This window comes from Mastigoproctus giganteus, chromosome 6, assembly GCF_048544385.1.
Source record: "Mastigoproctus giganteus isolate SK-2022 chromosome 6, ASM4854438v1, whole genome shotgun sequence".
Classification (NCBI taxonomy): domain Eukaryota; kingdom Metazoa; phylum Arthropoda; class Arachnida; order Uropygi; family Thelyphonidae; genus Mastigoproctus; species Mastigoproctus giganteus.
Window position 1 is genome coordinate 5,547,168 of NC_143580.1, and position 72,089 is coordinate 5,619,256.

Sequence of the window (72,089 nt, forward strand, 5' to 3'; positions counted from 1 at the left end):
GAAGTTATATAAACAGAACTCGTAGATAATACTCGATACTGAAAAATATATATAGCGTTATAACTGTGTTGGGATACAAGTTTAGGGTTATAATTTTGTACTGAAATTGAAATTTTATTGAAAGTAAATCGAAATCAAGACTCAGACCAGAGCAGCAAAGCAAAAGGCTCAAGCTAATGGCAGTGCTGTGGCTCAGGGGAGAACTGAGGTGGGGGAAAGTTTCCCTCTGAATCACAGCCTTTTAAAATGCACTGCTTGCATGATGTTTGTGGAGCATTTGGGTACGGGACATCATATTGCCAAGGGGAATGTCATTGTGTGTATGCGCGATGCAAGGAGTGTGAGGAAATCAGGCGACAACTCAGCGTTGTTATGGGCCTATTATGAGAGCTTGAAGGACAGGGTGGATGCCCTCGAAGGATCTAAAGTGACGGGCCCATCAAGCTCTTAGCTGCCCACATCAACGCCAGGGCTTACACTTCGTCATCACGCAACACAGCGCAACCCCCAAGGCAGAATGCGCTGGTCCCAAAGGAACTAGTAGTTGTTGGTGACTCTATTGTGAGGGAAACGGGGAACATGCTTTGTAAAAAGGATAGATGGAACAGGACCAGGGTATGTCTGCCAGGGGCAAAGGTTGATGACGTTGTAGAGTGTATATAATCTTTTAAGGACACAAAAGGTGATATAGTTGTACACGTTGGCACTAATGATATCAAGAGTAGGAGACTGGCAGAATTACTTAACAAGTACAGGTCACTGTTGAAAAAAATCCGTGAATTAGGGTTGAATTTGAAAGTGTCTGCAATTCTGCCCAGACACGATAGGAGGGAGTATATGATGAGAGCCATGTCGATCAATTCGGCCCTGGAAAGATTGTGCAAGGCTCAAGGGGTAGAATTTTTTTCAGCCTGGTCTGTACTTGTTAACAGGAGAGATTGCTTCTACAGGGACGGGATACACTTAAATAGAAAGGGTGCAAGAATGTTTGCTGATGCTATCGAGGCAGTGTTAGGTGGGTCGGAAAACTGCTAGCTTGGGGGGGATACAAGGACTAATAGATTAACAGTAGCCACTGGCAGAGGTGAAAGAGATTCTTGCACTGCTTCTATTGGAATGAGCAGAAGCCTGGAAAACAAGATGCATGGTATTTCAGAGACTGCTGGGAGCCATTGCGGTACAAGTAAACACATGGGTTGTGTTAGGGTAGCTAAGAATAGAAACAGGTGCATGTATACCTGCGTGTACACCAATGCTAGGAGTTTGGTAAATAAATTTGATGAATTTGAGGTATTGCTCAAAACATCAAAGGCAGATATTGTTGGGACATCAGAGACGAGATGTCACACTGATAAGGAATGCAGAACTGAAATTTGGGGAGTACAGATAGGATAGACAGGATAGGTAGGGAGGAGGGGTTATGCTATTAGTTAAGAAACACATAAAAACCAAGGAAGTGAAGCCAGTCGACATCGATGGACAGGGCAGTGTCGAGTCAGTTTGGTGTGATATAAGCATTGGGAGATCAAAATTGAGAGTAGGAGTGTGCTATAGGCCTAATGACTCTGATGAGTATAATAAGAAACTGTACAGGGAAATAGAGTGGGCCAGTAAATCAAAAATGGGGGATTTTAATTTCCGAGATATTGACTGGAATTTGTGGGTTGGTCTCTCACACACTAACAAGGCTTTTGTGGATTTATTGAAATCTGTGATGATGAGAAGTTACTTGGATTGAGATAAATAGTAACTATCTCAAAAAGTACAGGATGAGTGGAAGAAAGGAGAATGCAGGTCTAAAAGGAAGTAATGCGACAGAAAGTCGGTGCTCTCAGAACAAGACCGCAGGAAGTCTTGGATGACTGCTGAGCTGGTTTGTCAAATAGAGGAGAAAAAGCTATAATGGGACAGTTACAGAGCGATGAAAAGTACTTACAACAGGCACCAGTTGGTCTGTAATAGTGCCACAAATAAGGTCAGGGAGGGAGGCCAAGACTGTGTATGAGAAAGCTTTGGCTAAGAGAGGAAAGAATGGGGACAAGAAACTTTTCACGTATGTCAATACAAGGGGAAAAAAAAGCTAATCAGATTGGACCCTTGTGCACTGGATGTGGGAAAGTCTTAAACAACCCAGCTGATGTTGCAGTTGAACGATCGTGCTAAGGAGAGGCTGTGTGAGTGAGGCTGAGCCATATGAAATTAGAGGTGCCGTAATTGCAGATGATTGTTATTAGAAAAACCTTTGAGCATAAAGACAAGCAAGGCTCCCGAAGTTGATGGCATATACCCTGCAGTTTTGAAGAAGAGCGCAATTGAGTGTATTGAACAATTGAAGTTAATTATGAGGGCATCTTTGGACTCAGGGAAGATTTATTTAGATTGGAAAAGTGCTACTGTATTGGCAATACATAAAAGCGGTTCTAAGAGCGAATTGATAACTACAGACTGGTTAATCTGGCTTCAGTGATAGAAAAAATCTTAGAGTAAGAGTGCAATCCAGGGACATTTAGATAGATATGATATTCTGAAGGACACACAACATGGCTTTGTTAAGGGTAAATCATACACAGAAGTTAGTGCAATTGCATAATTTCTGTACGTAGCCAAATCATACTTAACTAACTTAGTTAAGTATGATTTGAGGAAAGACAGTTGTAGAATAGATGTGCGAAAGTTTGCCTCTAGCCAGCGGGTAGTTGATTGCTGGAAAAAACTTCCATCTGTTGTTGTGGATAAAATTTATGGCTGAACTAGATAAAAATTGGAGTGACCGGATGGGTGAAATGGGTAGCGATTTATTTTATTTTATTTATTTATTTATTTATTTATTATTATTATTTTTTTGGCTGAGCATCAGATGCTTCAACTAATGCTAATGGTAATTCCCCTAAGATGAATTAATATCCATTGCGAGGTGACATCGATTTTAGGTTTATGCTAAATCTAACAGATGTCTCAATAGATGAGCTGATAACATTAGAGATTCAAAAATAATTTAAAATTTACAAAGCTAGTTTGTTATAGTAAAAGCACACTTACCATTGAATTTATTCGAAATTTTCGAGGATAAATGAAGAGGACAGCATACATACGGGACATCTCCATCCCAATCACACGGTTTGTCATTTCTGTACCGAGTCCAGTTGGAACAGTTGAAACAATTGCACAAAAACCTTGTCCAGTTGACTTTGTACGAGATTTTCTTGACCTTTGAACGTCATCGGAATAAAGAAAATACCTCGGACTGGAGCAACATGAGTGTATAGCTATGGCTAAGAGAACAACCCGCACCTGGCATTTCCACATGATGATTCACTTCGTATCTGTTGGGTGCAAAAGAAATCATTAGATGGATATCGAATTGAACTGGTAGCTTTTCCCACTGCGGTAATCGAAATTTTTAAGACTAATTGAAATCTGTAATTCTTCTGTTGCTAGAGCAGTTCACTGAAACCAATTTTCTGGAGTCCTCCCAACCTTTCTCATATATAAGTGATTTATGTTCCTCCTAACTGGCGAATTGATGTTGCAACTCAGGGGGGAAGTTATGTCATAAGAAAAAGACTAATTTTTTTAATAAGAAAGTTTGAAGTAACTAAACGAAAGTATTAAATAATGACATTATATATATATATATGTGTGTGTAGAAGGCCTGTATGACATGATTGGAAGGCCCGCCTTCCAATCATGTCTACATATTCTCAGATCATGAAATTTAAAAAGTAGAGAATAAAAAGCCCTCATCGGTAGCACAGTTAGCATAATCATCGTACTTCCCACACCATTGGAAAAAACTTGAGTTTGAATCTCTTCAATGACGGTAGGAATTTTTAATGGCCTTTTTTCCAACTAGGCTGAGGATCCGAGTGGGTCAAAGGTAATTATTAATATCCAGAGTCCATCATCTCAGAATCTGTGGGATTTTTGTGCTCGACCTGTCTCCAATATATCCAAATTTATCAGATAACCGAAAGACCTTTAGCCAACGGTGATCTGTAGATTCTAAAAACGCATGGACTGACTTAACCTAAATAAATTACGCCTCTCCGGGAGTAATCCTTCCAGAGCAGGTTTTATATTTTTTAGCCTTGACTTCGGTAAAGCTTTTTCTGCGATTGTGCACTTAATCTGATTAATTTTTTATTTCTATATAAATTATAGCATCCTCCGGGATAGTACAGTGGTTTCAAGACTTTTCCCTGGTTTGGTTGTTCATTTTGATTGTATCCTTTTAGATGCAACAGCACCATAGACTATATTGTGCCGTATATAATGTGTCTATAAATTGCATGTCTTTTTTAGTCGATTGGGAAAGATATCTGAATTTCCGAAAGAATAAAACATACTACTTTCTCCTTAGATGCGGCCACGTTGTCAAAAATACTCACAAAACTTCCTCTCATCATTGACGCAATTCTAACAGGTCTTTTCCACCTGGTGTGGGGAAGATGGTCATTATACCTCACTAGGTTCAATAGACCGGACTAAACGCTCATCGAAAAGAAGGAAATTGCTAGCTACCTGATCGACATAGAGGTGCCAAACACCAGCGACCTCCAGAAAACTGAGAAAAAAAACCAGGAGGTACACAGAGGTAAGACAGGAGCCAAAGAAATGTGGTATATGGAACAAGTAATGACCATCTCGATAACTGTGTCAACCACAGGCATAGTGCCAAAGAGCCTCCACAAGAACCTAGTACCAATAGTCCTGTCAGAGGACACTTATATGGGACTCCAGAAAGCCGCGATCCTGAGCACTTGCAGGACAGTAAGGGAGTTCCTCAGTAATAGTAACCGGTACAGTAACAGTAACCGGACACAAACAACCACCCCATGCACTTGGTACCAGTACCCTTCACTGGACTGAAAACATCCCATAAGGAGAAAAAGTCAATGATAATAATTATAAAATTCCATCGGTATTTACCTTAATTGAACCTTGTATCTAAGTATCTGTTGGGACTTGATCGAGACTTTAAATTCCTCGATCAGGTCAATACATCAGCCAAGAAAGCTGAAGTCTCTGTTCCAAATAATACATCTTTTAGTAGGTAACGAATCTCTTATTTTCCAACAGATGCGTAATTTTCCTGAAAATGGTGTCTTCAAACCTGCATGCAATATTCAAGATACGGCCTGACCATGACGTTATGCATTCGCTGGCCAAAACACTCATTTGCGATTGGCATCAACAGATAATTAAACTTGTAGTATGATGATTCAAAAAGATGGCAGTTTCATCCCTCTCCTCGAATCTCTTGATGATGATAAACCGGTTATAATCACCATCCTCACTGCAACGGTTAGAAAAGGTCTGGTTTCGAATCCTGTCAATGATGCGAGGAACTTTATAACTTTTTTAATTTCATAATTCAGTTAGGTTTGCTCAACCGAACAGGAAACTCGGGATTTTCGTCCTGCAAAACAGGCAAACCAACCAGAGAACATAAGCAATTCATTATGAAAGTGGAGGTGTGAGGAGTCTTAGTTGAGAAGGTCTGATGGTTAGCTTACAGAGATGAAGGAGAGTGTCTGCGCGAAATCCTAGTTGGAATAATATCAAGAGCATTAAAAGATGGGATGGGACGAGGATATCACCTCAGAACAGGAAGTGGGCAGGATGTGTGGTTCTATGAACTTTTGTTTATTTGTTTTTCTTTATTGCAACCAGCAAATCGACTACAGAATCATAATTTACAGACAATTATGTGGCCATATATGGTGTAAGTTGTTTTTGATACACCAAAAAACTTATAAGGAAAACATCAAGAAGTTGTGGTCATTGTCCACCCCTAGGACCTTACCCTCTGTCATCCTTAGCATCTGACAGATTTTCTTATTTAGGTTAGGTTGTGGAATTGGTCCTGTCAAAATTATAACCTGTCGTCACTTTAAAAATATTAAGCAGTCTTTGGATTCAGCTTCCAGTTCGTGATCAAACTTTGGTAAAAGGACGCACTCATCTGATCAATTTATTTATCTGGTTGGTTATTTTAATCTCTTGCTTCTAGTCTTAATCTCTTGCATTCAGTTTTATCTGAAACAGAATGCATTCATTTTATGGCAGTTTTTCTTTTTATTCTATAATTCTTACAGATATCATCTAGTGGACAGCAGATGATGGACGGTGAAGAAGTAGTGTCTTCATGGCTACGGATTACAAGTAGAGGACATAACGTGTTATTAGTGAAAATTCATTTTGATTTGAATCACTCTTGAATATTTTTATATTCCATACTTGAATTTTGTGCCGGTTTGTAGCTACTCCCCATGTAGCCTCAAGTATATTTGGTACTCAGGTCTTTTCATACCCTTCGCACCCAGGCAAACCAGGAAAACACCTGAGTTCGAGTCCCGTCGCTGACGTGAGGAATTTTTATGGACCTTTTCACATTTGGCTGAGTTAGCCGGTCTTAGGCGAGGTTAGCTTAATTTTTTCTCCCGGAAACTGGAGTTTTGCGTCCAGCAAACAGAAAATAGACCTTGGAACACACGCAGTTTGCAGACAATATACGCGGAGCAACATGGCCTTAGTTGCTGATGCTCCTAAAACCCTACAACAACAACAACTGTCCTTTTCTGCCGAGTAATTGAAAAATGAATGAAGAGCTATATTTCCCAAAGAAATTCAAATAACTGTCGATGAACACATCTGTTCTTTTTCCATCAATATTATTCTTCTTAAATTTTTCATTTAGCAGTTTACGCTAACAAGAAATACTGAAAAGTTACCACCATTCATTAAAAACAAATACTTTTGGAAAATCTGTTTGCGTTTATTAAAGCAAAAATAGATGGCGCCACGCTACAATTCAATATAATGCTGTCTAACCATACTGGGCCCTTCGCATAACTTTAACAGGCAGAAGGGATCCACCAAGAAAGGAAAATTCTATATCAAATATTTAATTACATTATTAAGTTTTTTTAGGGTACTCACTTCTGAATCCGTATGGTTCGAAGATTAAGTAAAGTTAAAAATGCCCCAAGGAAAAATAGTTCACTTCCCTTTTCTTAGGTTGTATTTAATTAAAAGCATGATGATTATAATAATTAAAATAAATCCATTTATTCAGCTAACTCAGCGAAAAAGCTTTGGTAGTGGCACATTTATAGGCAGAGTACGCACGCGCACAGTCGACTAACCCAGAAGGGTGACGTATTCATACATTACACAAATTTTCTGGCGTCTTAGGTACCCCGACTTGCATAAATGAGAGGTACCCATTTTTGCAGGAAGCACATCCAGATGGCTGGGCTGTGTGGTCTTGCCCTTCAGTTGTGGCAGCTATTTGGCAGACAGTGCCACTCGCTCGACTGTTGTCCACAGGAGACTGTTTCAGACTTTTTGAACTGCCCACTTTGCCTAATGCGTGAATATGACTGACTTTATCCTGAGCCCCACCGTCCTCCCAACTCCAAGTGGAAAAGGCCCTTGGTTCGAACTCGTCGATGAATTTTTATGGGCTTTTTTTTCGCTCCGTGACCGAGTTAGTCGGTCTCAGGCTAGATTGGCAAGGCCTCCCCCAAGTGGGAAGTTTTCCAGAGCGAAAAACCCCAGTTCCCCCTGGAAACTTGGGGGTTTTCGCCCAGCAAAACAGGCAAATCCACCAGAGAACACAAGCAATTTACAGAGCAATACATGTGGGGATTTAAATAACTATCGTTTTATCCTGAGCCCCACTCCAGGCAATATGTTCAATATTTCTTCTTCTCACCTTCATCCAGCTATGGAGGTGGACCTGTTTTAGCTTTCTCTTTTGCATTCAGTGGGGTGGGAGGGGCTGGGGGTTTTGGGAGTGCCACCAGATGGCGTCACTATCTGACACGGCTGTCACTTCCCACTTGGGGGAGGGGGGGGTGACTCGATTTTTTTTCCCTTCGTCATGAATTTCGAACCCAGGTCCATGTTATTGGCGATAAGTAACACAGAAATCCTTAGTCTTCAGAAAGACAACAAATGTTCCTTTGAAGATAAATTTCTTCTTCGGAAATACTTGTATGAAACTCTTTTGAATGTTAATAATATCCAAAGAATGTCCAACCAGAATATAAGTTGGAAAATCAAGTATGGTTTGCTCAAAGGGCAAGGAAGTCATTACAGTTTCTAACCATTCATTCTGAACCCTTTATAGTTAGAACAAAAATTTTGAGAAGACCATCATAAATTCTCCAATTTTATGATGGGAACTCCGTCTTTTTAAAATCTTCGCAATCTCAGAGTCATAATAGTTTTTATTCTCTTGCAAACTATATTTCAAAGAGTTTTAGTTCTGTACAGATTTAATGCCAACCATTAACTTCTATAATTCCAGCATTGGAAGGTCCTCGCTCTTTATGGAATGAAGAATCGGACACCTTCTGCACACCCTGAAAGCATACGTGATTGCTTTAAAAAAAAAAAAAAAACTGTGAAACTGGAAAACCAAGTCAAATCCAGATAACGATCCAAATGAAGTTTTGAAAGAAGACAAATTAATGAGTTTCTCAAGGAAAAGAACTTCATATTTTAACAATTCCTCTTAGGAAAGCTGACTCCAAGAGGATATTCGAATCCTGTACAAACATGATTATCATAGCAAATGCAATACTGAATCAACTCTCTGTCTGTCATTTCTGTTTTTTTGTGGGTGGGAACAACAAGAAACATTCCACTGCACAGGAAACACCATTTCCTCCCTCTGCATTCAGTGGAACAGTATCTATTTTTTTCCTAATTGCGTCTACTCACCCCTGGGGTTATTCTGGATGTTGATATTTTTCATAAGCGGTAAAATGTTTATGAAGATGTACAAGGAAGAGTTTGAGGAAGAGATTAAGCTTTTGTTCATTTTATTGTCTTAATCCAAGCTGTACAGATATCATGAAGTATGAAGTAATTAAATATCAAGTTTTTAATCTTAAATTAACAGAGGTGATGATCGTAATGCGATTCAATGTGGCGATTGAGCAGTTGTGTCATCAACCGTGTCTTTTGCACTGCAGGAACAATGTACACGGAGTCTAAACCCACAGAGATGTCTTCCCATTAGTCCATGTAGCTGTCAATCCAGTTCAGATAGGAAGTGACTCGGGTGTATACTCCTGGATAGCCTGGCTGGGCACACTGATGTCCGAACGAAACAACTCCCACTAGGTACCAGATGTTATTCTCCCTCATCACCAAAGGACCCCCAGAATCTCCCTGGAATAGAAAATAAAATTTGATTAAATTTTATAAAAAACGAACAGTGAAATATTAGAAAAATATTTCATATTTATGGGTGGATAAAGGCAATCGTGAAACATGTAATTTATATCGAATTTTCTTATAGATGTTCTTGGAGAAATTTATCAAGTAATGCCAAGCAGAAATATTTCTGTTCAAGATGCCGTTTGCTCATGCGCGAATTTTAAAGACTAAATTTTTCTTTTTATTCATACTGAGAATGAATTTTGATTGAAGCTTGAAATCTGGCTGGCAAAAAAAAAAAGACCCTGATTGTTGTTGGTGCAGCTGGCGCCCAGACTTCCTACTCATGATATCAAAAGTAACATCATTGTTGTTGTTGTTATTTGGTTTTTTTGAGATGCCCTCTGAATAAATTTCACCAGCTTTCGTCTATGCTCACCTGACACGCATCCACTCCCCCTGCAATCTCTCCGGCACACAAGAAACCGCTGGTGATGCCAGAGCGGTAGGACGAAGTGGACAGCCGCGAATATGCGTCATTGCACTGCGAATTGGACACCGTGGTGATTTCTGCCTGCTGAAGTATCTTGCTGCTCCGGCCCCCTAGAGGAAAGAAACCGAAATATAAGGAACGGGGGAAGTATTTGCAACAGTCACGTATTCGAAAGTATTCGAGAGGAGTCGTGTATTTAAAAGAGTGGTTCTCTTACCAAAACTGGTGTCGCCCCAGCCGGTGACGTTGACCTTTCTACCTACGTAGGCGTTGCCGGTCATGGACGGTGGCGGGAGACAGGCGGGATACACCTTGACGCTGACGGTGGCTTCGTCGCTCATCTCAATCAGGGCGATGTCGTTGTAATGTTGGTCCGCTCTGTAGTTTTCGTGGATGATGATGTTGTCGATTTCGTACGGGGTCCCGTCGACGGCTTCGACTGATCCCAGATAAACACGGAACCGCGATGCATCCCTGAAAGAAGCAATCGGAACCCAAATAATAAGGGACGGCTCGCAATCGTATTTCATTGCAAAGTTGAGAGGAGGAGGAAGGTTACTTACGGGGGTAGTCGATTGGCGAAGCAGTGGGCCGCAGTTAGAACGTATCTGGTAGTAATCAGAGATCCGCCACAGAGAAATCTGTCTCGTCTGGTGCCTTTCCTGACAACGGCTGTCTGTAAAAGATTAGGAAATAACGTTAAAGAAAGTGGTTCAATGAACAAAAAATCTTGTCCAATAAAAACTGTTCATCAAATGAGTCAAAACGGGTTAACTACAGCGAAACACAACAGTTGTGCCTCAATCCCTTTTTTTGGCTAATATAATGAAAGCTTGGTGTCCTTGAATTTTTTTTGATCAACACTCACACTTAAACAAGGTACGCCCTTCACCTGACATTACTTCCTGGACTGATCCAACACCAGACACCCCTGACTAGACCACTCTCAACTTAAACCTGACTCTAATTGGCCTAAAACACTCACATTACCAGCTAACTCTCCATGAGAGTAGGATCACGCTAACCAAACCTATGGTAGATTAGGACTATCAACTGAACAAGCTAAGCCTGATAGGGTTGCAAACCCTGACACTTGCCACGGTAAGAGCTGCCAATACGGCGTACTCTGAATAGGATGACCTAACTGATCCACCCACACAACTGTAGGAATTCATGACTGTTAATCTTGGTACCTCACGGGTTCGATGTTGGTAACCCAGTGTCCTCGGACTGGGTAGGATTCAGTGGTCTAAGAATAGTCCAACGACGATTGGAGGCTTCACCCAGAACCCTCGTTCGGTGCCTTTTCTTTCCCTACCTTGGGTTCCCCTTGCCCTTTTTGCCTGGTGGAACTAATGTTTGACTGATAACCACAGGGATGCCTTCATCTCCATTCCCTCATTCTTAATTTCATCTCTTGTTTTTTCTTGTAAAGCCAGAACACAACAGTACTACACACACAACATAAAACACTTTTCTGGCTTTTACAGTGGTACTGTATTTCTTCACAAGAGTGTTTATGGCACAGATGTGGGAAACCACTGGTGGCACCTGACTCAAACACCATGCAATGCCCTAAAACAAGGTCCGCCGGCTCAGGATCTGTATCAGGATATTCGGCACCTTGGGTTAGCCCCTAGTTTTGATAAGCTCATGCAAGACAAATGTTTTAATAAAATTCTTCTTCAGCGAAGTTTTTTTTTTTAACTTAATGAATTTTTTCCAAATTTATTCAGAATTTGTGGTGTGTCCAGATATTGGACCTAGGCAATATATACAATGGGTCATACGCACGGGAAGGTGGAGATTGTCGAATCTAACTGGGGGTATAAAGTCCTTTTCAATCAGACTGTAGTAACTCCACCTCAGGCGAAAAAAGATTTTCTGGACACCATTCAAATTAGCCTTGGACACTCCAACACCCAAATTTACAATTAAAACTTCAGAATGCGGGAAATTTAATTATGATCATTCTGTATGTATGAAAAGGAAAGGGATTAGTCGGGGGGGGATACTCTTGAAGTTCAGAAAATATCCAGGATACACTTCATGGATGAATTACTGAACTGCAAGAGTCATTAAACAATCCAACATTCATTGATAATCTTCATAAATGTTTAAGGATGGCTATGGATTTGTTAATAACCCATCTAAAATGGTATGATTGATATGTTGCTACTTACCATCCACGGCCAGCTGTTAGGTTCGGCATCTGTGCCACCAACGACGAATGGAACTCCATTGCCCTGAGAGCCTAAGGGGAAAAACACGCAATCAGCCAAAGAAAGAGCTTTCATCCAAATAAACATGATTCCCCCAAACGGCATACACTTCATGATAAATTAAATTAAAATTTATTTTCATTTAATGATGTCAGCGTGACCAAAATAGCATTGACCGGTTGTGACATGTCCAATCAATGCTCATGACATTAACAATATTTATAGATGTAATCCAAAAGACAATCGCCCATCAATTGAAAAGCGAGGATATTTTCGTGGACTACTCACCAGATGTACGAGTGGTGGTCGCAGCTGGACGTTCTTCTGGTCGTCTTCCAAAGATATCCTGTAGTTCTTTTTGACGACGTCCGCATTCTGTAATTAAAAAAATAAATAAATAAAAAATAAACCACGTGACAAAATATCTAAAACAAAATGCTGGTAAGTAATTGGTTGTTTGGTTCTTGAAGGGCTTTAGACGCATCAGCAACTAAAGCCATATTGTGCCATACATAACATGTCTATAGATTGTGTGTTGTGCGGTCGATTTGGTGCTTGCTGGGCAGAAAAAAACCCGGTTTTCCGGGAGAAAAATCAAGCTACCCTCGCCCGAGACCGACTAACTCAGCCACTTTGTGAAAAAGGCCCATAAAAATTCCTCGTGTCATTGACGGGATTCAAACTCAGCTTTTTTCCAACCAGTGTGGAGCGGATGGTGTTTATATCCACTGTGCTACCCACGAGGGTAATAATAGAATTGAAATAAAACTAAAAATACAGCTTGGGTACAGTGTGTTTTGAATATCCAAGTATTGTTTTAGTTTGTCCATTCACTGCCCAAAAAATTAGAAACCATTATTGAATATAGAGTATAGCAGGGCCACCTTTTGCCCAAATTACAGTCCGCACACCTTGGGACATGGATCCCACTAGGTGTACAAGGTCGTCTACCTCCAGATTTGACCCTTCTTCTATCAGGTATTTGTCAGCAACTGTACCGTGGTTGGTAGAGAACTGTGAAGCCGAATTACCCTTTCCATCATACCCCAGACATACCAAAATGGACTTCGATCTGGAAAACTAGACGGCCAGTGCAGATGTTGGAAATCTTGGAAATGTTCCTCGAACAATTCAGTTATGATTTTTTGATTGGTGGGCAGTTACTTTGTCATCTTGAAAGAATCCATCGCAATCCCGGTAAAAATGAAGCAATGGAGAGTAAAGTTTGTGCGATACATGTGGACAGGTTTTAACAGACTCTATAAACTAGGCCAGACTTGGAATAGTGTAATGTTTTTGTATTTTATGTATGTTGTGATGTGCTGACCCCTTGGCTACCTAGAAGCAGCGATCGCTGCTTCCAGATACTCGTCCACACCACGAGAAGGTGGGCCAATTCCAGTAGATGAAAAAAAAAAAAAAAAAGACAAAACTCTGGGGGCCCGCTCCAAAGTTAAAAAAAATAATAATAATAAAGTAAAATAAAAATAAATAAATAAATAAAGAATAAAAAATAGATAAATCAAATAAATAATAAAATAAAATAAAACTCGCCAACTGTAACTACAAACACTACGTTAATCCCAGTTAATTATCCAAAGTTAATCCAATTCTTAACTGTGGAAGCATACTTCTTCTTAGATCAAATGCAGCTTTAGCAAAAGTTTGTAATAGTTGAAGTTTATCTCGTTCCCTCAAGAGATGAAACGCTTGTCCAGGAATCACACTCACCAGGAGATCATCGTTCAATGGGCCTGTTATTATATATAGCAACTCCAACCATTCAGCTACCCTTTTATCTAGTAGAAACGTCACCTCAGGAAGAAACAACTTTGTTACCCTTCCAGCAGTTCCAGTGTCCCATCTCGTTTGCCATCGGTTAATTATCTTCCTTTATACACCTCTTATTTTCCCTTGTAATATCTATTTGAGTATCAATTGTAATGTTATGAAACGTAGAGGGAATCTTCTTCTTAATCCGATAACATAGTCCTCGGTATATCAGGAACAAGTCCAAAGGGCCCACGCCTGAATTGCTGCAGTAGATACGGTCCTACACACTCTCAACATGCTGAGAAGCATTGATCTTTGTATAGAGTTCAGTTTTGGTTGGAACCTCACCAACACAGCTCGATGAAATCAAGCGCCCGCTGCATACGTTGTCATGGGGAGAAATACTGCCTTGTAATACAGAAGATGAGAGTCTTGAGGGATTAACTCCAGTCAGACTTAGAAACACGAATAACAGCTCCAGAGAACTTTTTCACTTTAGTTCCTAAATACGTTAGATGTGAAAAAAATGAGAGTTTATAATCTATTACTATTCCTAGAAAATTAGTTTCAGATGTCATTAGTAGCTGAATACCATTTCGCTTTATTTGGGGAGGTCAACCAGGGTCCAATTTGCTTTTAAAATGCAAATTATGTTTCAGACTAGTCCTCGAACTCTCAGCCACTATAATTGTTAAATCATCGGCAAAGGTCCTATAGTTGGAAAAAGAGGGAGCTAACCAATTTTGCAAGACAAGGTCCATATGGAAGGACCTAAGACTGAACCTTGGAGACAACCACGATAAACCTGCTTTTTAAAATAAAAGGTTTTAGATTTAAGAATTAAGTATCTGTCACTAAAATAACTTCCAAACAATTTATATAATTCTTGAGAACATCCAAGTATCCTCAACTGAGCAAGAGCAGCCTCCCACCATATGGAGTTAAAGGCACCCTGAAAATTCACAAAAAGGTAATTCATACCATGGAACTCTCGATGTGTGTTCAAAGTCCACTGAAGCATCCTCTGCTGCCTTTCCAGATGTAAACCCATATTGTTTATTTGAAATCATTCCACGCTGCACTATTAACTGCGGTAATGCGCAGGACCATCAACCTTTCCAGTAACTTGCCAATGTTAGCTAGAAGGGCTGTTGGCCGGTAGGATCCAGAATCTGAGAGAGGCTAACCAGGCTTTTTGATTAGCTTCAATAAAGCTACCTTCCAATTTGGTGGAAAATATCCTTTTGCAAGACACAATTTATAAACCCGTGCTATAAATTCATTCTCTATCAAATCATATCCTGGACGTTTCTTAAAATTTAATTTTCCAATTACACATGCTAATTCATTAAGTGTAAATGGCTCCGTAGTTATCTGAGTTACATCTAAAGAATTTTTTCTTCTCATTGAAGTCTGATTTGACATATCTTCCAAGGAATCATTATGCGACATGACAGAAAGATGTTCACTGGATGTAACACGACCTTCTAATGGTATGAGTGGACCCCAATCCGCTAATAACATACCTAAGTTTGTTTTTAGCGGATTGTTGGACAGTCCAGTCTTACCGTTGGCTGACTTTCTGCCACATTTCTTCCTTTAAGCGCTTCATTCTCCTTTCATCTTCGATTCATTGTGTATTTAGAGATGGTTGCTTTCAAAACATCGATGATTTTCTTTGTTTTGTCAGTGTGCCTTCTGATAAACGCGCTGCTTCTCCATGACCAGATCTATTAAGAAGCTCCAGAAAGGCATACCGTATTTATCTGATACCATGGAATTTGTGACCATACCATAAGGCATTTGCACGCCTTATTTAATTATCAAAAACTTTCTAATTTTTTGTCCAGTGAGTGTACATTGTGGGAAAAACTCAATAATGCGTGGAATTTTTATGGGCCTTTTTTCACAACGGCTGAGTTAGTATTAGTATTAGTAATGGCCGCATGGTACAAGAAAGCCTATGGCATATGCTGCACCAGCCAAAAAAAATAAAAAATAAAAAAAAACCCGAATCAAACAATGATAAAAAAAATAATAATAATAATTAAAATAAAAGGAAATTAAACTTGTCATCCTATGCGCTTCCCTTACCCGAAAGTACTATCCAGATGACCTTTGAATTTCCCCAAACTGTCGGCCTCTACCACCCATGAAGGCAACTTATTCCAGTAATTTATAACTCGCTGGCTAAAATAGAACTTCCTGCAGTCCAATCTAAACATTTCCCCCCGTAACTTGAATTTATGTCCCCTAGTTCTAGCATCATTTATAATCTTGAAAATTTCGTCCTCATTCATTTTACTGATGCCTCTCAGAGCCTTAAACACCTCAATCAAATCTCCTCAAAGGTGTCTAGTTTCCAAACTCTGCAACCCACATATTCGAAGTCTTTCTTCATAAGGACGCCCTTTTGCCGATCTCACCAGGCGAGTTACCCTTCTTTGCACCCTTTCAAGAAGCTCGATGTCTTTCTTTAGGTGCGGTCTCCATACTTGAACACAATATTCCAAGTGTGGTCTAACATAAGCCTTATATAATGGGATTATCACGTCCCTATCTCTACTTGCAAAAGTTGGATAGATCATCGATAGGACACTCACCATGGGCCTTCCTTGCAACCTGTTTACAATGCTCAGAGAATTTCATGTCTGACCGTATAGTAACACCCAAGTCCCTTTCCTCCAGTACTGGGTTTAGTTGAACTCCACCGAGTGAATAAGTTATTTTGGAATTGTGTTTCCCAGGTGTAATACCTTACACTTTGTTGGATTAAAGCATAGCTGCCATTTTTCTGATCATTCCTGAAGTCTATCTAGGTCTCTCTGAAGAAGCTCAGCTTGACAGTGATCATTAACTACTCTACCAATTTTAACATCATTTGCAAATTTAGACATCACGCCCTCTATCCCTTCATCAATGTCGTTTATGAAAATTAAAAACAACAGTGGTCCTAATACTGATCCTTGGGGAACCCCACTTCTTACATCAACCCAATCTGAGGAATAGCCATTTATCACAACCCTCTGCCTCCTGCCCTGAAGCCATCCTTCTATCCATCTAAGGATTTTCCCAGTGATTCCAACCTGTTCCAACTTATAAAGCAACCGCTCATGTGGGACTGAGTCAAAAGCTTTGCTGAAATCTAAATAAACAATGTCGAAATTATTCCCTAAATCCAGCTCCTGAGTGACCCTGTCAAAATAGCGAACCAGATTTGTTAAACATGATTTTCCCTTTACAAAACCATGCTGAGTATCCTTGAGAATTTCAATTCGATCCGAATGATCCTGAATTCCACCCTTGATCATTGCCTCCATGATTTTCCCTACTACTGAAGTCAGACTGACAGGTCGATAATTTCCCACTTCACTCTTACAGCAACCCTTATGTATGGGAGATACATTTGCACTTTTCCAATCCAAGGGAATCTCCCCAGAGTCTAGTGATGCTCGCATAATTAGCCTCAATGGTTCAATGCACTCACTTGCCACCTTCCTTAAGATTATAGGGTATATTCCATCAACTCCAGGAGCCTTACTGGCCTGTAGGCTTGAAAGTGTATTCATTAAATCTTGAGAAATTTCAACATCATTAATTACATATTTTTCAACTTCGCTCCCACAATTTCCCTTTGCCACAAAAGGCTTTGCATTTGTAAATATCGATGCAAAATAACTGTTCAGTTCATCTGCAACGGAAGCTGGTGTATTTAATACTATCCCCTTTCCCTTACGTAAAGGTTTGTCCTGCTGTTCTTAGCATTTATATATGTGAAGAATTCCTTATCTCCCCCTGTTTGATTTCTCATAAATTGCCTTTGCCTGTCGAACCTCTTCTGTGGCTCTATTACACATCACCTTAAATTTTCTGTTTAAACTCCGGCACGCAACCAAGTCAGTAAAGTTTACAATAAATCTTCAATACAAATATTTATCGTATTTAGTAGTCACGGGCTTGAACCCCGGTTCACTCAAGGAACGCGTGCTATGCACTCTCGCTCTGACCACTCGGCTACTTCAGGCCTGCTTGTAGCTGTTATAGGCTTCAGTGCTTTTTATTGCTCTGTAACTTTTCCATGCCACCTTTTTTTTTTCTGCTCAAGTAATGTGGCAACTTCGCTATTCATCCAACTTGGAACCCTTCTCGTGGAGTATTTTTTTAATGGTATATACGCATTCAAGGCATCTGCGATTAATGTTTTAAAAGCGTACCACAGTTCAATTGTATTCATTCTCTGTGCGATATCTACCCAGTTAATAGAGGCCATGTAGTACCTTAAGGCATCGTAATTTCCTTTTCTGAAATTAAAACCCATTCCTTTGCCTTTTACTGCTACTCGTTCCTCTACTGTCAGCCCTGTTATGTCATCTGATTCATGGGTGGTCTAGGATGAGGTCTAGGATATTCTTTTCTCTAGTACTTTCCCTGACATGTTGATACAAATAACAGTCATCTAGTTGATTTAAAAATTTTGTTCCCCATGTTCAGTTTCCTTCCCATTTACTCCAATCAATTAGAGGCAGATTGAAATCACCCATAATAAGGCATTGACGCTTACTTGCCCATTCCATTTGCATGTAGAGGCTTTTGTCATAATCTTCACAATCACCTGGTCTGTAGATTACTCCTACTCGCATTATACCTTTGTTTCCAACTATCTCACACCATACAGACTCTATACTAGCATGTGAAATGTCTGAATCCGGGTAAGCTATCGTCGCACTCAAGCTGCTTCTGATAAGAAGCATTACCCCACCACCCCTTCTATCTACCCTACCCTATCCTTCCTAAATACTGTTCTTGTATATTTAACAACCCTAACACACCCCTTGAAGTTTTTTAGGCTCTCTTCCCTTGCATTAGCTACCCGCTCCCTTGAAACGTTTCTGCCCCCAGAACATCTAGATAATACGTCCAGTTGGGGTAACAGATAAGAACTCTTGAGGTATGTGCAAGAGTTACTTTGAACAATATTATCAGATAAACGTTAGTCGGGCTCAGGCAAGGGTTCCGTGGTTTTCCCTCCCGGTAACTCACCTTTTTCATCCAGCAAATAGATAAATAAAGAAAATATGTCCCAAAAGAATTGCGCATTTTATTGATTTTCAATGAAATTGTACAAATGTTTATACAGGAATTAATACGGGGTGCGATCACCCCTATTGTATCTTTAACTTTTGCGATGAATGTAGTTTTAAATGGGTAATTTAAGAATGCCTACACACACACACGAGGAGGAAGAAACTGAGCTCGATTTCGCTCTGTCTGCCCTAGTGAGTTTGCTACTTACGTTGGCCTGAACGCTGGGGTCTGTTCTGCCTGCAACAGACGAACGGGATTTGTCCGTCCCAGTCACACGGGCTTCTCCTATCATTAACGTTGGCGTTTGGACATTCGCTGATCCTCACGCAGATTCCTGGGCTTCCTGACGAAGTCGTACAGGGGTCAGACCTCTTAGAACGTCGGCGAAAAGTTTCTGCTGGAACACATACACACAACAAGGTAATATTCAGTTTTCTTACGATTTTCTTTAAGGCTAGAAAGTTGCTTAACCAACAAGAATAAGATCCACATCTGTCTTTTTTTTACATGCATTCTGTAATTAATAATATTCGCAATTATTTGAGTTGCTATGCCATTGGACCTTACCTCCAGGAGTGCAGTTTTAGAAGGCTAGGTGCCTTTCGTAACACGTGGTACGCGTGACCAGTCAAGAAAAGAAAAGTGCATGGAATGCATATAAATTACTCTATAATCAAGTCACAAAGGAAGTTAGGCATGCTAAGGCAGATTATGAGAAGTCTCTGGCAAAGAATACAAAGATTACTCCGCTTGTATTAACAGTAGAAGGAAAGGGTTCAATCACATTGGACCACTTGATGTTCATGGATTAACTGTTGCTGACTCTGCTCAATTGAATAGGTATTTTGCATTTACATTCACACATGAGGAATTCGTCAGGGAGGGGGGATGCCAGAAGTTTATCAAAATCTAAGACAGAGCTAAATGACTGTGATAACTGAAAGGAAAATTGGGGAGGAATTATTGAGGATGGACGCAAAAAAAGGCACTTGAGGCGGATGGAGTCGATCCAATTATATTAAGGGAGGCAAGCTCAGCCATAATTATGAGATCATCCTTGAATTCTGGGGAGATTCCTATGGACTGGAGATGTGCGAATGTATCCCTTATTAATAAAGGGGAATCAAAAGGTGATGCGAATAATTACAGACCTGTTAGCTTAATATCCGTTCCAGGGGACGTAATGGAATCACCAGTTAAAGAAGTAATTTAGGATCATTCGGATAGGCATGCAATTATACTGCAATCGCAGCGTGGATTTGTCAAGGGGCGTCTTATCTAACCAATCTAATAGGCTACTATGATGCAGTGACCCAAGGAACTGGATGTCCAAAATAATTTTCATACCATATACTTAGATTGCGCATGAAAGACTGCTGTACAAACTGGAGCAATGTGGCATTATGGGTAAAGGGACGGTTACAATTACAATTACCAATATTTTGATTACAGTTTTGCTAATAAACAATTCTAAGTTTGAAATATTGTTACCATAGAAACCAGATACAAGGAGTTCCTGCCTACAGACTACTCTTGATGATGCTCCTAGAAACGGCACAATTCCATTGGCTATTAAGATTAATCCCTCACCTATAAATTAACTCTAGACGAGCAGCGCATGCGCTCACTGTTGTCTTTAAAGGAAAATGTCCCTCAATTGTCTCATTCTTTTTTATATTTTCTGGAACTGCCAAATTGGAAAGTAATTTCTTAGAAAAAACATAAATTATTATAAATTGAAACATCACCAGAGATAATTTTCACAATCCCATCGTAACCATTTTTAATAAAAGTAATTTGTGTGATCCTTCAACCGTATGTTTGCCATTTGCGTCATTGGTAGTTAGCGGGGTCATTTCCAAGGCACGCGATGTTCATTAGTAATCTGGCTATTATGGCAGACGTTTGCCCAAAGGAGAGATAACTATTTTAAGCAGTGCTGTTAATCTGAACACAATGGTATCTGCGTCTTACCCTCTTGATGGTGTTCGCTAATGGACCGAAATCAAGGTAAGGTCACCAGTTCATGGTCAGACACACGAACTTACAGAGCATTTGTAGCCCGCATGCGTCACAAGCAGGTTTTTTTGAATTAGTGATTGAAGTTAGGGGGTAAAGTCTCCTCTTGAAAGAGAACTCCTGCTGAGCTTGGAATCTGTCCAGATCGCCGTTGATGTGTTGTGACAGGCGTGGAATTTTCGATTCCTCTCTCGTCTAGAAAATGAAAGTTTTAGTCAAACGATTCTTTCTATTTTAAGGCGGGTTTATGGATGAACCCGTGACATGGTAAGAGGGGGGCCTCTTAGTGAAAAGAGGCCCCCCTCTTACCATGTCACGGGTGAAAAAAGTAGTGAAAAATTGTGCCTGCATTTATCCGCTGTTTTATTATTCAGTGATTACGTATCTTTTCATAAAACACGTTACCTTACTTTCTCAACAGCCCCTGTGCCAAATTCATCTTGGCAAGATTCGTCTAATTCAGCAAGTTGCCCTTTAAATCTGGAATCCCATTTAGATAAGCCGTTAATGGACCCAGCGATATAAATTTGTATTTTAGTTAGAATGCTTACCTTGGCTGTTGGATTGCCCTATAGATGCAACAGCAACTATCATCAATCCAAAGAGTATCATCGTGCAATCTTCTATTTTCCTGTCAAACGAGTATTTCCTGTAAAGTGGAGGAAAAAGTTAGACAGCTATATTACTATTATTATTATTAATCTTTGTTTCACCCCTGTACTATAAGGGTGTACATTGAAAAGATTACATGCATTATAACGAAATAATTAAGTTGGGGTTAAATATTCTCAACTTCTTGTAATTCTTCTCTCTAAGATGAGCTGGTAACAGCTGCTTCAGGCGAGGAGTACATTTATCGTTAGAAAGTATGTGGTAACCCAAATGTACCCTCTCTTCTAACCTGTAGTTATAAATAACGTCAGGTGGTCAGTTGGCAGGAGCTTAAAACGGGCCGGGCTTTAGCCCTAAATATTTTCAGAATTTGTACTCTTTCATGGTTGACTCTTCAAATATCCCTTAAACAGCAAGTTCTAATTTGATTTCAAAATTCTCGATCAGCTTCCTTCTAATAGGCCCATCTATCACCACGATTTAATTTACTATTTAATCTTAAGAAATCTTAAAGCAAAATAATCATACTACCTTAATTATAAAGGGCCATACTACCTTTTTGTTCCTGCACTGCTGAGGGATAACTTTTATTTACTTCTTTGGTAGACTGAGTTCGCTCGCACACTTTTCAATAGTTGGCAGTCTTCGGCACGTGTCAGAATATATACTAAAGCGTCTACCTTGTGTGATGTCACTTCCTGTCCTTCTGGTGTCATAGTGCAGAGCCAATGAACAACCTGTTTCCTCTAATAACCTGCTCCGTCCTGTGTCTCTTTTAAGATCGCAAAAATTGCACGCTCGCGCGCATGTAGGATGGTAGGCAAAGTTGAGGGCAATTCAACAGGCGGTTGAAGGTCATTCGCTAATTTCCCATTTCGTGGATGAGAAGAGGAAGAATTGTAGTGTGAATGTGTTAATAGCTGTTGAATGACCTTGACTCGTCTTTAGAAATCTTGCAATTATAGACAAAATTACTCTTTGAACCATTACCATTCATTAAAGAATAATTAAAAAATCAAAAATATCACAGCTGGTGAAGTTCCTTTACGGATGATTTGTTGTAGTTTAGAGATGAGGCCATTTTGTTTAGTAGTTACCGAATAGCGAGTAGGTTCCCATTAGTCCTTAAAGCAGCTTGAATTCATCATGACATGGACTCAACTGTATCCTAGAGTTTTTGCAAAATCTATGGATGCCGATCTGCAGTTTGTGTTCCTTTATGTCTACACACAAAAGAACCTTTTTGAATTGGTGTCGTCAGCATATCAACTGGACTCTGGAACGATGGATCATGAGCCTCCTATTCCCATTCCCGACGCACTTTAACCATTGGGGATGGTTAAAGTGTGATAACCGGATTCCATTTGCTAACATGGCGGAAATAATGATGTTTAGAAGTTGGGGATGAATGTTATCGGCTCAAATCTTAGTCAATGGCTTCAAACATTTCCATGTGGGAATACGTGGGGGAAATTACAGATGCCAGTTCAGTTCAAAATAGAAGTATCTACAGAAAAGTCATGCAGCAGAGATGGACGTTTATGAGACAGAGAGACTTTGTATGAGGCGGATCATTACTTAACCCGACTTCCTTCTTTCGAATGGAGTCTAGAAACCTGAGAGAGGTTTCAGGAGTACCACCACAGCTATGTGAACAATGTTCCATGGTAAGGCAGATTTGAGATTTGTATAGAGTGAGCAGTTGTTCAGAAGAAAAGTAACCGAGAATGAAAAGAAAACGTACTGGGATTACCCCAGTTACGACCTTGATGACATTGAATACTATACCTTTTGGTTACTGGTATCAATAAAGATCATTTATTTATTTTTATTTCGATGCAAAAAAAAACGATATTTGTGTTGTGCTTTTGAAAAGAGATATTAAGAGTCAGTATAATTCCTAATGGACAGATGTAACCTTCTTTAGAAATTTGAGTGTCATCGAAGATAAGCAAAGGACCAGCCGACTCTCTTTTTGCGAGAAATTGGGCAGGACTATGTTTCATAAGGACCGAAGTTAAGTTTTCTTTGCCCCATTGAAGGATTACCTGGAAATCAGCATTTAAGGAATTAATTGGATATTTGAGAAGTTGAGGCTGTTTGTTTAGGGCAAGGTTTCTCAGACTGGAAGGTGGAATGCAATGTGCTGCCATCAGGAAAACTATGGATAGGGTTTCCAGTCAATGGAAGAAGGTCATTAATATACAAAAGGAAAAGAGTGGAAGAAAGAATCTTGGGAAACATCAGCATTAGTGGAGAAGTTAGAAGACAGAGAGCAATCTACCACCACCTGCAGTGAGCAATCAATTACAAAAAAATAGTTGGCATACCATAAAATGTAAGCTGAAGAAGACCTTTATGCCAAACATGATCAAAAGCCTTTGAAATGTCAAGAACAACTGCTTGAGTTTCACCAAATTTTCCCATTGAATTTTTCCATGGGTAACGTAAGTTAGAATAACACCGGTGGATTGACATTGACGAATCCATCCTGGCGATCATTGATCAGATGGAGGGTTTGTGTAGATAGTTTTTGAGATTACCGGATTTCTCCATAATTTTAGAAAGTCTAGAAGTAAGTGCAATGGGATGATAATTGGGTTGGAGGGATGGCTGAGAAGCCATCACTTCCTGAGTAAGTAGACCGCAATCTTCTCAGAAAACCGACTAACCCTATGACAATTCCTCCTTCGTGCACGAAGGAGAAGTTTCCTTTTAAGACTTGAGTCAACGTATTTCATTATTGTGTGAAACACCGTTTACAATGTCCAGCGCAACTGCTTCCACCTGTCTATAAGTAAACAAAACAAAAAACAAAAAAAAAAAAAAAAGTGCGGACATTGCAAGTTCCTGGAAAGTAAATTGGAAATGTGGTTTGTTCGGTTTTGTTATTTCAGATTAACCCGTAATGTGATGAAAATATAAACAATCGTTTTTTTAAGGCCTTTCCAGAATGAATTGCTTTCGAAACCATAATTTGGGATTTTAATGGATATCGAAATTAAATTTTAAATATAATTATTGAAATGCATAGCGCATTTCGTGGACATTCAGAGCCTCCATTTCTCAGGATTTGGTTTTCGTTTTACATTTTTTTCGTCCATTACCTCCATTAATGAACATCAATTTTTTATTTCTGAAGGGAAGGTCATATTGTACATGTTTTCCACTTCGCGGTTGCATCCTTCAGGGTAATATTGGCCAACTCTCAAGTTGTTTTATTTTTCTACCGCATGAGTGAATCATTACAATGCCAACTACGTCATTTTCTGTTTTGTTTATAACTTGTCTACCTAATAAGGCCTTACAAAGGAATTTGGTTATACTCGGTGCTCAGGTTTCTGTTGGAACTGAGGGTCGATGATGGAGGAGGAGGAGAGAGATCAATGTGTGGCGAAAAATCCATCATCAGGGCGAAAAATCCATCTTTATGCTTTCTTTCGCAAAGTTTTGACCCTCACTGTATTACACACCACACGCGCTGAATGCGTCTGGCCTCAGTGCACCCGACGTGCCATTCATTTGGTGTGGTGGGGTACCATAGAATAACGACAAAATGAGGAGACAGCGAGAAACTTCGGACCTATAAATTTCCAATTTAAGAATTTCCAAAAGGGTCACATTACACAAGTTGATACAGGATGCTCGAAAATATGGTCACATGACATCACTACGGCTTATGATCCCTTCCAACAGCAAAACAGGCCTGACAGCAGTAAACCATGCTCAATATAAAGGTGTCTATAAGATTCTGTGGCAACAACTTCCATTCTTCCACCAGCGCAGACCTTACCTAATGAAATGTGATCGAGGAGTTGGCTGTCGCGGGCAAGAGCCTCCCACACATGTTCCATAGGATTTAAGTGTGGTGATCACGCTGGTCACGGCAGTCCTAATATTTTCAGTTTCAAGATATTCCTTCACCACTTGAACTCTGTGTGCAGTGGCGTTGTCGTGCATGAAAAGAAAATTAGTGCCAACCGCACCCTTAAAAAGTCCACATAGGGTTCGAGGATCTACTCTCGGTACCTCAGCGTAATTAAGGCTCCCCTATCAAAAATATAAAGAGGGGTGTGGCCGTTGATGATTATTCTGCCCCACACGAGAACACCACCTCAACCGTAAGTGTCCTTTTCTATGACGTTGAAAGGATGGTACCGCATTCCTCGTTGTGTCCAGATGAAATAACGTCTAGAATCTGTTTGTAGGCTAAAATAGAACTCGTCAGACAACAGAACTGTACCCCATTTATCAGGACTCCAAGTTACATGTTCATAGCACCAGTTCGATGAGCTCTGCGGTGGTTTGGGGTTAATGGGATTCAAAGAAATCAAGGTATTTGTGTTTGTACGTCGATCTCCAGGGTTTCTCCTATAACCGCTGATGCAACTGACTAAGGCAAAGCACCAAGGCCGGAAAGTGTGTTTAGCGTGCATAGATTCTGTTGAGTGTTGAGTGCCCGCGCCTGACATTTCGCAGAACCAGGTTTCCTTTTCCTCCTGAAATGCCAGGGACAGGGGACACCTGGTCCCCTGCACCCTGATCCCCATCCCAAACTACGTGAAGGCATCCAGGTTCTACCACCAGGAAAAGATTCTTACTGAGGTTATCAGGCAAGCCTGGGAACCCCCATGGTATTTAAGGAAAGGAAGTGGGATATACAGAGGGAACAGTGTGAGAAATTAAGGGGAAGGAAAGTGGAGAAAGCAAGGAGATGAAAGCAGAAGGTATTTGAAAATGAAGAATCAAGAATAACAGATTATAGAATTTAGGTCACCGGTGGAATCTGTTACTGCCTAACAAAACAAACATAAAACTAATCAAAATACCGCTCAATCAGTTAATAAATTAACTCCATAACTCAATTAACATTTAGATGTATTTACAACATAATTTGTGGTTATACACATGTATCATTGTCAGTCGACCAATTTTAATCAAGCCTAAACCAAAACTTCAACAACAGCAAATTGAAACCGACAATTTGTAGGCAGAGCAAAACAGCAGGTTCAGTAATATGTACAACACTGGAGCCCTCCATTTACCAACTTGTTCAGACAAGAAGGCTGAACATTTACGCAGAGAACTTGACTGGGATACAAACCACTGGCTTCCTTGCGTAGAAGCCACTTGAATTGAGCCTTCTTAACACAGTCCGGTTGGAAATGTCCTCGTGTGTACCTCACAGACATTTTCTTTGACTCACCATTTATAAAGGTTGCCGACACCTCCATTAAGCCAACGTGCCACCTTCGCCTGCAACTGTCCAGCTTCAAGTCATCCAACAGCCCGCCATCTCAAAGAAACGTCTAAAAATTATTCATTGTATCAAATTATTCAGAAATAATTTGCATAACATAATGTGGGGCTCTGTAAGATGGTAGATCGATTTCTATTGGTTACTCGGAATTTGCATGCCAGGATGCCTATAATATCAAATATTCGCTTTCGGTGACACTGTTCACAATAAAACGTTCATGAAAAACATTTTGTTCTGTTAATTTTGTCCAGCAGTGTAGTGAAATACTACAATTCTACCTTGAAATACTACAATGTCACAAGATGGCCTTAAGCAACACGTGGAACGTTGTGTTAATGGTCTAAAATGTTCTTCAAAGTAGTGCTGTCCTGTTTACAGTCTCCAAATAGCTAATTTCCCCAACGAAACAGAAAGAATACCATGGATCGTGTAGAAGAAACTTGCTGACTTACACCAACGGTGTCGCCGAAAGCGAATATTTGATATTATAGGCATCCTGGAATTTGATTTCCAGAGCTACATTTTCCGTTGTCTCTTCTCTACGAATCCAAACCTCTTTTACTGGTTCTGTTGGTCTGTTTCTTCCCAGCTGGTCCCAAAATGAGTATATCAATTATATTTTATTTTAATTTTATAGTGGTTCAAAATATCCCAATGTGTGCTAATTTTCGGTGGAACATTTAGAGAAACACTTGAACCACTGCTCAAGGGTCTGAGGTATTTTTAGTCCGTTCATTCCAACAGTACCCACGAAGAACAAGTTAAGACAACTTCTTGGCCTTCCCTTCCTATTAGGGGGTCTAAATAACAATGCCTTAGCCTTCAAGCCAAGTGCAGGGATTAAGTCAGTTGGAGCCCTTCCGGGAATATTTCTCTTGGGAGCGGGTGAGAGGAGTCTGTCCTTTGTCCTTGCTCTAAGAAACCAACTAAAGATGCTTCCATTTCTTGCTACGAAACAATAAATATAAATGCAAATGTTAAAATATAAAATTTTACCTAAGTGGAAACAGCGATCAACTTCACACTTTCACATCCGATTCTAAGCACCTCAGTCCTGGAGTGATTGGAGTTCGATGTAATTACCCATGCAACTTGTTCTTAGCAGAGCACCCACCAGGTGTGTCTGCTCACTTCGCGCATGTGAAGTTAGCCCCTGTTATACGCTGTCAAGACATCGACAGCATAAGATTTTACGGTTGATGGACAATGTCATCAGTAGAGGGCGTCCTTGAAATAAAGCTAACACGGGACATTGACCCAAGAAGAAAATATCAAGAGCAGATTAGAATTTATGGCATAGTGCATGACATCACCAGCAGTGGGCACTTTCAATACAACTTGGTGAAATTTATTTTGGCAGATGTAGTATTCTTTCCGCTCTTAGTGATTATGATAAAGATGAAACTATTTCAGATTCTTGTAGACGGAAAGGAATCAACGTAAGTGAAGGGATGGGCCCGAAGCAGTTGATCAACCAGTAAGTAAAGGGATTCACTGAAAATTTCCCTACAATTTCAAGTGATTTTTCATCCCTCTGTGCAGTCGAAAGAAGTGTTACTGCATGATTTTTATAAAACCATTTGAGTAATGGATTTTAATTTTATTTTCTTCTTTTTACAGTCCACTTTGGTCTTTTTGACTGATATTTTTACCATTTATATGAAATTTTATCTGAAAATTAGTGACACTTTAGCTGAAAATGATTTTAAAGTGATCTAGGAATTAATTCGAAAAATTGTCGTTAAAGCAAAAACGATTTCCTTCAGAATTGTAGTATAGATTTTAAGTTCCGGTCGAATGGAAGACAAGAAGAAGAACACTTCTTGAAATTAAAGGAAGCGTGAGTTGGTGAACATCCTGATGGGCGCGATTAGAGATAATCAAATTAATACTTCCTTGAATTCTCTGAAATGGGGCACACATACACCAAGAGTTACCAGAAACACTCCTTTGATGGGTTGTTTCTTATCTCTTGCGCAATATATGGTGGTTAACAGACATAGAGAAAAAAATGACCTTGATGTGCCACAAATGGATAAAAAAATGAAGCAAATATTAAAACTGGATATATATATGCAAATGTTTGAATTAATAATTCAAGGGATAGGGTGAGCGAACAAGTCCCACCACACACCCCTTGCTGATTTATTTCCACTGGTGATTCCTTCCGTGTTTAATAAATTATGGCCGTACTTAGGCATGTGACGACATCATCTTTGATAGGATGAAAAACTCCGGGAATGAATCCAAGAGGGAGAATACGTACAAGAGTTTTTTTAATGTAAAAATTCGGTTACCACGGTAACAGTAGTTTACAAATAAATGAATCCTCTTCCATGGTTTACTTCTACCGGAATAATTATGATCGAAAAAGGGTCGAACCGAACACGTTTTGCTCGGAGGTAAGCGATGGCGGAATGGTATGTCGTTACTGCCTGCAATAAACTTGCTCCACTGCCTGTAAGTCATTGTCAGCCTTGTAAGCCCTGTAAATCCAGCATAACCACTTCTCCTATAAAAGAAACATTGAACGGTCGACGGTCTCGTTAGCATCCATGATATTTCATTAATTTTGTGTTGTTGCGTTTAAGGAACTTGAGCAAAATTTCAAGAATTAAAAGATGGCAGGAAACAGTGCAATTTCAATTGAAAAGATCCAAAATTGGTGGGAGATTTTCAATTGAAAATCGCCCTTTGTGAACCAGAGATACAGTGAAAATGATACTCCTATAAGAAACACCAAGACCAATTGAATTACTTAATCCTTGTAATACATACTGTATATCCTTGCTATGAACTGTCCCGTTATATTGTCTGCACAATAGCACAGTGGTATCACCACCGTCCCCCCCCCACTGGGTGGAAAAGGCCCGAGATTGAATCCCGTCGATGACGTGAGGTACTCTTATGGGCTTTTTTCACTCCATGATTGAGTTAGTCGGTCTCAGGCGTAGATAGAAGGTTTTTCCCCCCAGAAACTGGGGTTTTTTCGTCCAGCAAAACAGGCAAATCGACCAGAGAACACGCAATTTACAGACAAAATAAATATATGGGTAGATGTAATCATTTACCCTACTACCGTAATTATGACATTAGGTGACCCTAATATCATGATTTTGGCTGTAGAGCAGTTTTTAGAGTGTTTCTTTGAGGCTAACGTAGTGACTGGATTGTCTTTATGGAGTATCTTGTTGGACCCGATTCCTTGCGTCGGATCTGATATTTTGAAGAACATTGCCTTCACCTATTGGATTCTAACTGTACCTGGTGGCTGGAGTGCTAGATCTGATTCATGGTGTTGGGTCTAGTGCTCTGGTTAGTTGTCTTTTGCGCCGCGATCAGGAATACTTCTGTATTTTTGGGGTGCTGGACCTGATTCATTGTGGGATACACCAAAGTCACAATATACTTTTTCCAGGCCCTCTCTGTAGAGATTCTACACTATCTACGGTATCCAAGGTGGAGTTGGGCTTATGCCTGAGAGCCACCTCGATTCAAGAACACATTTACACGCAGATTAATAGATATATATAGAGCGCATTTAAATACATCTTGCATATAAATGTTGCATATATTTAGATGTACATAAATCTCGAGGCTGTATTTTTTGTGTAAATAAAGGAAAAATGAAACGAAAAAAAAAATGAATGAAATGGCTGTAGAAATTGGTATATGTATTGAAGCGTGTACTCAGACTCTGTGACATGAAGAAGGTGCAGTTTGGCAAGTCATCTTGCCATTTGCAGACCTTGTTGTGAACATGTGTAACATGGTGTTTAAAGCTGAGTTTAGGATCAAAGATGACCCCGAGATCTCTGTGCTTAGTTACTGGAGGGACGGGGGCCTCATGGAATTCCAGGTTTAATTGAGTTGGGTGTGATTTAAGTGAGAACACCATTTGTGCAGATTTATTTGGATTTATCTTAAGAGAGAGCTGTGCTAAGTATGTAATAAGATTCTTAAGGCTGTTAATGATGGTTTCGGAAGCAGTATCAGATCGATCGGTCCCGTGGATCCCATAGAGGGGCTTCAAATCATTTGCATAACTTATGAATTCCGTTTGCTGGCACAGGAATTGGTGAATGACAGCCGTAAAGAGAAGCCCAGAAAGAATTCTGTCTTACGAACACTTACACACACTTTCCTTGTGAATGATTTTTTATTCACTGTCAGGTGAATTACTCTGGTCATTAGCAGCGACTTTAAGAATTCTAAACTATTGCTTTTTATCTGGTATTCACCCCTCTCGCAAAGTTGGGAGGGACCGGGCGTCTATGCAGTCCAATGCAGACTGAATATCCAGATAAACAATTGCCATCTCGGCCCTATCTTGTAGAGCCCTGAGAATAGTGTTGATGGTCCAGCAGGTTGCTGATGGTATTTCAAAGCATAATTCATTCATTTTTTTCATTTATTTGCACACACACACAATTATTACATATATATATGCAAATATATCTTTGGTCAATAACAATTGGCCAAAATCAATGCAACATTAATTAACATAAATCAACACAATAACAATCTATATAAGTCAACACAATAACAATTAACTTAAATCTTCTGTTTACACTTAAACCTTTTGTCTTTTGGTCATTTGTGAAGTCAATTCCCAGAAGAAGCTGAAGTTCTTAGCTGAGTCCTCAATATGAAAACTGATCTTGAGAAGGTTTGCAGAGCAGTAAAGTTATTACGGTCTTCAACTAAGATATTTACATTGTTCTCCAATAAGTTTGGAACCGCAGACATTAAATCCGTTCAAAGTTGAGAGTACAATGGACAGTTCAAAAGTATACGAATCTCGTTTCATATTCCACACATGTGCAGTACGGATCAGGCTCCAGGCCACGCTCAAATAACTTAGCCCGGAGGAACCCATGCCTGTTAGCAGATAAAAAGTTGTCATAGAAGGTCTAAACCACGAAATAACTCCAGGGGTTGTTGAGAATTCCACTTGCGCAATATATTTGCTTGTTACAAGCCCAAATTCGCTCTCATCCCATCTTTTTTGCCAGACAACAGTAAATTCCTTCCAAAGCCTTTTCTTCTCCCTTTTAATGTCGCTGGCTGGGTTCAGTCGTAATTACAAGCATTGTCTTAGACTGTCCTTTTTTAGGTAGTAAATCAAACCCCGAAAAGCAATATATCAATCTACAGGAATTGTACCGACAAGTATTTTGAGTGCGTTGTTTGAAAAAGTCCTTGGAATATTACTGATCGTCAAAAGAACTGATCTTTGTTTGGAAATAAGTTTTTACCTTCGATACTTTTTTGATACCAAACACTTGCTGCGTATGATATAATAGGCAAGAATATGGTTTTATAGTAAAGGTTCAAGGTTTTCTTTGATAATCCCCACTCTTTCCTTGTGATTCTGATAACTGAGGCTGTGAAAAAACGAATTTTTTCGCTGAGTTTTGACACGTGAGGCAGAAAACTGGGTTTATCATTTAAGGTGATTCCCAAATACTTAGTTTGGGATACAAATGGTATTTGGGTATTATTTAGTCGGATTCTGGGAGTTCTGTTGTGACTAAAATGGTTCTTAAAAGTCATAAAACCGGTTTTACTGGGGGATATTTTCAGTTTGTTGACTGTAGCCCATGACAACAAGTCATCCAAGATAGGCTGTATTTTCTCTTCAGTTATTCTCCTTGTGTTTCCATCAGCAACGATCACCAAATCATCCGCATAGGCTATCTTACTGATACCATTGTGTTCCTGCGTTAACCATTGATCCAGCACAGCGTTCCAGAGTAGAGGTCCCAACACTGATCCTTTGGGGAATAAGTTGTTAATTATGCAATCCACCGTAGACATTCAGTCTTGAGTCTCTTGACCATCTACTTTAACTGTGTTATAAACATCTCCGCAAGCCATTTTGCTCCTTGATATCCGGTAAACCAAGTCCCACGGTTCTTTATTTCCTATATCGGTTACAAAATTTTTCCAACTTTCTTTTGAGTTGGAAATTGCCTTTTGATAGTTTTTCCTTAGAGTACTGTAAGCTTTCCTGAAGGTCCGAACATCCTCAGCAGAAAGATGCCTATGTCGCTGGAATTCTTTTCTAGCCTGTTGAACTTGCTTTCGCAGGTTACTTAAGTCTGAAGACCACCAAGGAACAGAAGTTCTTCTTGTCTGCTGAGTATTCCATTGCCAAATACAGGTGGGTCTGGACGAAATTTGCAAATTCCATTGCCGTCATAGCGTTTAAACTATCTACAACATCTGCAGAGAAAATAGTGAGAAGGTAATCTCTGAATTTGTTCCATTTAATGGCATTCATTGAGAAACGATTAAGATCGTGTGGCTGTGAATCATTATATTGCTGTCGAGGCTTCAAACCAAATACAATAGCGCGGTGGTCACTATTCACAAAGTTTGGAATAATATCCCAGTCAGTTAGAATTTCATCTATTTTAATCGTGGTAAGAGTGACATCTATGTTTGATTCGCCATTCACAGTAGAGAATGTGAACGCCTTGTCAGGCAAGTTTTGCACACTTAAGTTGTAGGATTAAATTAAATCCTCGAGAGCTAATTCTCTAGGGGCGGTAAAACCGCTGTGCCAGAAGTTGGATTTGGCATTTAGATCCGCTGTTATTATAAGATTTTTAGAAGCGAAATTAGTACATATATTGTCCAAACAATGGAGAGTCAATTGTATGTCTTCACTAGGCGAACAGTAAACGGATGCAATGAAAAAATTATGAATGGTGTAGAGATGATTAAACAGGTCACAGTGTCTGTGCACAGACCTGTAATGTTGGTAACAACCAGATCATTGTTTATAACAACTATGGCACTTTTTGGAGGTTTGTCAAGCGAATGAATAATTCTTGCTGACGTGAGAAAACCCATAACTTTGTGGGCCCCACCCCCTACCTGCAAAGAATGAAAGGGTTCCTGTATGCAAATAATATCAAAATTATTTTCAAATGCTGTTATTCTAATCTCATCCATTGCCACTCTGCAGCGCTGACCATTTATCTGAAGAACTTTTATCCCCTCATATATAATATTACATAAAATTGGATTCTTATCGTCCAACGCTGTTGTTGAATTTGAACCATTATCACTCATGTTTGGTTCTGCTGTCCTTAAGTTGTACTGCTTTTAAGTAGTCTGGACACTTGGCATCCCTTACAGAATGATTGTAATCTCTACCACGTCTCTTGCAGTTGATACATTTTGGAGAGTCTTCTTTATGGGGACAATCTCCATAGACATGACCACCCTCTGCACAGTGTCCACAAGAAACTTCCTTATGCGTACAAAATTGTGCCGAGTGGCCATACCCCAAACAACGGAAACACTTGCTTACAATCGTAAACTTACGGAATCTGTGTGATGTAAATCCTAGATAGATTCTATCGCTATCTAAAATATACTGCATCATGCGAGGACTGAATTCGACCACCCAATTAACCACCTTTGCACCCGATCCCGAACTAAATCTGAAAGTCACCTCGTCTTTAACTTCATCTTGGGAGAAACCATAGTCTTTTAAGTTTTTAACGAAAAGATCATCAAGTATTTCCTCAGATATTTATTTAAAGTATACCCAGTAAAATAAAATAAAATAAAATAAAATATTTCCAGAAGCTTTCGGAACTCGTGTCCCTTTCTCAACTGACAGAATTTTTGAATACATTACAAGCAAACTGTGGCACGTTACTCATTCGTCATTGTTGTAGCACGGACGTGTGCTGCCTTGCGCCAGTGATCATCCATCAATAAAACGGTTGTCTCTAGGATGGGATGCAGACGCATGCCTTTCTGGCGATTTAATGCCTTAGGGTTGTTCATTATGTTTAGTGACTCTAGCCATAGGCGGTGGCGAAAGTGTCGCGCGTGGTCCACTATCTCAAAGTCGCGCTTGGGGTCAAGATCGTGGTTGGTAGCCCAAAAATGTTCTGCAAGCGCGGACTGGTCAGTTTCGGCAAGCCGGATTGCTCTGTCGTGTTCCGTGAGGCGATCCTGGAGACGTCTCGATGTCTCACCTACGTAGCAACTGTTACAGGCCCTACAGGTGATACGGTACACTACATTGCTGCGTAAGACAGGTGTGACAGGGGTCTTCACACTGGAGACAAGTGAACGTAGGTTCCTACCTGGTAATTGTACACATTTTATGTTGTAACTTCTCAGGATCTTCGAGATACGTCCTGACACTCCTGGATAGTACGGAATGTAGGCGGATGATATGCCGACTTGCTTCGGAGGTCTTGGGTTGGAAGTAAGTTCTTGTGCCTGTAACAAGCATCTGTTTAGTACATGGGATGGATAACCGCATCTGGTTAGGTCCGCCTTCACACGGGAGATCTCGTTACGTCTAATTGTGTCGGTGCTGGAATGGCTCCAGGCCCTGGAGAACAGGGTGCGGGCAGTGCTATTGAGATGGCTTGGAGCGTGGCCGGACCCGTAGTTGGTGAATTGAACGCACCACATGGGTTTGCGGTATACTGAGGTCTCTAGATGTGGGCCTACGCGATGCACTAGCACGTCCAGAAACGGGAGCGAACCGTCCACCTCTGATTCTACGGTAAACTTGATGAAATTGGATAGAGAGTTGAGGTATTCTAGTAGTACGGTTTCAGAACCACGTGGTATTATGGTAAAAATATCGTCGACATATCTACACCACGTTGTAATAGGTGTAGGTGGGTTCTGGTGTATCTGCTTCTCCAGATCTTCCATGGCGATGTTAGCTACTACGGAACTGACAGGGGCACCCATAGCAGTGCCATGTACTTGTTTGTAGAGTGAGTCTTCAAAGGTGAAGATGCCGCTAGAGAGGCATAGGTTGAGGGCGGTACAGATGTCATCAGTGGATAGTGACGTCCTGGATTGGAGGCTTAAGTCGCTCTCAAGGAGCCTTCTGGCGCAGTGCACGGCCTGTTGGACGGGAATCGAGGTGAATAAAGAAACCACGTCAAATGATGCCATGACAGAGTTATCAGGGATTGAAATGTCCTTAATGGTGTTAATGAATTCACTGCTGTTTTTAACGGTGTGAGATGTATTACCTATAAGAGGCGAGAGGAGGCTCGCGATGTGTTTGGACAGTTCATACGTTGGGGCACTGCAGCAAGACACTATAGGTCTGAGAGGAATACCCGGTTTATGGATCTTTGGTAATCCGTAGAATTGTGGTAGTTGGCAGCCAGTAGCACGCAGAAGATGGTGAGTCGCGGTCGGGATCTTCCTATCTTTAAGCCATGCGTGGACAAGTTTATTAACATTTGCTTCCAGACGTTTCAAGACTTTAACGGGAGGATCAGGTAGAGGTTCATATACGTTAGGATCGAGTAATAGGGCCAAGGCTTTCTCTCGGTAGGCTGATCGGTCCAGCACAACAGTCCGGCGCCCTTTATCCGCAGGAAGTACAACGATGGAGTTGTCTTTTCTTATAGATGACAGGGCGGCACGTTGGCGGTGGTTGAGGTTTGAGCACGTTTTTCGAGTGTTGCGGTGGACTGCGGCAGTCTTGAATCGGATCTCGTTGGCAGTTTCTTCGGGAAGGTTGGTAATACTGGCTTCTATACCCATAGCGAGCTGTGTGATGGGAGGTTTCGATGGTATAACGGCGAATTTCATACCGTTTGATAAAACACTCAGCTGCTCGTTGGACAGTTGTTTGTTACTTAGATTCAAGACGAAAGAAGTCGTGTCGTCTGAACGAGTGTTCGTCTTTAAGGAGTTAGTTTCTATGCTCAAGTTTATGAACTTGCGCTGTTGGCGTAAACGGTAGGTATCCGAGGTCTGACTAGCCCGATGGCAGATGGTATGTATAAGGTTTGTAAATACAATAGGCGAGACCTTACCTTGTATATGTTGTAACAGTCTGGACTTGTTGTAGTCAGCGTTCCTGATTTCACGGTGGAGATGGGATATCCATAAATTTAACGTGCGTAGGCTGAAGTTAAAGCAGGTACGATCCATATGAGAGTTGTGGAACGGGGCTTTGTATCGGAACCCTTTAGGTATAATTCGATTGCTTTTGCATCTGTGGGCGAAGCGTAAATGTTGCCTGTAGCGAGCTATTGAGAGGAAGCACTTTTGCAACTGTGCACAATCGTTGTAGGTATTATGGCCATAAAGTGATCGAATAGTGACAAATGGGCCTGGAGTACTGGGGTCCATAGTTTAACAGATATTTATTTAAAGTATACCCAGTATAAAATAAAATAAAATATTTCCAGAAGCTTTCGGAACTCGTGTCCCTTTCTCAACTGACAGAATTTTTCTCTCTACCGAGAGAAAGCCTTGGCCCTATTACTCGATCCTAACGTATATGAACCTCTACCTGATCCTCCCGTTAAAGTCTTGAAACGTCTGGAAGCAAATGTTAATAAACTTGTCCACGCATGGCTTAAAGATAGGAAGATCCCGACCGCGACTCACCATCTTCTGCGTGCTACTGGCTGCCAACTACCACAATTCTACGGATTACCAAAGATCCATAAACCGGGTATTCCTCTCAGACCTATAGTGTCTTGCTGCAGTGTCCAAACGTATGAACTGTCCAAACACATCGCGAGCCTCCTCTCGCCTCTTATAGGTAATACATCTCACACCGTTAAAAACAGCAGTGAATTCATTAACACCATTAAGGACATTTCAATCCCTGATAACTCTGTCATGGCATCATTTGACGTGGTTTCTTTATTCACCTCGATTCCCGTCCAACAGGCCGTGCACTGCGCCAGAAGGCTCCTTGAGAGCGACTTAAGCCTCCAATCCAGGACGTCACTATCCACTGATGACATCTGTACCGCCCTCAACCTATGCCTCTCTAGCGGCATCTTCACCTTTGAAGACTCACTCTACAAACAAGTACATGGCACTGCTATGGGTGCCCCTGTCAGTTCCGTAGTAGCTAACATCGCCATGGAAGATCTGGAGAAGCAGATACACCAGAACCCACCTACACCTATTACAACGTGGTGTAGATATGTCGACGATATTTTTACCATAATACCACGTGGTTCTGAAACCGTACTACTAGAATACCTCAACTCTCTATCCAATTTCATCAAGTTTACCGTAGAATCAGAGGTGGACGGTTCGCTCCCGTTTCTGGACGTGCTAGTGCATCGCGTAGGCCCACATCTAGAGACCTCAGTATACCGCAAACCCATGTGGTGCGGTCAATTCACCAACTACGGGTCCGGCCACGCTCCAAGCCATCTCAATAGCACTGCCCGCACCCTGTTCTCCAGGGCCTGGAGCCATTCCAGCACCGACACAATTAGACGTAACGAGATCTCCCGTGTGAAGGCGGACTTAACCAGATGCGGTTATCCATCCCATGTACTAAACAGATGCTTGTTACAGGCACAAGAACTTACTTCCAACCCAAGACCTCCGAAGCAAGTCGGCATATCATCCGCCTACATTCCGTACTATCCAGGAGTGTCAGGACGTATCTCGAAGATCCTGAGAAGTTACAACATAAAATGTGTGCAATTACCAGGTAGGAACCTACGTTCACTTGTCTCCAGTGTGAAGACCCCTGTCACACCTGTCTTACGCAGCAATGTAGTGTACCGTATCACCTGTAGGGCCTGTAACAGTTGCTACGTAGGTGAGACATCGAGACGTCTCCAGGATCGCCTCACGGAACACGACAGAGCAATCCGGCTTGCCGAAACTGACCAGTCCGCGCTTGCAGAACATTTTTGGGCTACCAACCACGATCTTGACCCCAAGCGCGACTTTGAGATAGTGGACCACGCGCGACACTTTCGCCATCGCCTATGGCTAGAGTCACTAAACATAATGAACAACCCTAAGGCATTAAATCGCCAGAAAGGCATGCGTCTGCATCCCATCTTAGAGACAACCGTTTTATTGATGGATGATCACTGGCGCAAGGCAGCACACGTCCGTGCTACAACAATGACGAATGAGTAACGTGCCACAGTTTGCTTGTAATGTATTCAAAAATTCTGTCAGTTGAGAAAGGGACACGAGTTCCGAAAGCTTCTGGAAATATTTTATTTTATTTTATTTTATACTGGGTATACTTTAAATAAATATCTGTTAAACTATGGACCCCAGTACTCCAGGCCCATTTGTCACTAAGTATTTCCTCCTTAGCATATTCACGAGGGACACCATATATTAACACTGTTGGATCAGATAACCGAGGTTTCTCCATTGTAAGACCTATCTCTTTCAAAGCAGAAGCAGAATAGATCCTATTAGCATCCACCGAATTTGTGGTTTCCACAAGAATCCCCCTATTCCTAAGGAGACGGATACCTTTTACTTTCATCTCCTTGTGGTCACGCTTAATGACTTGTGTTGCCTTCTGCTTTATATCCTGACTCGAACTCAGGGAAGAGTCCTCAGTAGGCCTAAAAATAATTAGATTCTGAGGATCAGCCACACCTCTAGGAACTGATAAGGTTCTATCCCGACTTGCATTGCCAATCCTCTGTTTTGATCTTGGTTTATTCTTGTTGACAACAGGATCAACCAACTTGAGATCCTGCCACACTACCTCTGCCTAAGACTTCTTATGAAGTTTAATCTGGCGATCTAACATTTCTGTTATCTGAGAAGCACTCTCCCCCAGATCCCTAGAGCGTACCTTAAGGCGCTCGTTGTCCATAACCAAAGCTGTGGTCACCGCCTCCACGTCAGCCCAGAGACCACAAATTCTATTAGACGCTGGTTTTGTTATTTTACTTGAATCTTTAGACATTATTTCTCCTAAGACCTTCTTATCTTAGTCAATGTCACATACACCTCCGAGGCATGTAATGATCCTTCGAGGTTCAAACCATATATAAAAGAAATCTCTTGGTCCTCCCTACTACAACGTTAACTATTTTCTCCCCTGTATCACTTGGGGAATCAAGAACTGCATAGCCCTCACTGTTCTTGGCTGTACTAGCTCGAACTTCTTTAACGAGAGGCTGGCTGTTCTTATCTTCTTCATCATTCAAAGTCTTATTTTTATCCAATTTTGTTTTAAGTTTAGTTTTGTCTTTTTCCCTTTTTGTAACAGTTTCAGGGGTCTTTGATTTCCTTTTACCTTTACGCTTTACTGGTGTCTGAAAAGAATTTTTGAGGCTATGGGAATTTTCACAAAGGAAAATCCTCTATGGTAAGCCTACGAGGCTATGGTCTATATAGGTCGCTCTTAGAGTTCGAAGACAATTTCCAAACACCGATATCTTGTGTGTCTCTTCAATACCTGCAATAAAATTGTATCCTATGACTCATCGAAGTTATCTCTATCCATGTCATATATTTTATAAACGTAAATACTCTTTAAACCACGCTTATACATTAAAAAAAGGAGCACAATTCCATAAGCATTTAACACAACCATGGTGAATTACATGGCAGAACCTAGTTGGTGAAGATGAGAAAAAAGCAATTACCGAAGGTAAAATTATTAAGCAATTACCGCCATCTGCACTCAGTGATCACTCAGTTGTGACCACCTACCGAATAACGTTTGGACTATCGTTCGCAAGGATAGGAGCCGCTATTCGCCTAAGCATTGACTCCAGTAGATGTCTAAGGACGTCCTTAGGGATCTCGCTTATAAAACTTTCCTCAATATCGGAATAGATGATGTTTGCGTGTCCATACACCACACTTCCCGTTCGAAAACATCCCGCCCTGCAGGTTTTCTATTCGATTCAGCTCAGGCGAATTTGGAGGCCAATCAAGATGGGTGATATCTTCACTGTATTCCTCGAACCACACGTGTGGCACAAACCACAAGTGCGGGACGGATGACATGAAGCATTATCGTCTTGGAAGATCCAGTTTCTGTCAAGGGAAAAAATGCAACATGGCAGGGTGCACGTGGTCTCCTAAGAGCTACAGCTGCCATCCAGGTGATAGCTGGAACTTTGCCACTTGATCTTTTGTAATCTTCAGAGGGCTAAACTTCAAAATTAAAAAGAAAATGCTAACGAAGATACAGGGCCCAGAACTGAATCTCAATGCTGACCCCAAAGCAGAAAGAGCTCGCTGTTATAACGAACTCGTCAACATTTGGCAGTCTAGATGGAACACCTCACACACACACAGGCTCCGTTACCAGAAAATGTCTCCCTCATGTCACTTTCACAACCTCGAAAACGGTAAAGACCTGGCTTTCCCTCACCTTGGAATCCTCCTACTTGGTTACCGGACACGGGTCCCTCAACGAAAAGTTACATCTGCTGGGTTTGCTACCAACAAATCGCTGTTTCTGCGGCAGGTCAGAAAATTGAAAACATCTTGTTTTCGAATGCAGGTTGTACGACGACTTAAGAAGGACCCTGCTGCAGGCTGTGCCAGGTATCTCAGAACAGCAACCAGAGCCTCTACTCCAAACACCTGACAATCTAAAGGCATTCCAATCGTATGCATCCCAAGTCTTTGAGCGCAGGAAGCAGAGCTACATCGTTGTTACTGCACCCAACAATACCTCTTCAGTGACTTAAAGGTTCCGTATTCGCATGCCACCACCTTCTTTCTTATTCTTTTTACTTCTTTTTTCCACGTGCTCTGTCTGGAGTTCCCGCTTTAGTGCAGCTAATTTATTTATTCATTTATTTTATTTCATTTCATTTTATTTTATTTTATTTTTCTTTCTTTATTTCATTTTATTTTTTTTCTTTATTTTATTTTATTATTTTTATTTTATTTCTATTTATTTATTATTATTTTATTATTTTTATTTTTTTTTAAATTTTTATTATTATTATTATTATTATTTTTTTTCCTAACTGCACCACGGGTGGTTGTGTTTTTTTTTTTTCCTTCCTTTTTTTCTCTATTTATTTTTCCCTTCTTCTTTCTGTTTCCTCCTCCTTTTGGAATGGTCCACCAAAGGAATCTGGCCCACCTTCTGGCAACAGTAGGTGGGTCAGAGTCTCTCTTGAGACAGTACGTGTTTTGCTGGGACTGGCCCACCTTCCCGTGGTGTGGACGAGTACCCAGAATCATCTATCCAAGTGACTGATGCTTCTGGGTAGCCAAGAGGCCAGAACATAACAACAGAACACACACAAACCCAGGTCACACACATATCTGGCCCATTTGTAGGGACACTGTTCTTCACAGAGATACGAGGCGCAGTCGAACAAACGTTCTAGATGCCTTCCTTAGATATACACATGTCCACATTTCCTAAGAGCTGCCGGTAGAACTTACCAGTGAAGCTCTTTGATCCATACGCACCAGAGATCTAGTTCTTGCCAGCAAAACGCGCCCCATATTAAGCAATTACCGCCATCTACCTGGACAGTGGGCACCATGCACGATGGGTCCAATGACTCGTGTTTCTTGCACCACACACGGAGGAATCTATCGCAGTGTTGCACCAGGTATCTCGACTCATCTGACCGGCATACTCGTTTTCAGTCCTGCAGTATCCAACCAGCGTGTTAATGACACCACAGCACTCACCGTTGGCGATCAGCGATGAGGAGAGGCTGTCTCTTTAGTCGTCTGCTGTGGAACTCCATACGTCTGAGCGTGCTGCTCATCGTCAGTTGGGACGTTGTTCTTGAATTCCTCATATTATATTGCAATATCAATTGTTGAACAATGCCATGCCCTTGAGCCAGTACAATGCGGTGTGCAGCGCATTGTACGGATCATACACCTTAAGTAATCCTTTATAGTTCTCTCTGCAGGGGATGGTTTGACCAGTTCGACCCCATTTTTTTATACACCTCAACAGCAGTGTGCCATTAGCAACCGACAAGACATGTCGTTTCCAATATGGAAGCACCCGACGCAGGGGCTCCTACAATCATGCTCTTTTTAAACTCTTCGATATATTTACCTTCTTCCATAACTGATATTTTATCATTTTGACATACACTACCAAATGCAAATTGCCAAGCGTAGGACGCTGTCCAGCATTTTATACTGCGGGCTATGCAGGATGGAGTGATCACTGAGTGTATATGCCTCTAATACCAACTGCCAGATCTATCAAGACCAACTGCTATTCGGTTGTGGTTCTAGATGACCTACCGTGAAGAACTGGAACTGTTACTACTGGACAAACTCCCGGGACATTTTCCATTCTTTTCGGATGCAGACTCGACATGAAAATGTGTTTTATCTCCTGAACAACAATACTGCTTATTTTGGTGATTGCTTCTTTTTCGACTGATGGTTTTAATTGAGGACCTTCTCAAAGCCTATGAAAGCAATAGAACTAGAACTGAACCCCGAATGAATTTTAGATGCAGAGAAGAATATGAAAAAAGTCTTGCAAATAGGTTAAAGAAGCGTACCTTAATAGTGTTTGGAGAACAATGTGGCCAGACTGCTTCTGGTTTCCTGGGATTTAGACCAAATGAGAAAAAAAATACTGCTGATGTTCTAAACATGGCTGGTCAACTGCAGTTAGAAGTTCAAGTAAACGATGTTCTTGAGCTGTTTTCCATCCATTTGCAGGAACTCACTAATGAAGACCTTTTTTTTTTCTACAGAAATAGAGGAAGTCAGATTATAGAGTCGTCATACTACTTAGAGACGTGTTCAGACTTGTCTGTTGCAGTACACATTGAAAATCTGTTAAACACTACAACTTTGATTAAGAAGTTTACTCCAAGAAATTTCATAAGTAAATCCACATTCAGCGACTTTCTCAAGTGCATAACGAACGCACAGAGAAAATTCGCTTGGAAAAGTCTCCAGAGAAACTGATGGTGGGTGACCATGGTTGATGATGCTGTTCTCTTTGCAAGCATCGATTTCTGAATCTTCTGACTTCAGGGATATATACCACATTTTGGAATATTTAACTGTGTGCGATTAATGTTATGTTTTAATAGTCACAGAATATTCACGCATTTGGAGTTCAAGTCTTTATTGATTCAGCGACCATTAGTACCTGGTTAAAAGAAATACATTAAAGTTTTGTTTCTATTTGATGTATATTTTTTATCCAAATAGTGAAGACATTGTCGAAGATTCAGTTCCAAACACACTTTTCCAAACTGGGTAAAACTTGAAATTCCCCATCATTCAATATTTATTGGTGATCTTTGATGATAATTTGATGAAAAACCAAAATTGAAGGAAACTGAACAGCTTAGCCCTAGATTAGAGTCTCGACGGAATCCAAGTTTTCAGATATCCACGGAAGGTAGCGGGCGACATTGGTGTACACTCCTGGAAATCCAGCTTCGCCACAGTTGTAGCCAAAGGATACAATTCCAAGAAGAACCCAAGAATCTTCTTCCCGAATCATCAGTGGACCCCCAGAGTCAAACTGGAAGAAAACAAAAGCAGTTTAGTTAAAATAGAAAGAATTTAACCAATAAATAACGCTTCAGCTACTTAACACCTAATGGGTCCAAACCAGCAGTGTTCTCCGCGATAGAGCAGTGTGTAAAGTATATGGGTAGTCCAACCTTTGGGTTACAGCAATCCCAGAATAACATACCGACTGTGTGGTACCACACTTAGTGTAATCAAGAATAAAAAAAGACTTGGGGTAATTGTGCAGTCAGATATCAAGTTCTCTGACAATGCAATCAGGCTGCTAGGACAGCTCATGGGGTTTTGTTCAATGATATACAGAAATTTTACGAGCAGAGACGAGGAGGTGATTATCCCCTTGTAAACGGTAGCAATTTGAGTACAAGGTCTGGAAGCCTCTTTTCAAGAAGGACGTAGGTTCGTTCGACTCGATGCAGAGAAGAGCAAGAAGATTGCTGATGGGAACAGAGGGTTGCTCTTGCCATGAAAAGCTTCAATTCTGCAAATTGCAGCGTCTGTAGACTAGGAACCTCAGACGTAATCTTGGTTTAAGTGTTTAAGGCTATGAATGGATAGAGCAAGCTCAGTACTCATGGCATTCTTCATCTTTCTCAGGATAGACACTTGAAGAGGCATAATTTGAAAAGGACGCTTGCTGGATATGAGAAGATTTACTCTAAACCAGAGAGTAACTGTTGTTGGAATAAATTTTCATCTAATCTTGTGGAAGTTAGCATAAATGTATGAAAGAGTTAGACATCTTATTAGAGGGACGAACAGATAAGCTGGCTATTTGTCAATACTAATGCTAAAACTTTGCACGATCTTAAACCAATCTATATTGGAAGGAACGTCAAAGAATCCAAATAGTAATCTGTGAAATGAGTTCTTAAACTAGGTAACTTTATGACTCGTTGAAAGACGTGTTCATTTAGCCTCAATATTAAGTTCTCCTTTGTATTATGCCCAATTGATTATCGTTAATGGGTAGTAACATCCTTACCTGACATGCGTCTTTTCCGCCTTCTGCCTCTCCTGCGCACAACATCATCTCACTCAGACCACGTGGGAACGCACTGTTCGATACTCGCGAATACGACTGGTTGCATTCCGCTAAGGATACCACTGGAATATACACCTCTTCTAGGGTTTCGCTTGGAGTCCCACCTGAGGAAGAAGGAAAGAAAATTTGAAATTTTTTTGAAATGTTCATCATAATCGAGAAATTTCAATAATCAACAGAAAAAGCTACAATCCAAGTGTGGCTCCACCTACCAAAGGATGTCGTTCCCCAGCCAAGAAGTACTACGCTTTCGTTGGTAAAGTCTTCGAAATACATGTCTGGGGAGGGCAAACAGACCACATCAACGTTGCTGGTGATTTCTACCTCTTCTGCAAGACGAACCAGCGCGATGTCATTGTAATACATCTTTGACTGATACCCATCATGAAGCAAGATTCTGTCCACTGCGTACAGGGTTGCATTCTCATCTCCAGTGACTTTATTGGCTCCCAGTAAGACACCGTATTGCTGGACTTTCCTGTTGATGAACAATGATTATGGATGTAAGTAGAAATAAATAATCATACACGCGTATGCTGGTTAGGAACAACTTTTAAATAGAGAATTCATTGTAATCTTAAACCTGTTAGCTTTCTTTTTCACTGTCTTACTTACAGAGTGCAATGAGAATAATGTAAAATTTACATTATAATATAACCCCTGACAGATGGACTGATGCAGATATTTGAAAATAATTTACCATTGAAGATAGCCAGAGTTTTAAATTAGGTCGTTGAATGCTAATATAATCACGGAGACATGGTGCCATCTAGAGATAGAGAAGATGAAGAATTTCATTATGGTAAAATACAAGGGGTTTTAATACCCTCGACTTTTTTCACATCAAGAATCCAAACTGCGTCATAAGGAAACAAAGCGGTTAGTGTTCAATGAGGGTTCTGTGGTCGAAGGTAAAGAGAAGGGCTTCAGTTTCAAGACGGTGGACTATAGTGGAATTGAGGTATTTCTTGGGCTGTAAAAACTGAAGAGACAACTATATGCTGTTGGATACGAGTTCATTGTGGAGAGAATTCAAGGGATTTCTAGGGAACTACCAATGAATTTTTTCCAGTGCACACATCTCGCAGAAGAAAGAAAGATGCGTAACTGGATGACCAGAGAAGGTAATGGTTTAATTGAGCTGAAGATAACAGAGACCAAATTATTACAACCTGATTGGATGCACTTATTATACCGTTCTGAAAGTTTCTTAAATGAGTCAGGTAATGCGTCCAAGGAGATGATGTTCAGTTCGGCCGTTAGGTTTTTCTTTATGTCCTCAACATTCCTGTAAGTTTTCACCTTGGGGAAAAGAAAGAAATCTGTTGGTACTAGATCGGGAGAGTAGAATGGATGGCTAATCTGTACAATGACATGTTTCTTCAGAAACATGTCATTGTACAGATGGTCACAATAACTGCAGAATGGGCGCGGGTATTGTCCAGCAAAAAAGAACCAGTTGCCTTTCTCTCGAAATTGCAACCTCACCTTGGAAATGCACTTCAATAGTCTTTGAAGCACCTTCGCAGCATTGATTCTCTCCCATTCAGGTACGAATTTCTTGTGAATCACACCTGCTTTTCGAAAAGCATGACTTACTGAACTTCTTCACAAAGTATTCTGTAAACGAAAGTTTTTGGGTATTGATGATGATTTTGAAGTCCACTGCATGCTCTGACGCTTCGTCTCTGGGTCGTACTGAAACACCCAATACTTATCTCCAGTGACAATACAGTTGAGAAAATTAGGACTTCTTCGACTGTATAGTCGATGACGTCTTCACACGATGACAGTCTTCGTTGCTTCTGCTCACCCGTGAGGTTGTGAGCACAAATTTTGAACAGACTTTCCTTTTCCCTAAATATTCATGCAGAATTTGACGAATCATCTTCGAAAATGGGAAACAGATGTCATTATCCATTTAAATTAGACAATGGTGACACTGCCCTTGGAATATTCATTTCGGTCCGATGGCCAAACTTGAAGGAAGACGCAGAACTTCTAAAAATGCTAATGCTTAGGAGTCGGAAAATAGTCGAACTTATTGTGTTTCTTTCGATTAACTACTCTACAAGCAAAAACAAAAGTTTAGTACTTACAGAAATTTATCATTTCCAAAACAGTGAGCTGCAGTCAAGACGTATCTCCTTCCAATGAGCGACCCACCACATAAATGTCTTTGCCCCTTCCTTGTTTTCCTCATGATGGCCACCTGCAACAAGTAATGCTCCATTCAGTTGACTTGTTATCTCGACAGAGAGGTGTTCTTAATTACACATGTCCAGTAATTAGTATAATAATAAACATTGCAGCAATTCTGATGTGACAAGAGGAACCGTCCCTTCTAAAGGGTTGTTTCTTAGTGGTCTAAGGTTCATATCTGTGGAAATGTATCTGGAGAATCAATCAAAAATTAATACGATCATACCAACTTACCATCCATGGCCACGAATACGGTTTCACCGGGTTAGCTCCCATCGCTGCATACCATTTTAAGGGAATTTGATACCCACCTTAAAGGAAAAAGCAACTGAGTCACGACACTTTAATTCAGCACTCGATAAAAACAAATCAATAACAAATATACCGGGTGGCCATGTTATTAGGTACACCAACCTAAAAAAGCAAGTAAGTTTCCCTTTAACTCTCTGAACATCCTGGATTCTCTGGATTCGTAGTGGGTTGACTCAACGTGTACAAGAATTCCTGCATGCGCGCAGGAATTCTTGTCCATGTTGACTCGATTGCTTGACTCAATACCAGCGAGATTTGCGCCAGTTATTATACTACTTAAATATTTAATTTTGTCTATTCTTCATATCAATTCTTGCACTGAATTCGTTCATATACATAATATCCTTGCGCATCTTTCTTCGGAAATTTACAAAAGATTTTTCAGCTGACACTGATAACATTCCACTTATACTGTGGAAGAAATGCTTTCCACATCTTCAATATTTAATATTGCATATATTCAACCTCTCCATTAAGACCAGCATTAACCCTACTCATTTCAAAACAGTCAATATGATTCCAATCCCAAAAAGCAGAGCAATTCACTCACTAGAGAATTACCGTCCCATCTGCCTTCTGAACTCGCTGGAAAGAATTATGGACACTATCATTCACAACCGATTAATGGAATATTTTCAGCACCTCATCTGCGACATCCAACATGGCTTTACCAGGGGCCGATCAACTACCACTAATCTTCTCACTATCTGACAGCAGGTTGTAGACACCGTCGATCGCGGAGGACAGATTGATGTGACCTACACTGACCTTACTAAGGCTTGCCAGTGTCTCGCACTTGCTAAAAAAACTAAGCCACTGTGGAACACTTGACCCTCTAATATCCTGGTTGATGAGTTATATTTCATATCGAAAACATAGGGTAATCATCGGACAGGAAATCTCAAGGGAATTTTTTCCATCGAGAGGAGTACCACAGGAATCATCTCTTGGGCATCTCTTATTTACCATCTTTGTCAATGATCTACCACAATTTGTGGTAGATCATTGACAAAGATGGGAGGTGGTATTAAAATTTTAATATTTGCAGAGACGTGAAACTTTACTCATGGATCAACAGTCAAGATGATGCAGATAATCTTCAAACTGCTCTTAACTCTTTAGCTAATTGGGTTGCTTGAAACGGTCTGGAGGTAAATCCTAGGAAATGTAGCTCAATTTCCTTTCCAATTTCCTATGCCTCTTATGAACAAGTATGATCTCGATATGGCTGTGGACAGGAAACAGCTTCACAAAACTATCTGGAGCAGGTTGACTGGTTGATGGATGGGTTCAAGGTTAAAGTTATGATTAAATGGTATGTATTCTTCTATTTATTTATAGGCTAATAATAAATAAATAAATATCTACCCAACTTCTGTATACAATATAGAACGAACAACTGATGCTTTTAATGAAGGAGAAATCCTGAATTTTATGAAAGGGTTGTGGTACCTAATAAAGTGTCCACAGCATTCCTCCACGAAAAAACCAATAGAAAGAAGTATATGTTTGATACTTAATTAAAGGAATCCTCCATTACTTACTATCTCCTATTGTAAAGTTGGCCAATTGGAACGTTCTGTTAAGGGGGTCTTCTAGACTTCTCTTCAACCTTCGATTTCCACAAGCTATTTGAGAGACAAAACGTACACTAATCAAATTCAATTCATAAAGCTCGAATAATCTAAGGGCCGCTGTCCAAGGAACAACGTGTTGCATTCATTTTAATCTACATATCTAAAAGACTGCAGAAGGCTTTACGAGAAAACTAATAGGTTCAAGACTCGCCACCAGAAGGAACATTCTTACGGATTATTTTTTTTTTTTCTGTTTTAAAGTGGTGCTCTTTGGTGATCATAAAGTGGTATTCGGTTAAATGTTCCCAATTTCATTAAAATCGGGAAATACCACAATTATTATTTCTTTGTCCATCCGCATGCAATAACTCAACTCAGTTGATGGATTTTCATGAAATTTTATATTTGGGTCTCTGAGAAAAAGATATGTCCATTCGTTCCCGAATTTCATTAAAATTGGATTCAATAGAGGCACTGGATATTGTTGTTTTTTTTTTTTTTTTTTGTCGTACGCTGATTGCAAGAATTAATGAGCAATACGGTAGATGTGCTGAAACGAAATATTCTCGGTTCGCCCATTTAAGTCTTTACTTTTTGTGCATTTTTTGTTATCAGTTTACTAAATACATTATTCTTGAATTATCAGTATTTCCTTATTTTATTAATCGCAATAGAAACGTTAAGTACGTGTTATATCAGTGAGAAATTATGGGAGTGAAGCTGAAAATATGTAATTAATGATGTTAAAATTTCACATGTTTAATGAAAAAGCTGTCGAGCCTACAGACGAGTAAGGATTCTGGGGTTGATGGAATATACCGTATAATCTTAAGGGAGGCGGCAAGTGAGTGCATTGAACCATTGAGGCTAATTATGCGAGCATCACTAGACTCTGGGAGATTCCCTTGGATTGGAAAAGTGCAAATGTATCTCCCATAGATAAGAGTGGCTCTAAAAGTGAACTTGGATATTATCGACCTGTCAGTCTGACTTCAGTAGTAGGGAAAATCATGGAGGCAATGATCAAGGGTGGAATTCAGGATCATTTGGATCGAACTGAAATTCTCAAGAATACTCAGCATGGTTTTGTAAAGGGAAAATCATGTTTAACAAATCTGGTTCGCTATTTCGAAAGGGTCGCTCACGAGCTGGATTTAGGGAATAATTTCGACATTGTTTATTTAGATTTCAGCAAAACTTTTGACTCAGTCCCACATGAGCGGTTGCTTTATAAGCTGGAACGGGTTGGAATCACTGGGAAAATTCTTAGATGGATAGCAGGATGGCTACAGGACAGGAGGCAGAGGGTTGTGATAAATGGCTATTCCTCAGATTGGGTTGATGAAAGAAGTGGGGTTCCCCAAGGATTAGTCTTGGGACCACTGTTGTTTTTGATTTTCTTAAATGAAGTCGATGAAGGGATACAGTGACCTTCAGAGTGACTTAGATAGACTTCAAGAACAGTCAGAAAAGTGGCAGCTATGCTTTAATCCAACAGAGTGCAAGGTCTTACACCTGGTGAACAGAAACCTCAAAACCTCAATATACACTTGGTGGAGAACAACTAAACCCAGTACTGGAGGAAAGGGACTTGGGTGTTACGATACGGTCAGACATGAAATTCTCTGAGCATTGTAAACAGGTTGCAAGGAAGGCCCATGGTGTCCTATCGATGATCTATCGAACTTTTGCAAGTAGAGATAGGGACGTGATAATCCCATTATATAAGGCTTATGTTAGACCACACTTGGAATACTGTGTTCAAGTATGGAGACCGCACCTGAAGAAAGACATCGAGCTTCTTGAAAGGGTGCAAAGAAGGGTAACTCGCCTGGTGAGATCGGCAAAAGGGCGTCCTTATGAAGAAAGACTTCGAATATGTGGGTTGCAGAGTTTGGAAACTAGACACCTTAGAGGAGATTTGATTGAGGTGTTTAAGGCTCTGAGAGGCATCAGTAAAATGAATGAGGACAAAATTTTCAAGATTATAAATGATGCTAGAACTAAGGGACATAAATTCAAGTTACAGGGGGAGGGGAGATGTTTAGACTGGACTGCAGGAAGTTTTATTTTAGCCAGCGAGTTGTAAATTACTGGAATGGGTTGCCTTCATGGGTGGTAGAGGCCGACAGTTTGGGGAAATTCAAAGGTTATCTGGAAAGTTCACCTACAGGAGGAGGGAAACACATAGGTTGTCTATTGCCTTTTCTTTTACCATGCACTATTAATTATTAATTTATTTAATTTTTTATTATTATTATTTTAATCTTTTTTTTTTTTTTGGCCGGTGCAGCATAAGCCTTTGGCTTCCTTGCACCATATAGTCATTACTAACAGGTACGAATACTCTTTCAATTGTGAATAGCGTCCTGGGCGTAGTCTGGATATCAATGATAGGCAATATACATGTTTGCTTAAAATATTTTCCCTCAATTTTTCTAATTTCTGACATAATTTGTATTTTCTGATAAAGGATGTCTTAGGCTGTAATAAATACGATAGCTGATATATATTAAATGGACTTACAACTGACTCTCAAGTCTGGCACTGCAACAAGATCCCCTGTCCTTTCCCTGGACTTGAGTGGTTTACTGGGACAGCATAAATAAGGTATTTCTCCGTCCCAATCACAAGGTCTATCTTTTATGTATCGAATCCAACTGCGACAGTAATAAACACTCACGCAAAAACCTTCCTCTCCAGTTGAAGCAGAAATGCATCTTTCCGATCTTCTAACTCCATCGTCATCGGGATAACGGATGGCTCTTCGGATCACATCGTGTGCATTACCTGTTGTGGGAGGGGGACAAGAAATGAAGGTTAATGATTATGGTTCCTTGATATTGATCCGATGTGAAATGTGTACTCTATAGAGGCTGAAGATTTGATCTTACCTGGACCAAAGGATGAGACTCTGATTACAGTTATCGCGACAATCCACAGGCTGTAGAGCCACATGGGTCCCCCTGGAACCTGTCTAACAGGAAGAAATTCACAGTTACTTCATCCGGTAGTCAACTATCATATATTTGGATCATTTCAAAGTTTAAAAACAGTTCATAACCATAAAGCTACATTGATGTGAGTCACTGACACAAGTATGTTGGACTGAGTCATTGACCTCACCACCTTCACAAGGTAATCAGGTTAATGACTTGCTAATGAGATCATTCACGGACAATATTCATGCAAGAATTTGCCTAATTAACTGTTAGCCTCTTGTAACAAAATGGAACATGTTTTTTCTTGTACTGGACATCCATTGGAATTCGTTGATACCAGAAAGTAGAACTTATACTACTTAGTACAGTGCATGTGTTGAAGGTTGGGAAGATGAAAGAAGATATTTGTTGCCATTAGAATGTAATTTTCAGGAAATACGTATGAAGGAAGGCTGTTCCAAAAATAAGTGACGATGAAAAAAGTTGGTTCTGTGCTTTGGATGAGAGAGAGCGGTAATTATAGAAGCCAATGAAGAAGAAGAAAAGGAAGAAGAGTGCCCATGGAATTATCTATTGAAAAGGCAAAGCAGAAACAGAACGTCTCTGACAAAGAGACTGGAGAGACTCCGTTAGAGGGGAGTCGTTAATTAACCTAACTGCCCTCTCCTGAATGGATTCAAGAAGCCTGAGATAGGTTTAGGGGTTCGTCCCAGATGTGGGAACAATATTCCATGGTAGTGTGGATTTGCGATCTGTACAGAGTGAACAGCTGTTTGGAAGAAATGTAACTCAGAGAGCGAAAGAGAATACCAGTTTTTTAGATGCAGAGGAAGCAATATTTGTAATGTGCTTTTGCCAAGAGAGATTAGAAGTCAGGTAATCCCCAATAGTGATATATGCCAAGAAATCAGGGTATCATTGAAGATAAGCATAGGAGCAAAAGAACCCTTTTTGTGAGATATAAGATAGGACGGCATTTTAGAAGGGTTAAAATTAACTGAGTTATCTTTGGAAATCAACTAAGTTGTACCTGGAGATCAGCATTTAAGGAACTGATAGTGGATATTCGAGACGTTGAAGCTCTTTGTGCGGGGCAAGGTTTCCCAAACACCTTTATGCCAAATACGATAAAAAAGCCTTTGAAATGTCGAAAGCAACTGCTTGAGTTTCACCAAACTTTTCCACTGAATTTGTCTATAAATGGGTAACATAAGCCAGAATATCACCACTGACAGAATCCATACTTGCGATCATTGACCAGATAGAAGGTTTATAAACAGTTTAAGGATTGTCGGTTAATAAATTTCTCCATTACTTTAGAAAGAGTAGACGTAATTGCAATGGGACGATAATTGAATGGGAGGGATTTGTCACGTTTTTTAGGAACCGGTTGGATATGAGCAAGTTTCCAAGCTGAAGGGAAAACATCTTTGGAATAAGAAAGTGAGAAAAGAGACACAGAACAAAAGTAAACTCAACAGCCCAGGTTTAGAAAAACAGTGAAGAAATCCCATCAGGACCTACCTGACGCTTTTTTCTCATCAAGACTGTTCAAAATTCTTCGGACATCCATTTGACTGAAGACCACAGGAGGCATTTAATGGAGTGTACTGGAAATGGTGGGAGGTGGTTTACCAAAATTATCAATACACGGGAAGAAAAGTATAACGCTAGCAGGTCAGCTTTATCCTTGGCTGAAATGACAACAGAACCATCTGGTTTGGACAGAGGTGGGAGCAGAGAAGGGCAAAAGTTGCGGCCAAGAGCTTTGTCAAGAGACCAGAATGGCCTATTACCATTTGGGCAAGAGGCAAGTTTTCTAGTCCTAGCTTGTTCAAAATATAATTTTGACTGATTAAAAACTGCTTTACAATTGTTGTGAGCTTTGTTGTAGGCAGAAACTGAACCTGGAGATTTCGATATAAAAACTAATTACGATGTGCAACATTCTTATCTTGAACACACTTAGCACATTTATTGGAAAAGGTAGGTTTAGATAGAGGACGAGATTTTTAGGTGGAGTGTGGAATAAAGGATTCCATCCATACAAGAATAATTTCACTAACACGATCTGAGCCAACCTTGACATTAGAAGACTTGAAATCCGACCAAGGAAAAGAAGAAAAGAAATCTCGCAGATCATCCCATTTTGCATTCTTGTAATGCCAAACAACATGATTAATTTCGTGCTAATTAATTCAAAATGGAAGTTTAGTCGAAGCATAAATGAAAACTCATCTTATTTTTGACTCAAGCTCATAACGAAGACATTTAATGTAGAAAACCAACTTGACTTCTTCTGTGATTTCCACACAGTAAGTGAGAAAAGAAATCCGAACTGTATGATGAAAAGAAGTTGAGAAAATTTCCTACAGACACTAATGACGTAGCGTGATGTCAGTCTTCTCCTTGAAAATGAAACTTGTTCCACCGGACCGTGCTTCCGGTTGTAATCACAGGAAAAGAAGTTAGATATGGATTCATTTGTCAATAAACCACACTATGGCAACAAGGACGACATCCCCCTCTGCCCACTGAATAATTTGAATGGCATCTTACTGATTCAAGCACGTGACATCTGTCTGTCCTGCTCGTTGCACAAGAGAACTGAAACTCCACGTGGATAGTTCCATGTAACTTTTGGTGAACTGAGTTTCCAGCGATAAAGAAGCATTAATAGCGAATGGAAGAAGAGAAATATTCTTCTTGTCTTACAATCCACCGAACCTTAAATCAATATTGTTACTTTAGAGGAAACTATTTTTAATTAAAATATGATTTTAGTGACCAATTCGAGGAAGAAATTATTTTAGGTCGTAGCTAAGGATCACTATGAAATTTTGAAATTAATGATGCTTGCAATTTTGGGTCATCTTCAACCTCTGTTCATTAACTCGAAATATTCGAGTTAAACGTATCGTCAGTAACTGGTACATCGACCACACTTAAATAACCAAACGGCGTATAGGCTACACCCACTCTAAAAGTAATTAATCCTTACCTCGCAGTCTGTTCCATGATGACAAGGTTGTGTTTTGAGTCCCCAAAGCGAAGCCTCTTTCCTGCTCACAGAGAACAGAAAGAAGATGAATCACAAACATGCTCGCGGTAGGTGTGTTGTTAAGCAATCTTCACTAAAGTTCTTTACCCGCTAGTGCGTAAACCCCTGAAGGCACATCCGCCTTCGAACGTAAATTGGCACCCTTCCATTAGAAGGGGGAGGGACCAATACAAAGAAAGTATTCGGAAAGCTTAGAATGTAAATACATTCTAAGCTTTCCGAATACTTTCTTTTTGAGTTCATGTTTTCCATCAGCTTTATCATAGCAGCGCTCCATATTGGCGATATCATGTTATGAAGAAGGTTGCCCGTTGAGATATTTGTGGTGGATGCATATCGATGTTCCCACAAGATTGGCGTTATAATACAAATATCACAAAGATTGGGTTGAGCAGTAACCACACTACTTCTTGCGATCTATCCTTTCCAAAGATGAAATTGAAACTCAAAGGGAAAAGATTTAACCATGTTCGTTGGAGAATCAGCACAAAGTCAGTAGATACAGAAGCTGGACGAAATAATGGAAACAGCAAACACGTGATATGAAAGTAGGACCTCTCGTTATGTCTGTATGACTATGACCATGCAGTGATGATGCCTTAGTGGGTAGCACAGTTGGTAGGATCGTGGTCCTCAGCACACTAGGTGGAAAAGACCCGAGTTCGAGTCCGGTCGATGACTTGAGGAATTGTATGGGCCTTTTCACAACGTGGCTGAGTTAGTCGGTCTGATGCGAGGGTAGTGTGGGTTTTTTATCCCGGAAACTCGAGTTTTAGTGCAGAAAACAGAAAAACCACCTCAGAACACATGCAATTTACAGCCACTGTATGGGACAAATATGGGCTTCGTCGCTGATGTTCCTAAAACTTCACAACAACAACAACAGAACTGCAGATATTTTTAATGTATCCACAGCAACTGCATCGAAAGCGCATTCACCAAGTGTGGAAAAACAAAATCTCAGAGGAAAATCGAAGCAGCCTGAAAGCGACACTGAAAATGGATTGTAGCCGAAAACATAAAGATCCTCATCTCTATTCTGCAACCATCCTTCCTCAATTTGAATTTATGCCTCCTCAGTTGGCGTAATTTGAGCACGAGGAAGAAACCCATCAGCATTGAGTTTGCTTAAACCATTCAAGGTCTTCAAAACCTCACTGAGATCACCTCGCAGGTGTGTAGTCTCCAGACGCTGCGATTTTCAGAACTGAAGCCTTTCTTAAGCCCCCCTTTGTTCCCCTCACCATAATTATCACTGCGACTCGGGCTTCAAAACTTTTACAAGAATATGGGCGTGGTTCATTTTTCTTTTTTAAATACGTCGGTCGAAGTTAATTATAAAAGTAAAGAGCTGAATTACCCGATAAGCGGTTCCTTTTTGGAATCAAAAATAGTTGCTTGGAGAAACTACAGATGGCAGCACTAGTTTCCGGAGATTTTTGGTACTGCAATTGCAGCGTTCCACGAAAGGCGTTGCACATCTGGGACTTCGTAGTATCTCATAGTTGCTGATATGGCCCATCTGGTCCACAGAGGTCCAACATCTTGAGCATATTATGAGTCCAAACTATACCAAAAAAAGAAAAGTTTTACAAAGGTCTGTTAGAGTAGAAGATGGATTTTTAATTACCTGGTGGTTTGTTACTTCCTTTCATGGACCAACAGTTCTGTCGGAAACTTACGCATCAAGTACAGCACATTCTAAAGGCCTCGCTAGGTGGTTAAGTTATAAATAAAATAGAAAATGACGCAGTTTGGGTGGGTCTTTCTTCTTTTTTCCCCTCCTTTAATGAGAAGGAAAAACAACTCGGTCCTTTGTCATTATTAGCTACAAGTGATGAGAACTACAAAGTGGAAATACAAGTACCAGATGACCTTCCTTCTAAAAATAAAACATTGGCGCACAATGGAGGAACATAATTCAATTTCTTTTGTTCAGATTTAAACATCTACACTGCTCGACAAAATTAACAGAACAAAATGGCCAGAGTATCCAATAGGAATTGATCTACCACAGAGCCGCACATTATGCAAATTATTCATGCCTGTAAAAACACGGGTTGCGACCTCAACACTTCATTCCCCGTTTTTTTGGCTTGCTGCCACCCTGCGGCCTACAGCAGGACTATAGAGAGGCACCAATTAACTGTGATTGCCACACAAGCCTCCCATTCCGTTGAGCGACAACGGAATGTGTAGCATTCCCCTCCGGTGCAGGGATTACCGAGTAAAGACATCTACTCCTTCAGCTGTGACCTTGATTACTGCATTTAACTAATTGCGAATGTCCATTTGAAGCCAGAGTATTTGCACTTGACTTGGGAGGTGCCCCAATCAGAGTAACATTAGACAGTACTTCTGCCCCAAAATTGAAACGTTATTATGGACTTAAGTGCAAGGAACAATGATTCTAATGTCTTCTCCCCCATCTGCCATAGACTTTTTGGGCGTTGGCGGAGACGCAGCCAACGCCCAAAAAGAAGTACAAGAAATACGCCCCCCACCCCGAAGTTGGGAAGGGAGACAAGCTCTCAAGGCGAAACTAAAGAACAACAAGATAAAGAGGACACCCGAACAGAAAGCAACGAAGAAGCAAGCAAACAGCCTCATTCCTAAAACAATGACACCAGGCTGCCGGAAGGCACTGTGCTGGACCAGGTAGAAGAAAATCTTTATTGTACAGTAAAGATAGAATAATGTGCCCGCCACAGCCAGGAAGACAGGGGCTTGACAATGATATGGAGTAATATAAAAATTTGTACAGTATAAAAGATAACATAACAATTAAAAACGTAGCATTAATCTTTCAATAGATATGAGTATGTACATAGTTGTGAGGCAGACAGTACACCAAGGTATATACACCTTCAGACAGATGTACAAAGCACATATTTAAGCATATTCACACAAGTCAGAGTATTTCACAGTGCCACTTGATGTTCGGTATTGCATTTTCTTGTGAGACAGTTCGTCGATTTGCCTGCGACGTGCCGTTATGCGCCTCATAGCAGATAGCGGGTGGAGGTATCGGTATGAGTGGACATCAGGGCCAAACAAAAGGGGAACAAGTTCGGCCAACGAGCGCCTGTAATTGCGATCAGAAGCGAATTTCTGGAGGTCAACTCCGATCATTAGCAGGGCTTGAACTGTAGGAAATACTTGTCCAGGTAGGAATCTGTCACTGATCTTCAGCCTGTTCCGTTGTAGCTGAAGAAGAGGGGTGGCTCGTAAGGAAGGAAGTGGAACGTGCCACTGGTATATATCCCAGAAGTCAGGGCAGTTGATTCTGCCAACCAGCATTTTGACTGCGGTCACAGTTCTCCTCATGCTGATGATTTGAGGCAGCCGCGGGATTTCGAGTTGGTCGGCCATGCTGGTGGTCCTCTGCTGGGGGGGAGTCGATGTTTGTGGGTTGCCCACTTCAATATCCAGTATTCACTGGCGAGGATGGGCTTCATGAGAGAAGGTACTGCGGAGGCCCATATTTCAGAAGCATACGGAAAGGTAGGATACACAACGGTTTCCAGATATCTTATTGTGGTTCTTGCGTCTGTGTTATGAAGAAGATGTTGACGGGCAATCCAGCGCATTCGGCTGATCTTGCGTAGAACACATTCGATGTGACAGTTGAACCTAAGGTTTGGGTCGAAGGTTACACCGAGATCTTTGTGTTTAGTAACACTTGGAACAACTGCACCCTGCAGTGAGGGTTATATGGATGTGGGACACTTCTTCAGAGAAAAAAACCATAATAACGGATTTTTAGGGGTTCAGTTTAAGACCGAAATGGTTGAGATGGTTAGAGAAAGCTGTGATCTTATTACAGATTTCCGATGTGATCACTCCTCTGCCGGCTGATGGTGGTATTTCCGTTAGGAACTTTATATCATCGGCGTAGGTAATGACATCATCTCTGTTACACACAAACGGAATAAGGAGGGCGGTAAAAAGTAACCCCGATAAAACGCCACCTTGCGGCACACCTGCATTGATGGATCGGGTATAGGAGAGGTTGCGATGAGTGAGGTACACTGTTCTATTCCAGAGGAGCGAGTGCAGAAAAGCGAAAACGTCACCTTTGATCCGAAAGAAATTGTTTAGGAGATTCAGAAGGGCTGAGATGTTGAGGCTATCAAAAGCAGCTTCAATATCGGCATAAACAACCGCCATTTCTGATCTGGCCTCAAATGCATTTAGAATTTCCGTTTGGACTGCCAGAAGGTTGGAGACAGTTGATCTATTAGGGAGAACATAATGGAGTTGTTTTGATGGTAGTGGAAGAAGATTGCGTGTTATATGCGGAAGAAGGACTTTTTCCAGTAGCTTTAGGAGAGTGGATGCAGTGGATATCGGTCTATAGTGCTTCGGCTGGCTTAGTAGTTGAACTTTAGGTAGTGGAGCGAGAGCGTATTTGCTCCAGAATGCAGGAAACACTCTATGAGAGAGGATGGAGTTGAACAAGTAGAGCAGAGGATCAAGGATATACGGACTGAGGCACTTTACGATGAAATGCGGGACTTTATCGACGCGAGCGGCGCATGACGGACGCAGCGAGTTGATGGCTTGATGGAGCTGCTGTCGGTCGATTTGAATGGAAAACAGCTCATCATCTGGACTAGAAATGGGGTCTGGTTGGTAATCATATGGTTGTGTGATGTTGTCTTGGAATCTGGCTACATAGTTGATCCATTCAACTGGATTGAAGTTGGAACCTGGTTCAGAGTTACGGGTATATGGCACTTTGCCTTTGGATAAGGTCTTGTCAATATATTCTTTAATGGCTTGCGATTTCAGTCTGTTAAACAGTGCTCTAGCTTTGGAGTACTGAGTTCGGTACTGAGGTACTGACCCTTCGGGTAGAGCTCGAAAACAAATTAAAAGAGTCAACGAGCAGAATCACAGCAGTCCTTAGAGGCAAGATTGTGGGAATCTGGACTAAACTAGAAACAGTCCTCCACAAGGTCAACAGCGAGGCAGACAGAAACGCGGCCAAATTGGAAGCCTACCTAGAGTGTAGGGGCACAAATGCAACAGCGCCCCCCTACCTACGCAAACGCGCTGAGGAACCCACCAACTGTAATAAATATACCAGCCAAGGAACAACCAGGGAAAAAAGCGCTATTCCCAACGCCTAAACTTGTAATACTAAGACTCAAAAACACTGAGGAAATTAGTACAAGTGACGAAATCAAGAAGAAACTAATAAGCACTATGAAGGACGACTTCCAGCAAACAAGAATAAGACGAATACACAAACTGAGGAGCGTAGGACTCGTGATCGAAACCACCAAAAAAGGAAACTTACAAAGTAAAATCCCGGGGAATGACCCACAAGAAACAGTAATACCAAAATACTTCATACAAGGGAGAAACGGAATAAATAAAAATTGGGTAGTTGAGCTTACCACAGAGGCCTCGAAGGTCCTAAAAGACCAAACAAGGGCTTTCATTGAATGGGGAAGCTACCGCTATCACAAACGAGTAATCAAACCGAAATGCTACGGTTGCTGCAAGTTTGTGCATACACACGTATGCGCAAACCACCCCAACATTATTATTATTATTATTAGCCATATGATGCAAGGAAGCCTGAGGCTTATGATGCACTAGCCACCCTGAGAGAGAGAGAGAGAGAGAGAGAGAGAGAGAGAGAGAGAGAGAGAGAGAGAGAGAGAGAGAGAGAGAGAGAAGTAGAAAGGAATTACCAAGAAAAAGAAGAATGATGATATCCAGCTCAGGACCCTGGGTGTGCCAAGCCCATACTCACCAGATGTGAGTCCCTGGGGGTTATGTGGCCACTGCTCCGAAAAGGGCCACGATTTTAACGCCTGCCCCCCACAAAGATAACGAACCCATCTATTAACTGCAATGCTATGAAATTAGACCACAAGCACTCAATTAGGGACTCGAAATGCCCTCCATATCAACGAACCAAAACCTTATACCAAAGTAGGATCAACTGTGGAAACGAGAATTAAGAATTAGAACAGAAATATGCTGAAAATAATCCAAATTAACGCACAACGAGCCAGAGCAGTGGCTGACCAAATACAGACCAAAGCAGAAGACGAAAACGTGGATGTCATTATAGTCCAGGAACCGTATACACATCTAAAGCGGGTCGCAGTGTACCCACACACAGAACACCCCGTGGGCTGCCATGCTGGTAAGAAATACCAACATGAGTGCGACTAAAATCACACAGCTCTGTACTCCATGGGCTGCTTGTGCACAACTTGGCACAGCATTAGGATCCCTATATGTCGTGGCACTCTACTGCAGACCGTGACGAGATATAGACTTTGCAATCGACTACCTCCGATGCCTACAGGATATCATAAATCAAAGAGTCATCATTGGAGCTGACGTCAACTGCCGCTCCCCGGCATGGCACAGGATCACATCAGACAGGCGAGGAACTCGAAATGGACAACTTTTAGAAGATTACCTTGCAGAATCCCATCTAACTGTACTAAATCAACCTCACCATCTACCGACCTTTTCAAGCACCCTCTGGGAAGCCACAATTAATGTCTCCCTGGCCACCGGGAGTATGGCCGGACATGTGATTGACTGGAGGGTGGAGGACGCATGTACCACCTCAGACGACCGGACAATAACCTTTTCAATAGAAAGACAACTAACAAGAATAACTCAAACAAACCGACCACAAAAGAGATATGCAGTCGCAAATGCAGACTGGACACTGTATAGAGAGCTGCTCACCACGGCAATTAGACACAACCCGGAAAACATAAACCCCCGGAGCGACCCGGATGACCTTCAGAGGGAAACTACAAAATTATTACTGAACATCAGTGATCGAGCGATAAAAAGAAAAAAATCCAAAACCTGGCGCAGTACTCTGTGGACACCAGAAATTGCTGCACTACGACGACAGGTGCAAAAAACATGAAAAGACTTCCAGAGAGCTCGCAGAACTTGGCCCGAAGATGAGTTGGACGTCCTGAGACAACACTAAAGAGAAGCTAGGAAATGTTACACGGAAACCATGAAAAAATGTAAGAAGTGTTCCTGGGCGTGCCTAGTGTCTACTTCAGGAAACACCGATCCCTGGGCGTAGTATACAAGGTGATAACCAAATAGCTCCCCAGGGGCGAGTTCATTAGTACTACCAGGACACCAGAGGAAAACCTAACGACCACTTGGGAGCACTCGATTGGCAACATATTAGACAAAATCTTCAAGGAACTTGCAATAATAACCATGCAAGAACAACACGAAATTTGCAAGGACAACGCAAACTATATCACCTCGGCAATCGAACCCCCCTTCACCCTTGAAAATGCAGAAAAAAATACCTACTAGTCATTTCAATTGATTTTGCCAGGGCGTTCGACTCACTATGGTGGCCGTGCGTCCTGGACAGACTAAGGGATGCTGAAGTCCCTATCAACCTATACAAGGTAATGGAGGACTACCTATCTTGCAGGAAAGTAGAAATAAATGCCAACTACCAAAAAGTCACAAGATCTGTACACTGCGGCTGCCCGCAGGGGTCTGTTTTGGGGCCACTCCTTTGAAACATGGTCCTCGATGAGCTCCTGAACCTAGACCTGTGGTTGGTCGAGGCCCAGGCCTTTGCGGACGACCTTATTCTTACCATTGAGGCTGAATCTAGAGCCCAACTGGTAACCACCGCAAACCAAGTTCCACAGAAACTACAACACTGGGCTACAAGAAAGTTAAAAATTTCACCGACGAAAACCACATCTATTCTACTAAAAGGAACCCTGCAAATACGGCGTCCACCTCAAATTAAAATAGAAGGTGTGACCATTAAACTCCCCAACCAAATATACCCCAAACAACCGGCCCGGTACTTTCCGGGGATGCACTTGATTTCGCTGCTTACTGGTCATGATCCCTTTAACGAGAAACTGTTCGGGTGGTTCGGCCTTGTTGAGGACCCCAACTGCACGTGTGGGGAGGTCGAGAACTGGAACCACTTGGTATACGACTGCCCAGAATAAGAAGATCTCAGAGGCATCCTGATCACAAAGATACACTATCTTCCGAAAGGACTGGAATCCCACTTCATTGACACAGAAAAGGAACACAGAGCACTTTCTCAATATGCGCAGGGCCTCTTCGAGAGGGGAAATAATCGTGTCTGACCAAAGGCCACCACAAGTTAAACTGTACAAGACCATAAAATACCATCCAATGGAGTTACTACAGAGTAAAACTCTGAGAGAAGAAAGTGAAAAATACAAGGACGGGTCTTACCCCAGAGTGACTGGACTCAAATCGACTCGACACTGAAGTAAAGAGACTGCCAAACGCCATTTAGCGACTTGAAGAGGGCGCCCCAACTTCCTTCATCTTTAATACCCCCTATCCACGGTGGGGGGGGAGAGGTCTTACTGACTCTTTTTTTTTTTTTTTTTTTTAAGGTCCTAGCGCCGAAATTTCGGGAAATTAAATGGCAGGACCTGTCAGAATAAATCTTAGTCTACTGGTGTTTCCTGGTCTGCCTCCACGGGAAAGAAGTGGAGCAACGTTGGGCCTCAGCAGGGATCCAGCAGCTTACGACCAGATGAACAATGGTACATGACACTACACATATACAATATCCATACACTTTTAAATCTCTGGCATTTCCCAGCGAACTGGTTCACCCAAAATGAAAACAACGCGGAGTTTAAGGAACCCCTGGTGCCGTTTCACCCTATACACTTTAAATTATATCGGAGATCGCCATCCTGGTTACAACCAGGACTGTATCCAACCTACTTTCTAACAGGCCACGGACCCTTAAACGACAAACTCGTGCCCTCGGACTGCTTGAAGACCCACAATGCTCATGTGGGGAAAGAGAGACATGGCATCACTTGATGCACCAATGCCCAAATTACGAGGATCTGCGCCGCGGGAATTTTTTCACACAGCTTGCTTACATACCCCAAGACCGAGAACACCACCTCCTGGACTCCTGCGAGGAGTACAAGATCTTCACAAAGTATGCTCAAGACCTCTTCACGAAAAGAAGAGCCACAGCGGTAACAAGAAATAGGCAACAATGAAGGTAAACCAAATGCTGTCTCCTTGGAAGTGAACCCACAATAATACTGGACGTGACTCCTCCTGAACGTGGGCAACAACACGGATAAGACCAAACACAAGGACGAGACCATCGTCTCAAAACGACATTCGACCTGACTCGACAACCAAAAGATTCAGACCAATTACCAATGTAGAACAATGAACCTCGTTGACAACGCGCCAATAGACGATCCGAGACGGAACCTAGGTCGGCTCGCTTTAACTCCTTCTCCCTGGCAGGGGAAGGCAGTTCTCTGTCATCCCCCTTCCTTCTGCTCTTCTCTTCTCCTGGTGGGGCATGGGCAAGCCACAGTGATCGCCTAGGGGCATCTCCGTCGTCCCCATCCTTCAGTCTCCCCACTACTCTATCTATACACCAACGCACACCCCACATGTCCAAATTTAAACGTGATCAACGATAGTTGGCTGTCCAATTCTAGCGTTTCACCCCCTTTTCTTTTAAGACCTAGCTACTGAAACTCAGAAAACTGTGGCAGGACCTGTCAGAGTAAAATTTCAACTATTGGGTACCTGGTCTGCCTCCATGATGCCAAGTGTGGGCAACGTTGGCCCCGAGCAGTGGTCTAGCGGATAAATGGCCAGATGAACAACGACACACAACATTACACATATACAATATCCATCTACTTTTAGATCTCTGGCCATCCCAGCGAACTGGTACACCTACAATGAAAGGAACGCGGAGATGATGGGGAGAACCCCTGGTGCCGTTTGAGACTTTACACTTTACTTATGGATGTAGTTTCAGAAGACAGGATCCATTACAAGAAGAGCTGGCCCAGGTCGACCCAATCCAGCTGACCGAATACACATAATAGCGTTGGTTGTATTAAGTGTCCCCTAAAAAAGCCAAGGGAGGTAAAAATTACATGACCCTGATTTTTGTGCCTGACCTGATTTTTGCGCAGGACAGTTTTTTGTTTATGACAGTGCATTACTTGGCAGACAATTTCGCGTTTCTCCACTGAAGCAATAATATGAAAAGGGACCGCTTCTTTTTCAACATGACAATGCACCATACCATACTGTACAGCTGTAATTATTTGAAGATGTGAGCGAGCAAAAGCTTCTTTGGCATACTCAGAGCTTCAACTCCGATATCGAACACCATAGGGGTGAAGTAGAACATCTTCGGAAGAGGTCAACACTTCTGTAATCAATAGGTGATCTGACCACTGTGTTGAAGACCACATTTCAAGTCGCGTTTTTTAGAAATGAAAATGTTGCACCTGCCCTGAATAATAATGCCCAAGGCCAGAGATGTGCTTACCTCTCAGGAGAGAAGGAAGGAAGGAAAGAAGTGTACTTTAATTCGTTTAATGACTCAGTTGCCCAATGTCAAATACGTCCTTTTCTGTTTCCTAGAAAGGATCTTATAAAGAACTCGGTTTCATTTGACACTTCACGAGAGGGGAAGTTAAATTACCATTTGATTACAAATCCATCTTCTGCAACAGCCGTTATAAAACTTTTCGGCTGGTACATTATAGCTTCGACTACACCATGTCGGATGCAATACGTTAAAAGTGACCTCTGACCCAAAAAGCTGAACATGACATTTGACCTCTGACTCAACCAGCCATTCCACTAACTTTGAGGTGCTACGAAGCCACCACCCTTTCAAGCACAGTGGTACGCCGCGTGACAGTTCCAAGATCTCCCTACAAACACGTGCTGCCCTCTCTACGCTCTTCATTCAACTAATTTCTTTTCCAATAAGGAAATTTCAGGTAATTCAACTCAATATTTTCATGATTAATTTCAACGTTTGACCTATTTATTGCCCACTCTTGTAAAATTACCTTGTACATTCTAAGTGTGGTGATAATACAAATGGACAAGGTCAAGGTCCTTATTTGCGGGAACCTTACCAAAATAATAATAAAAAAAAATTCATTTTCTAAAACTTCCCCGAATGGGACCTTTGGGTGAACACTCCCAATTCTGCCCTTGTATAACTGCACCCCATACAACGCATGTCTGTAAAAACAAGAACAAAATGGCAGTCACTCTTTAGGCGTAGCGCGAATATAGCTTCTTTTAACTCGAGTGTAACTCCAGTGACAAAAGTTTGGGAACCACTGTCTTAAGAGGTTATCGAGAGATGAGGTAGACCGAAAGTTTAAGTATCAGAAAGTATCTGTAAAGAAGGCGTGCAGCAGAAAATCTGTGGTAGTAAGTGGAATGAGCTTATAACAGAAGAATCATTGATCAACTTGATTTATTCTATTTCAGAAACTGTTTTCTACCACGAGGGTCACAGTCTCTAACTGTCTTTCTTATCAGTTTTGATGATGTTGTGAATGACGAAAGTGGTCATTGCAGTGCTGGAAATGTCCTGGAGTGGTCCGATGCATTGCCTATTACTGAGGACCACACCTGGGTATGGAGGAAACTAAGGAAAGTGATGGATATAGAATTCATCTTGTCCTCTGTTCCACTGACTCTGCGATGATATTTTTGGCAACAGAATTTCGATAATAACTACGTGGTATTACAAAAGTTTTTAGAATATACTTTAAAAAAAAAGAAGAGTTCAATTTAATAGACAGAACCCAGAGATTCTTCCAACGATGGAAGAATCTGTGACATTCTTTCGCCACACTGGACTGTCTGTTGAAAATTATACTGGATCTCCAAGACATCGTTTTCCTTTGAACTTGAATTTCAAGTCGCACGTTTTTGCTCAATTCCAGCCTGTTGGTGTTTGTAACGCCGGTCTTGTGGGAATATACACCGATGAGCCAAAACATTATGACCCCCTACCTAATATGATATTGGTCCTCCACGTGCAGCCAAAACAGCTCATACCCGGTGAGGCATGGATGCTACAAGATTTCTAGATGTGTTTTGTGGTATCTGGATCCAACACGTAACCAGCAGATCCTTTTAACTCCTGTAAGATCCGTGGTTGAGACGCCGCAGATCGGAGTTGCTGTTCCAACACAAACCACAGATGCTCGATGGGATTGATGTCTGGGGAATTTGGAGGCCAAGGCAATACCTGGAAGGTTCCTCATGTTCCTCGAACCAGTCTCGAACAATCCGGGCGGTGTGCCGTGGCGCATTATCCTGCTGGCTGAAAGACGGCACTGCAGAGGGGAAGACCTTTGCCATGAAAGGGTGTATCTGGTCAGCAATGATGTTTAGGTATGCGGACATGTGTGTTTGTAAAGGGCGGCTCCTAGAACGTCAGTTCAACTCTGCGTCGTACCTCTGTGAAGAACATTATCACTACAAATGGGCCAGATGTGTGTGACGTAGGTTTGTGTGTATTGTGTGTGTGTTCTGTTGTTCTGTTCTGTTCTGGCCTCTTGGATACCCAGAAGCATCAGTCACCTGGACAGATGATTCTGGGTACTCGTCCACACCACGGGAAGGTGGACCAGTCCATATAAAACACATACTGTCTCAAAAGGGACTCTGACCCACTGGTGTTGTCAGAAGGTAGGCCAGGATCCTCTGGGGGGGGCCTCATTTCAGAGGGGAAAAAAAGAAAAAACCGATCACCCATGGATATGGAAAAAAAATGAATAAAAATTAAATAATAAATGAAGTAGAAGTAAATAAAATAAAATATGTATAATAAAAATAAGATAAAAATAAATAAATAATAAAAAGTAAATAAATTTAAAAAATAAATAAAAATAAATAAGTAAAATCAAAAGAAAGAAGGTAGTGGTGCTGCTAAAATTAAAAAAAAATAATAATAAAAAAAATAAACAAATAAATGATGTTTAGGTAGGTGGTAGACGTCAGAGTGCCTTGCACATGGATTACTGGACCCAGGGTATCCCAGCAGAACATCGCCCAACGCACGACACCACTACCGGCTTGTTTTCATCCCACGGTTCATCCAGGCACCCTCACTTCTCCATGTAAACGACGCACACGTACTCGGCTATTCGCAAGTGCAACAGGAAATGTGATTCATCGGATCAGACGACCTTCTTCCAATCACTCAAGGTCCAGTTTCGATGCTCGCATGCCCATTGTAGGCGCTGTCGCCTGTGAACCGTCGTTAGTATGGGGACTCAGAGTGGCCTGCACGGCTAACCATCACCATTTTCAGCAGGGTTCGATGTACTGTGTGTTGTGACACATATCTCCTGTCACCAGCATTCCAATTACCAGCGAGCTGCGCCCCAGTCACCCTTCTGTTGCCACGTACCATCCGGGAGAGTCTTTGCTCACCTCGAGCATCGGTGAGACGTGGTCGTCCAACACCTCGCCGGTGGTTCTTGGGTTTTCCCTCCTCGGACAACTTTTGGTAAGTACTACCACGCATGACCGTGAGCATCCCACAAGCCGTACCGTTTCGGATATGCTCTAACACAGTCGTCTGGCCATTACAATTTGGCCTTTGTCAAACTCGCTTAAGTCCGCTGCCTTTCCCATCTGAAGAAGAAGAGTAACACTGATTAACGGAGTTAATCAGTGTTACTCTTGTCTGATTTGCATAACGACTCGCTTCGATTTGCATAACGACTCGCTAGTCATAATGTTTTGGCTCATCCGTGTGATAACCTGTGGTATTAGTGCTCGTTGCTATAATGAAGTTTACGCAGGACATTATATTTTGGTGCGATTTATTTTGGCACCTACTGTAGCATTATTATTTTCCGTGTTATTCAAAGTACGGAAATTATATCGCATTGTCCTCTTCTGATGGAGGAGGACCATTTTAATTGAATGGATATGGCCTAAGGTCTTTGAAATCCAGCAGATAAGAATTCTGGGAAGTTTACTTGAACGCGCTCTTACAGTGTGCGTGTGCATGTGATTTCCTGTGTTTTGTGTTCCCCTCTGTTCGCAAGGAGGCATCTCTTTGGGACTCATAAAAGAAGCAGTTGATCTTCTCTGCACAGACCGCGTCTTCGAGTAAGTATTAATTACATTTGGAATGGGTGCAAATAATATTCCTCCCGGCGATTTAAGTGTGGTATTTCCGTGATGTGGGCAATGTCTGATGTCATCTTCAACCGCTTTTTCGAGATATGATTTTTTATTTTTTTACTTTCTTAAAATGTTGTATTTTATTCTACCAACGTTAATCTTTTAACTGAAAATTAGATTAGCAATATTTATTTAAGTTTCGGTGAATGGAAGACACGAAAATTATTTATTTTCTTTCATTCGCCTTTGATAGTTCTTTATTCGCTAGAAATCCGGCGCTCACACACACCCATCTTTACCAGGAACATCTTATCAACTTGCTGACATTGTCCCTGATAGCGCCCTCGTGTGAAGGTTCTTATCTTTTGTGAATGATCAGGATGTTTTGCAATTGGATTAAAAATTAAGAAAATATTATAGTCAAGATGACCACGTACTTGAATCAGAAACCAACTTTTCTATCTATTTAGTAGACGGGGTAGTTGATTAGTGGACGATTTCGGATTAAATGCATTTTCGTATGCCACACCACCCTGATTGGAGGAGGAAAACTTCCAGTCCCATTGGAATTTGTCAATAACTAAAATTTAAGTTGCCACGGTAACAGTGTGGTTTACAAACAGATGAATCCTTGTTCAAATTCCCTCCAAGTATTTACAACAACAGGGTTCGGTGGAACAAATTACCTTGTGAGGTAGATGGCTGTGACGTCATCCTACCTTGTCTTCGAGGAACTTGTTCAATTGCTGTGTTTTCTTGGGAGTAGATGGAGAGTACTAATGCCAATATAATGAATTTCTTTTCAGATGTCAGGAGGATCCATGTGGCTGTGCAGATTCTTGATTGTCGCGATCACCCTAAGCAGAGTATCATCCATTGATCACGGTAAGATAGAAATCCTTAACCTCCATAAAATATACATTTCACATCGGATCAATATCCAGGAACATAATCACCAACCTCTATCCATTCCTCTCCCCACAGGTATTGTACATGATGCGATCCGAAGAGCCATCCGTTATCCCAATGACGACGAAGGTGGAAGATCGGAAATGTGTGTTTCTGCTTCAACTGGACAGGAAGGCATTTGCGTGAGTGTCTACTACTGCCCCTCCTGGTATCTGTACCTACAAGATAGGCCTTGCGATTGGGAGGGAGTAATACCCTATTTATGCTGCCCGGGTAGATTACGGAAGTCCAAGGCAAAGACTGAGAGTTTGTTCGCAGTTCCAAATTTGAGAGTCAGTTGTAAGTTCCTTTACAATTGCATAATTCATAGTGACATTGTCCAAGTACCGTATTTATTCGAAGCCAAGAGGCCTATAACAGAAATACAAATCATGTCAGTAATAATTGAAATTTAATAGTATCTCTCTCTCGACTTGAATAAAAGAAATATTTTAAAAAATTAGTCTTATTTTTGGAAAGATACGGTAGATATAGTCTTCTACTGAAGAAAATTTTGGAAAAAAGTTTCTCACTTACGAGAACTATAAAATATTATTTATGTAGTTTTTGGCCGAAGAGGTCGTGTCTATTGGCAAGTGGTAGTTTGTACATATCCAAGAGAAACCAAGTCTGCATTGATCTCATATTCTGAAGAATGTCAGTGAGAATTGTCTCAGAATTGCACTAGAGTCTGAAATGAAAGAAACTGCTTCTATGGAAGAACCATGTGGTATTTATTTGAAATCCATGCCACTGCCCAGCCCAGTTTCTGTGCTTATTGGTACCTCACGGGTAAAGCTCATTGGACCTTATTGATGGCTTATCTGGGCCCTGGTAGCACGGTTGGTATAATCGCCATCCTGGAAGAAATAATAATTCCAAACATCAGACTCATTCGAAAAACAGACTACCGATGAAAACCGTGACTCAGATGAAACATGGGTGAAATTGTCCCCCATAGAACATCACACGCCTTGCAAGAGTCAGATGGGAGAAAAGATTGAGGCGAGGTCCTCTGGCATGAAGTGCCAGTAGAAAGATAAATTGTAGGACACCGGAACATGCGACCGTAAAGGACATTGCGTCCGAAGTTGATCTGAGGTCTAGGAGATGGGAAGAAAAACCAGGAAAGCCACTATAGAACTTCTGTACTGTAAGCAGCCTTAATTTTCTTTGGATTTACTGGAATTAGTGGTTGGACACTCATCTAGTAGCAGGTCTTTCTGCTTTAAAAATCAGAATGTAAAATAAGCCAGAGGATAAAGAAATATTCTCGATTGGATTATCAGCAAGGATTCATCAGATAATAAGAATCTTCGAAAAAAAGGAAACCACTGGAAAGTATTGATTACTTCGGAATCTATTTTATCTTTTGATTATGTACCCGTCTCGGATCTCTTGATTATGTATCAATTCGGGATCTATTTAAAGAAATAATTACTGTCAAAGGAAAGGGGCTTTGCTTTCATAAGAGGGATTGTGATGGTCTGAGACATTATTTAAGTTCTTTGAGATGCGGCTGACTGGCAACATTAATAAACGGAAATACGGGATAAAAATATTCAAGAAAGTTATTCAAGAAGTTTTGTTACCAACGAAAAGGTGTTGTTCAAGCGACAGTATTAATCATATTGATGAAGGCATATCAACTTAAATGTCTAAGTTTGGCTGTAGGCAGAGTTAATGACAAGTAATCAGAGTTTGCGACTTCCATAAGACCTTGATAAATTATTGGATGAGCAGATATAACGCTGGAAAGTGATTGGTTCTGCATGCGGGTTGTAGTAAAAAATTAATTGAATAGAGATTTTAGTTTTCAAAGTTAAAAATTACAAATTATTTCAAATTACAAATCTCACTATTACGTGAGATTGCACAGTAATCTTTACCACTCTGATAGGGATCTTTGGAACTAATTGGTTTTCTCGTGAATTTCTTTTGTGAGGCATGTCGATTAGAAATTTGAATTCATTACGTTATTCCTTATGTGGACACTAGTCTAGAGTATGGGAACTTTATAGTTTCTCAGTTCATGGACCTTAAATTATGTAGAACAGTTGCCAATCCACCACGCTCCAGAGCGTGGTGGACTCCCCAACTCAGCCAAAGTTTCCACTACAAA

The 72,089-nt window shown here is 41.0% G+C and overlaps 2 protein-coding genes across 5 annotated transcripts; both read right to left on the reverse strand.

The window, feature by feature from the left end:
* Window positions 1-8,879: 8,879 nt before the first annotated feature.
* On the reverse strand, window positions 8,880-22,024 carry LOC150083847 (clotting factor B-like). Of its 3 annotated transcripts, none has more exons than XM_090375812.1 (9): window positions 21,934-22,024; window positions 21,318-21,415; window positions 18,956-19,141; window positions 12,178-12,264; window positions 11,851-11,921; window positions 10,231-10,343; window positions 9,885-10,141; window positions 9,614-9,777; window positions 8,880-9,186 (listed from the first exon to the last, which is right to left on the reverse strand). In XM_090375812.1, the coding sequence occupies exons 2-9, from the start codon at window positions 21,376-21,378 to the stop codon at window positions 9,031-9,033; spliced, it is 1,095 nt and encodes a 364-aa protein (XP_090231938.1). In that variant the 5' UTR covers window positions 21,379-21,415; window positions 21,934-22,024; the 3' UTR covers window positions 8,880-9,030. The 3 variants fall into 3 exon arrangements, with proteins under 3 accessions (XP_090231938.1, XP_090231937.1, XP_090231939.1); XM_090375811.1 differs by having other exon boundaries at window positions 18,956-19,144; XM_090375813.1 differs by lacking the exon at window positions 18,956-19,141 and having other exon boundaries at window positions 8,885-9,186.
* Window positions 22,025-43,645: 21,621 nt separating this feature from the next.
* Window positions 43,646-56,732, reverse strand: LOC150083848 (trypsin-1-like). Of its 2 annotated transcripts, none has more exons than XM_090375809.1 (9): window positions 56,667-56,732; window positions 51,928-52,010; window positions 51,560-51,823; window positions 49,001-49,084; window positions 47,379-47,455; window positions 47,042-47,154; window positions 45,155-45,420; window positions 44,883-45,046; window positions 43,646-43,889 (listed from the first exon to the last, which is right to left on the reverse strand). In XM_090375809.1, exons 2-9 carry the CDS (start codon window positions 51,989-51,991, stop codon window positions 43,716-43,718), a joined length of 1,206 nt encoding a protein of 401 aa, XP_090231935.1. In that variant the 5' UTR covers window positions 51,992-52,010; window positions 56,667-56,732; the 3' UTR covers window positions 43,646-43,715. The 2 variants fall into 2 exon arrangements, with proteins under 2 accessions (XP_090231935.1, XP_090231934.1); XM_090375808.1 differs by lacking the exon at window positions 56,667-56,732 and adding an exon at window positions 54,977-55,052.
* Window positions 56,733-72,089: the final 15,357 nt, after the last annotated feature.

Excerpts from the sequence above, each read along its gene's own strand:
- LOC150083847 (XM_090375811.1), bottom strand. The coding sequence starts at position 21,378 with ATGATACTCTTTGGATTGATGATAGTTGCTGTTGCATCTATAGGGCAA. Across the intron at positions 10,344-11,850 it reads CTAACAGCTGGCCGTGGATG|ACAGCCGTTGTCAGGAAAGG; the intron begins GTAAGTAGCAAC and ends AATCTTTTACAG. Across the intron at positions 10,142-10,230 it reads TTCGCCAATCGACTACCCCC|GGATGCATCGCGGTTCCGTG; the intron begins GTAAGTAACCTT and ends TGCTTCTTTCAG.
- LOC150083848 (XM_090375808.1), bottom strand. Across the intron at positions 51,824-51,927 it reads AGTCTCATCCTTTGGTCCAG|GTAATGCACACGATGTGATC; the intron begins GTAAGATCAAAT and ends CTCCCACAACAG. Across the intron at positions 43,890-44,882 it reads GCGGAAAAGACGCATGTCAG|TTTGACTCTGGGGGTCCACT; the intron begins GTAAGGATGTTA and ends GTTTTCTTCCAG.